The 72,089-nt window shown below is 43.8% G+C and overlaps 3 protein-coding genes across 6 annotated transcripts in view; all 3 read left to right on the plus strand.

Moving 5' to 3' along the window:
* Nucleotides 1-3,375: 3,375 nt before the first annotated feature.
* On the plus strand, nucleotides 3,376-56,289 carry LOC101167278 (zinc finger E-box-binding homeobox 2). 3 transcript variants are annotated; one of them, XM_078939050.1, is made up of 8 exons: nucleotides 3,376-3,667; nucleotides 32,689-32,916; nucleotides 33,961-34,155; nucleotides 35,604-35,818; nucleotides 41,784-41,892; nucleotides 43,562-45,453; nucleotides 48,186-48,366; nucleotides 53,502-56,289. In XM_078939050.1, exons 1-8 carry the CDS (start codon nucleotides 3,610-3,612, stop codon nucleotides 54,041-54,043), a joined length of 3,420 nt encoding a protein of 1,139 aa, XP_078795176.1. In that variant the 5' UTR covers nucleotides 3,376-3,609; the 3' UTR covers nucleotides 54,044-56,289. The 3 variants fall into 3 exon arrangements, with proteins under 3 accessions (XP_078795176.1, XP_078795178.1, XP_078795177.1); XM_078939052.1 differs by having other exon boundaries at nucleotides 48,186-48,288; XM_078939051.1 differs by having other exon boundaries at nucleotides 35,625-35,818.
* Nucleotides 56,290-58,944: 2,655 nt separating this feature from the next.
* On the plus strand, nucleotides 58,945-66,945 carry LOC144988582 (tRNA-queuosine alpha-mannosyltransferase-like). Its single transcript, XM_078939055.1, has 4 exons — nucleotides 58,945-59,105; nucleotides 62,516-62,706; nucleotides 65,349-65,516; nucleotides 66,055-66,945. Exons 1-4 carry the CDS (start codon nucleotides 59,091-59,093, stop codon nucleotides 66,131-66,133), a joined length of 453 nt encoding a protein of 150 aa, XP_078795181.1. The 5' UTR covers nucleotides 58,945-59,090; the 3' UTR covers nucleotides 66,134-66,945.
* A 326-nt stretch (nucleotides 66,946-67,271) lies between these two features.
* Nucleotides 67,272-72,089, plus strand: part of LOC101166539 (glycosyltransferase-like domain containing 1) — a 7,915-nt gene continuing 3,097 nt past the window's right edge. Inside the window, exons 1-6 of one of the 2 annotated variants that reach the window (XM_078939053.1) lie at nucleotides 67,272-67,433; nucleotides 67,972-68,145; nucleotides 68,612-68,707; nucleotides 69,497-69,607; nucleotides 71,229-71,338; nucleotides 72,001-72,089. The exon at nucleotides 72,001-72,089 is cut by the window's right edge and continues 56 nt beyond it. In XM_078939053.1, coding sequence (XP_078795179.1) covers nucleotides 68,012-68,145; nucleotides 68,612-68,707; nucleotides 69,497-69,607; nucleotides 71,229-71,338; nucleotides 72,001-72,089 — 540 coding nt within the window. In that variant the 5' untranslated portion in view covers nucleotides 67,272-67,433; nucleotides 67,972-68,011. The remainder of the gene's footprint in view (nucleotides 67,434-67,971; nucleotides 68,146-68,611; nucleotides 68,708-69,496; nucleotides 69,608-71,228; nucleotides 71,339-72,000) is intronic. The other variant, XM_078939054.1, reaches the window with a different exon arrangement.

Genomic DNA, 72,089 nt, shown 5'->3' on the forward strand with positions numbered 1-72,089 from the left:
GGGGCTCCAAGCCAGGGTCTTATTGTGTCGGTCCAAGCCTGGATAAATACAGAGTGCTGTCAGCAAGGACACTGACGTAAAATCTCTCTAAACCAAATTTGTGAATCAGACCTCTGATTTCCACACCAGGTTGGTGGAAGGCCAGGTTAACAACGACCCCCATGCTGGGACTACTGCTGGACTACTGATGGTCGAAGAAGGAGAGGAGGGAGGCGCATTTGTAGAAAGAGAGAGAAGAGGAAAGTCATGAGTGTTGGACTGAGAGTAGGGACTCTGAATGTTGGAACTATGACAGGAAAAGGTGAAGAGTTAGTTGACATGATGCAGAGGAGGAAGGTAGACATGCTGTGTGTCCAGGAGAGCAGGTGGAACGTTAGCAAGGCTAGCAGGGTTTGTGTTGTTCTATCAGAGTAGAGATGGGAGGAGACATGGAGGAGGAGTTACCTAACAGAAGGAGTTTGTGAGGCGTGTTGTGGAGGTAAAAGAGTGTCAGAGTGATGAGTCTGAAGATGGAAAGTGAAGGTGTGATGTTTAACGTTGTTAGTGGGTTTGCCCCACAGGTAGGATGTGAGCTGGAGGAGACATTCTGGTTGGACGTTGATGAAGTGATGATGAACATCTCTGAAAGTCAGAGAGTCGTCATTTTAATGCACATGATGGTGCAGAAAACAGAGGTGATGAGTGTCATGTCTCGTCATGCTTATCTTTTGTCCTGAGTTGTGCACTTTAGGTCAATGTCTGTCACCTGTTTTGTCTCCTGTTGCACTTCCTGTTTTATTTTGAAACACTACCTCTCCCCTGGTTTCAGGCCTTGTTACTTCCTGCCCTTGTCTGTTCCCTACAGGTGTGACTGTTTAATCTTCCCTGATTGTTTCCACCTGTGTTTCCCTTCCTCATGTCTTAAATAGTGGGAAGTCTTTGTCCTGTGCCATAGCCATAGCAATCAGATTAAAGCTCTTAAACGCTGCAGCTGAGTCCAGCCTGAGTTCTGTCCTGACAACGAGGAGGTGATGGGCAGGTTTGGTATCCAGGAGAGGAATGTAGAAGGACAGATGGTGGTTGGTTGAGCAAAAAAGACGGAAATGGCTCTGTGCAATGCTTTCATTGAGAAGAGGCAGGGATGTGTTTAAATATATGGGAGTCTGGTTCACCAGTGAGCGTCAGATTGACAGGCTGAGTGGAGCAGCGCTCGCCATTATGTGGTCGCTGTACCACTCCGTCATGGTAAAGAAGGAGCTGAGCCATATAATTCAACTCATTTAATTTTTTTGCGGACCTTAATTTCAAGATACTTTTTCTAAGTGGACCTCTCTAAAATGTAGTTAAAGACTACTTTAGAGCAGGGGGGTCACACTCATTTTCACTGGGGGCCACATCAGCATAGTGTCTGTCCTCAAAGGGCCAGATATAACTTATACATGTAACTAAATGTAATGAAAAATAGATTTAACTACTCCTTAATGTTAAATAACTCGTTGTTTATTTATTATAACTTTAATGCACACTAAACCGGACATTAAGTCGCTCATACTATGGTCACTTACTAAAACAAAATTATTCAACCAGATTTAGAGAAATAACATTGAAAAAGGTTGTAACTATTGTAAATGCTGAACAGAGTGAAATGTAAAAATTTAGGTTTTGAAAATTTTTAATAGAAAGAGTGTGACAGAAAAACAATCTAAAAGCTAATTTTTCACTTTTTGTCCACAGTAATTTGTACTGAAAACTGTCTTTACTGGCTAACTACAGGCAAACATACATGCTAATATTAAGTATCGTCTCACCGGCCTTGACTTGAATATGAACTGAAGGACCGTCCCATTCCTGACCCATAGAGTTCAATAGGATGTGGCTCCACCTTTTACAGCTTTTACAGCTTCAACTCTTCTGAAAGGCTGTCCTCAAGGTTGAGGAGTGTTTTTTGAAAGTTTGGACCATTCTTCCTAAAGGTCATTGGTGAGGTCACACATTGATGTTGGTGGAGAAGGCCTGGATCTCTGTCTCTGCTCTAATTCATCCCAAAGCTGTTCTATGGCGTTCAGGTCAGGGCGTTTCTTTTTGACTAAAACATTCCCCGGAATAAGAAGTTCTGCCCCGTAGGCTATCAACAGGCAAACATGTACGCAGTGCTATTTTGGGACCAGCTCTGCCATTGATCTGATATCATAACGCAGTTATAATTACATCCTGGCTGTGTCCAGCTGCAGAATTTGAGTTTATAGGTAAGAGGAACCAAACAGAGTTGGGAAAAATGATCGTCAGCAATGATATTTGGTCTGACTTCCAAATCCTGGAGCAATACTGAAATCACCAGAGGAAGGCAGACATGCAGAATGGATGGGGCTTTAATGACTGGAGATCCCTCCAAGCATCCTGATCCAGTTCTGAAATGACTCCATGAATTAAGACCGAACAGCCAGGTGACATCCTTCTGCAGCAGCACACTGGGAATGAGTCTTGATGGTTCCCATGATGAGACAAACCATTCTTCTTTTTCTTTGGGCTGATTCTACCAAAGACAATCATCCGTTCTGATTGACATCCTTTGTTTTTATGTGGGATGGTCTTCCTGACATGAACTTCTGCATTTATCCAGACTTTGGACACGAAGCGCCAGACGGTTCTACAAGGAACAAGCAGGACGGGAGTCTGTTTGTGGAACCAGCAGACTTTTAGGAAGGACTCTCTCACTGTCTGGAGCTCTTGGATTCTCTGATCTCAGACATGAACAGATAATCACGAGGCCAAAATGATCAGGTGAATAACAAATACAACAACTGCGTGTGTGCTGCCGTCTGCACGCGCGTGCGCGCGGTAAGGAGCACCACATTCATCCTAGCGGCGCGTGCTGCTGTAAGATAGATATCCATGTTCCAAAACAGAGGAGCCGGTGGTAAGAACGTCATTCTCATTCAGATGCAACCTGCCGGCCCAGTTCAGACCTACACCCGTCCCGGACCGAAGCTGCCATGCGCTGTTCCGCTGTGACCCCCCCCCCCACTGTTTCTCTGTCCCGCCGAAGCCCCGCCTCTCCAATTACCTGGTCTACCTGGGAGGACAGGTGCGCTGAGAGGTGTCCATTTGCGCCTCCAGGTGTGCAGATGTGAATGTTTGTTCCCGCTTCACACGCAGACGGCGGCGCGCGCTGCGCACAAAGAACCCTGACATGACTGCGCAGCTGCAGACATCGATGCTCCATTCTCAAAAGTTCACATCAACCATGACGCGCGGCTGATGATGACCCATTTACGTGTCAACAATTAGCACGTTTCAGTGTGCGTGCGCGTGGATTGGAGTGGAGGCGGTTGTGTGTGTGCGTGCGCGCGTGTGTGTGTATCGGGGGGAGGGGGGGTTGTCTCCTCCTCCTCTGTCAGAACATCCTCGCGCATCACATGAGATCAAGCGGCCGGGGAGCGGCGCCGCGCGCCTTCACGTCCAAACCGAAGTGGTGAGGAACTCCAGAAAGTGCGGAGGGTGGCTCTGTCTGCGCGTGAGAGTCCCGGAGGAGCGCGCTCTTCTGGATCTGGGATTTACGCAAGTTTCTCCAGGAGCCCGAACCTAGGAGCCAATGAGGTCTGGGTGGACTTCCTAACGAATCAGGAGATCATGGAAGATGGCCCCCGGTGTAAAAGACGCAAACAAGCAAACCCCCGCAAGAAAAACGGTAAGAGACTAGAGCGTGTCAGGGTCCCAACAACTCCAACAAACTCCCGCCGCGCACCCCAAAGTTGCTACACCAAACTCCTGGTTGTGAGGCTGTGGCGGAATGGAGAGGGGGGGGGGGGGGGTCCGAGGGCATGCGGGTCTGCGGTCTGTCACAGAGCAGAGGCGGACCCCCGCGCAGTGGGTCCGCGAAGGCGCAGAGGGGGTGCGCGTCCTGCTGTTGGTTGGTGCTGCGCGGGGTTCAGGGAAGGCAGGATGGAAGGGTCTCTGGAGCCCACGGGCCTCCTGCCCGCGCGCTCCAAAGGCGCATTCCCGCGTTTAAAAGGCAGCATCAGAATAAAACGGAGTTCCAGCTTCACCTCTGTGGTTCATAACGGCTCACATGTGCGCTTTTTGGTCCATCTGGGTCTGAAGAATCACGAAAAGATGAGAAAATTCCAGAAAACCTTCATGTTGGTAAATTCAGAAATCAGCAGCATTTTTAATAAAGAGACAGGAAATCTTTTTTATGGTCTAAAATACATATTAAAGTGTTTTATTAAAATAGGTTGACTTACAAGTCTACTAAATGTGATTATAAAGTAAATCGTGAAGACTTGAAAGTTCTTCTTAATCATAAAATCATTTTAGAAAGTCGTGATTTCTTCATGGTTTCAGTCATGAATCTATTTAAAGCTCAGATTCCCATTGAGTTCACTGACAGATTCTCTGTGGACGTTTTCCTCTGGGTTAGGGTTGGCAGAACCAGAAGGGACAGGATGGGATTCTGGATCCGGGATTGGAATCCAATCAGGAGAATGTCTGATCAATCAATGCATCAGTTAAACAATCCATCATGGTACTACAGCCAACTCCTAACCTAAAAATAAAGACCAATTCCTTTATTATCAGTGCAAATACAACAAATTAGTAAAACTAAGATTACAAGAAGTGCCCTTTAAATGTCACTTAAAAAAACAATACTTTTTAATGTTATATTGCTTATATCATGCTATTCTTAAGCCTTTTATCGTAAGCAATATCCATGTTTATGGTAATATATTACCTTTGGCACACTAAAGAATGATTTTGTTGAATTATCAGATATTTTCTACCCAGAAACTCGAACTCTGAGGCTCCGCCTTTCGCTCCTTGTGGGTGTCGCCCATTTCATGACGTCATCCTAGAGTCCAGGCTTCACATCCAAACTTTTACAAAGATGGATGTGCAGATATGACTCCGCTCAGCATCTGGCGTGACTCATGTGGTGCATCTCCGTGACCTGGAGTCGATCCGGCTGTGGAACGGTGGTCCGCTCCTCTCCACGACTGGGTGAAGATGCTGCGTGTTGGCAGGAACGGGGACAAGCTACACGCCGATCCAGAGGTCAAAACGCTTCTAATGTTTTAGTGACTGGCTCCAGGTCGGTCACACGCAGCGCTTGGCCGTCCTGCGTGTCGGTCGAGCCATGTACTTAGCGGCGAGTTTAATGATTGTCTGTCGCCGCCTTTTTTTGATGGCCTGTGACCTTCCTTTGTGATTGACCGGTCCATTGGGATCAACATACTGTGCCCCCCTGTCCCAATGTAGCCTGACTTGCAGTGTTACACGGTTGGAGGTTTCCATGAAACCAATAAATAAAATAAAACGTCCAAATCCTCATCCATCACTTTCTTAGATTCAGACCTATACCCTGATCTTAAGTAGGCAACAACACAACTGATCTGATGTCTGAATAAGGCCAACTGGTCCTTATAAGGTCACCGATGAAGCAGAAAATAGTCTCTTTAGGGACACAAACACATCCAGAGCATAGAAACTCCTCTGGTGAGGGAAAAACAGAAGCTGCAAACGTTTTCACCATCAGACCCTGGAAACGTCCAGCCTGCAGCATCCCTGATGCAAAGAGATGGGGGAGGAGGGGAAAAGGTGCTGCAGAGTTAGGAAGGAACACAGGCAGGAAGAAGACAGTGGAGGTGGGGGCAGAAACCTTTTCAATGTCCACCTTCTTAGCTCAACTCTGAACGCTTGTTTCACATCAATCAATCACCGATTTTCACCGATTTTCACTTTGCAGCTTTGAGTCTGTTGTTCTGAATGCTCCTTGGTCGTCTGACGGCTTCGTGTTGCTGCTCAGCTGCAAGTTAGAATTTGAAATGCATTATGGGTAATGAATTCCTGATTTTACTTTTAAGAAAAGCTGAAGTCCACCCCCCCCCCCCTCACCCCCCACCCACAACAGGATTTAGGCAGATTCACTCTGGAAGGATAGAATGGAGATGTGCAGACGCAGAATGCTGCACACAACAGGAAGCCCCTACACACACACACACACCCCAACGTGCACACTAACAAAACACACACACACACCAACATGCACACTAACAAAACACACACACACACCAACATGCACACTAACAAAACACACACACACACCAACATGCACACTAACAAAACACACACACACACCAACATGCACACTAACAAAACACACACACACACCAACATGCACACTAACAAAACACACACACACACCAACATGCACACTAACAAAACACACACACACACCAACATGCACACTAACAAAACACACACACACACCAACATGCACACTAACAAAACACACACACACACCAACGTGCTCATTAACAAAATATACACACACACACCAACATGCACACTAACAAAGCACACACCCCAACGTGCACACTAACAAAATACACAAACACACACCAACGTGCACACTAAAAAAATACACAAACACACACCAACGTGCACACTAAAAAAATACACACACACACACCAACATGCACACTAACAAAACACACACACACACCAACATGCACACTAACAAAATACACACATACACACACCAACGTGCACACTAACAAAACACACACACACACACCAACGTGCACACTAACAAAACACACACACACACCAACGTGCACACTAACAAAATACACTCACATACACACCAACGTGCACACAAACAAAACACACACATACACACCAACGTGCACACAAACAAAACACACACACACACACCAACGTGCACACTAACAAAACACACACACACACACCAACGTGCACACTAACAAAATACACTCACATACACACCAACGTGCACACAAACAAAACACACACACACCAACGTGCACACTAACAGAACACACACACACCAAAGTGCTCACTAACAAAATACACACACACACACACCAACGTGCACACTAACAAAATACACTCACATACACACCAACGTGCACACAAACAAAACACACACACACCAACGTGCACACTAACAAAACACACACACACACACCAACGTGCACACTAACAAAATACACTCTCACACACACCAACGTGCACACTAACAAAATACACACTCACACACAGCAACGTGCACACTAACAAAACACACACACACACACACCAACGTGCACACTAACAAAACACACACACACACACCAACGTGCACACTAACAAAATACACTCACATACACACCAACGTGCACACAAACAAAACACACACACACCAACGTGCACACTAACAGAACACACACACACCAAAGTGCTCACTAACAAAATACACACACACACACACCAACGTGCACACTAACAAAATACACTCACATACACACCAACGTGCACACAAACAAAACACACACACACCAACGTGCACACTAACAGAACACACACACACCAAAGTGCTCACTAACAAAATACACACACACACACACCAACGTGCACACTAAAGGCCTGTTCACACCGGGACGAATTTCGCCGGCGATTTTCGCCGACGTTTAACGCCTCGTGACCAAACAAAGGGCACCAATGTGAGTGTGCACACAGACGCGAAAAAACGCCACGCGTCAAAGCATCAAAAAAAAAAACCGCCTCGGGTTCGTTTTTTTGGTTTGACGCGCCGCGTCGAAATCTATACGACCAATGAGAACGGCGCTTTTGCACACGTGTCTGGAGCTTCTGAAGTTACAGTAAAACACAACTTGGGGGCGCTCAAACACAAAACTGCCTTGCTGAGCACACATACCAGCGAAGAAGATAGACGCCAAGTAGCGTCTACACTGCCGCGAAGAAATAATGACGGACATTCTAAAATATCCCTGAACCAAGCAGCAGTTGGAGCTACTGATGCTTGAAATATTCATGTTTTCTTTGTTTGATTCTGACAAGTGCGTAAATACTTGCTCTCTTTTTCTGAGTGAAAAACGACTTTAAGAAGCGTAAAGTTGCGCAGCGCCACCTTGTGTACAGGAGTATTTCTGTTTACATTAAGCGCCATCTAATGTCAGGGAATGAAATTGCATGTTCGCTCGGCTCATCGTCAGCGAAAATCGCCTGGGTGTGAACACAAAAGACGTGGCGAAAAACGCTGGCGAATATTCGTCCCGGTGTGTACGGGCCTTAACAAAACATGCACACACACACCAACGTGCACACTAACAAAATACACACACACACACACCAACGTGCACACTAACAAAACACACACACACACACCAACGTGCACACTAACAAAACACACACACACACACCAACGTGCACACTAACAGAACACACACACACCAAAGTGCTCACTAACAAAATACACACACACACACACCAACGTGCACACTAACAAAATACACTCACATACACACCAACGTGCACACAAACAAAACACACACACACCAACGTGCACACTAACAAAACACACACACACACACCAACGTGCACACTAACAAAATACACTCTCACACACACCAACGTGCACACTAACAAAATACACACTCACACACACCAACGTGCACACTAACAAAACACACACACACACACACCAACGTGCACACTAACAAAACACACACACACACACCAACGTGCACACTAACAAAATACACTCACATACACACCAACGTGCACACAAACAAAACACACACACACCAACGTGCACACTAACAGAACACACACACACCAAAGTGCTCACTAACAAAATACACACACACACACACCAACGTGCACACTAACAAAATACACTCACATACACACCAACGTGCACACAAACAAAACACACACACACCAACGTGCACACTAACAGAACACACACACACCAAAGTGCTCACTAACAAAATACACACACACACACACCAACGTGCACACTAAAGGCCTGTTCACACCGGGACGAATTTCGCCGGCGATTTTCGCCGACGTTTAACGCCTCGTGACCAAACAAAGGGCACCAATGTGAGTGTGCACACAGACGCGAAAAAACGCCACGCGTCAAAGCATCAAAAAAAAAAACCGCCTCGGGTTCGTTTTTTTGGTTTGACGCGCCGCGTCGAAATCTATACGACCAATGAGAACGGCGCTTTTGCACACGTGTCTGGAGCTTCTGAAGTTACAGTAAAACACAACTTGGGGGCGCTCAAACACAAAACTGCCTTGCTGAGCACACATACCAGCGAAGAAGATAGACGCCAAGTAGCGTCTACACTGCCGCGAAGAAATAATGACGGACATTCTAAAATATCCCTGAACCAAGCAGCAGTTGGAGCTACTGATGCTTGAAATATTCATGTTTTCTTTGTTTGATTCTGACAAGTGCGTAAATACTTGCTCTCTTTTTCTGAGTGAAAAACGACTTTAAGAAGCGTAAAGTTGCGCAGCGCCACCTTGTGTACAGGAGTATTTCTGTTTACATTAAGCGCCATCTAATGTCAGGGAATGAAATTGCATGTTCGCTCGGCTCATCGTCAGCGAAAATCGCCTGGGTGTGAACACAAAAGACGTGGCGAAAAACGCTGGCGAATATTCGTCCCGGTGTGTACGGGCCTTAACAAAACATGCACACACACACCAACGTGCACACTAACAAAATACACACACACACACACCAACGTGCACACTAACAAAACACACACACACACACCAACGTGCACACTAACAAAACACACACACACACACCAACGTGCACACTAACAAAACACACACACACACACCAACGTGCACACTAACAAAATACACTCACATACACACCAACGTGCACACAAACAAAACACACACACCACAAAACACACACACACCAATGTGCACACTAACAGAACACACACACACCAACGTGCACACTAACAAAGCACACACACCAACGTGCACACTAACAAAATACACACACCAACGTGCACACTAACAAAACACACACACACACAACCCAACGTGCACACTAACAAAATACAAACACACACCAACGTGCACACTAACAAAATACACTCTCACACACACACACCCCAACTTGCACACTAACAAAATACACACACACACACCAACGTGCACACTAACAAAATACACACACACACACACCAACGTGCACACTATCAAAACACACACACACACACACCCCAACGTGCACACTAACAAAATACACACACACACCAACGTGCACACTAACAAAATACACTCTCACACACACACACACACCAACGTGCACACTAACAAAATACACACACACACCCCAACGTGCACCCTTACAAAATACACACACACACACCAACGTGCACACTAACAAAACACATTCTCACACACCAACGTGCACACTAACAAAACACACACACACACACCAACGTGCACACTAACAAAACACACTCTCACACACCAACGTGCACACTAACAAAACACACACACACACACCAACATGCACACTAACAAAACACACTTACACACACACACAGCCAGCACACACAAAACAAATGTGTGCCCTCCCAACACAAACATGCAAACAGTGTCTTTGCAGGGCAAAGTTAACCCCCAACACGTTTGTGTTTCTTTTTTGTGTTATTGACAAAACTGGTACCCAGAGAGCCGTGGCATGAAGACAGAGCAGCAGCTCATTTCCTGGATTCTGACACTCGTTTACATTTTGTTTTTTTGGATCACAAACTGGGCTTTAGGGATGCCACCTGTCTTTTGTCAATGTGTTTTTCTGTTGTTACATTTTTAGCTTGTTTTCTTTTGTAAATGTCAGTTTGTTTAATATTTTATTCACCAAACATGTTTTCGTGACAAAAATCTTACATTACGTTTGTGCTGTAATTTCCGGCCTATGAGTCACACATGAGGATAAGTTTCAGGAGCCAAAAACTGTATAATAACACAGCCAGCAAGGCAGTGGGCCAGTGTGCGTGGTGGCCGTGTCCGTGTGTGTCCACGTTAGCTTAAGTGGGCCCTCAGCGGTCGAGCTCGCTACGCTAGCCCGCTGTCCACCGGGCCACCATGGAAACTGTGGATTAAACCATTCGGGGCCCACATTTTCTGCCCACTTTTAAACTACATGGGGCCCACTTGGCCTGGCTTGGGAAAGAAAAGAAAACATATAAAAGTCACTCTGCAGTATAAGTCGCGCTTTTGGGAGAAAAAGTGCGACGCTTCTGAACAACTGTGCCAAGCTCACCGTAATGCTTCTGTCATCAAATTTGGGTCCGCTGTCTCTTTTTCGATGAGTGTCAAATCGATCCTCAATGTTTGTCAAAAACAACGTGTTCATGAGCTTGATGTGTGTGGGAGGAGCTTCCATCCAGTTTTTAGCCTCATCACTACATGGAAGCATTGACTGTATGTCAATGGAAGACAGGTTAGTTTACTTTGAAGAGTTCAGCAAAAACACCGCTAATCAAGTCTTCCTGTCTGGGTTCATAAAATCATTCGGGGGTTTTTTTGTGTGCAGAAGATGTGTCTGAATGGCGTCCGCCTTCAGCGGCATTTCTGTCTCTGGAACCAGGTGTGATGACTTGCTGTCCCACATTAGTCAGAGGAGGAAAACATTAAAACACGAACAGAAATGTCTCTTTGCAAATAAGAAAACTATCGTAAAGTTTGGGAGGAGAATGATCAGATTCCATTTTTATTTTCTTCAGCTACGTTGCCGCCACTAGCGGGTGATACGCTCAGCTACAGCGCCCTCTAATGGTTGTTAGAGGCAAATAAACAAATATATGACCCTATTTATGTTTGAAAAACATCACAAATAAGTCACTCTGGAGTATAAGACACACCCCTGGCCAATCTATGAAAAAACCATGACTTATACTCTGGAGAATATGGTAATTATAATGAATCCACGCTTGTGCTCATGCACAGACATACAGGCACGTGGACACAGATACACACTCAGTAAAACCAAAAAAATACAACAAAGAATTTTAAAATTTCAGTTCAGGAGTTCAGGTAAAAACTATCCACTCGTGTTTCAACCTCCACCAAATCCTGGTGGAGGTTGAAACGCATTGAGGAGCAGGAGGTATTACACCATTATTACACCATTATTACACCATTATTACACCATTCATACACTTTAATTCATACGCTTTAATAGAATTTACATTCAAATGGACGTGAATTATACGTTCATTCATCTTCTAACCCGTTTTGTCCCTTTCGGGGTCACGGGGCTGCTGGAGCCTATCCCGGCCCCTCGTGGGTGAAGGTGGGGGACACCCTGGACGGGTCACCTAGGGACAATGCACACCTGCACACCTAGGTGTCCCTAGGTGTGCACACCTGCACACATAGGGACAATGTAGAGGAACCAATGAACCTATTGGGCAGGTTTTTGGACGGTGGGAGGAAGCTGGAGAAAACCCACGCATGTTCAGGGAGAACATGCTAACTTCTCACAGAAAGGCCCCCCATTGGTGTTCTGGTTCTGGTTCAAGTCCCCCAGTTGGGACTGGAACCAGGGGCCTTCTTGCTGTGAGGCAAGAGCGCTAACCACTGCACCAACGTGCAGCCAACCAGTCATTCAGACTGGCTGTGAACTGCCCGTTTGAAACCCCGCCCACCCAGGGCGGCTATGAATAACGCCGCACTCACAGAGAGGTCAGAAGGTCGTTCACAGCTGTGAATTGGCGTTTGTCCTGCAGGGTGAGGGTTCCATGAGACTCCTCATGGACGTTTGGCTGTGGAGGATTTTCTGAGGACATTCAGTCAGGCCTGTTCGGATCCGTAGCTGTAAAGTTACAAGATGAGCAGGAGGACAGTGTATCGCTCCATCTGAGCTCTGCTCTGCCTTAAAGAACAGCAGAAAGCTGCTGCCGGGCCGGGGGCGGGGGCGGCCCCCAGGCCTTCATGTTGTGTGTTTGTGTGTGAGGTCAGGCCAAAGCTCAGCGTCTCTAGCTGTGATGGTTTTTTCAGACACACCTGTCGTTCCTGTTCCAATATTCCAGGTTGTTATGAGCGGGGCTCAGAATAATCCCGGTGTTTAGTCTGCTCTTCTCTGTACTGCTGCCCCCCCCCCCCTCACCAGAGTGCTTTGTTTGATTGGCCAAGCTCCTACAGCAAGGTCACGCATGGAACAATTGATTATGGCTGTAATAAGGCAGCATGACATTTGTGGATCCAGAGTGAACACACCTTCCCGTGACCCAGCAGCACTTCTGTGGGATCACCAGATCCCGCTGGGTTCAGAGGGATTATCCCGGGTCGGTCTGCTCTGATGGGTTTGCAGCAGCTTCGTTTTCACTGCTAACAGGAAAGAATTTGGCTCAAACTTTAAACCTGCGGTTCATCATAAACATTGAGGTGAATTCCCTGATTTTAAAATCAAAAATCCTGTATGATCCTTTAAAACCAGTGAAGACATTTAAAATCCATTTTTAAAGAAAAAGAGGAAACAAAAATGTATTTGGAAAATATTTATGAGAAAAAGTGTTGATAGGTCAGAAAAGTGACAGACGTTTCCAGGCCTCCATCCCAGTAATGAGAGGATCGGAATACTGACCCACCCTGCCCACAGTCATGTTGGTGTGTGGAGGGGGGGTGCTTATGGTCGCCATAGGGAGGACCCCCTGATGATCAGGAATGCCAGGACCCTCTGCTGGGGGGCAGGTGTCTTTGTGAAAATGTCAGAGCTAACAGAGCCTCTGAGCCAATAGGCTGGCAGAGAACATGACTCCCTGTTCCTCCCTAACCCTCCACCCTCACCCCACGCTCACCCCACCCACGCCCTCCTACTCACCCCCCCCCCACTCTCACCCCACCCTCACGCCACCTTCACCCCACCCTGACACTCACCCCCACCCTCAACCTTACATTCACCAGAATGCCGTTCTCCCATCTGCATTCTAGCTGAGCCCCCCCCCCCCCCCCCCCCCCCCCCCCCACACACACACAGACAAAAACACCCACACATAGACAGAACACACTGAAACAGACGTTACAAATAAATGCAGTAATTTCTGAGTGAACAGTTTGTGTTTCACCCTAAAATTCTGTGAGTCAACCTCTGAGCAGAAGATTGCAGGTCCGATTCCCGCCTATGTGTTGAAGTGTCCTTGGGAAAGACACTGAACCTCACCGATTGGCAGCGACCATGACTGTAAAGCGCTATAGAAGTATCTGACATTTACCATAGATATTTACTGAGGATGCAGGTTCAATGAAACTAAGTTGCTAATTTGTGAAAGTTATTTTTTATCAGTGAAAACATTTTAAAGACAATATTGTAGTTTATTTTTACCAAAATGTGGTTAATCCTGAAATCAGGGTTCGATTTCCAGGGGGCACAATGAGCTTTATTCACTGTTCTTGGACAAGACCCTCACTCTACTGTCTAATTATGTAGCCACAAGGCCCCCCCCCCCCCCCCCCCGTCCCCCCTTATTCTCCTGAAAAAAAGAGGATTATCAGATCCAGAATGTTTGTTCTGACCAATGGAATGAAGTAGTAACAGCTGTTTATTTCTCTAAAGAGGTCATTGGGACTTTGGCTTCTTGGAGCCAGCAGGGACTTCCTGTTTGGAACAGCAAGGGGGGGAGTAACCCAGTCCAGTTCTCATATACAGTCAATGATTACTTAAAGGGCCCATACCATAACATTTCTAGTAAACAATATCTATGTATATGATAAATATACCTTTAGCACCAGAAAGAACACTTGTTTTAACCTCAGCAGATGTAGGCTGCATATTGCGCAGATAAAAGAAAAGCCTTTTTGCCGAACAGCGCCAGCTCCACAGAGAAAGTGGGCGTGTCTGTTAGCCTGGGGGCGGTGCTGGCATGGCAGACTCTTCCCGGAAGGGGCAGTTCCTCACTGGTCTATGTCAGCTCATAAGGCCCCGCTCGTTTTCCTGGTTTGGGAGGGGCTGGTGCTCAGAGCGCAGGCTTGTAGAGGAATATTTAGAGATGTGAATGGATCAAAACACTGTGATCAATGAAACCCTTCAAAAGCTCAAAAAATTCATTTTTGCGTGACCCTTAAGTCGTGTAGCTGTAATAATTTCACTGCATGGAGCCATAAAAACAGCAATAGATATACCCACCGGGCACTTTATTAGGTCCACTTTGCTAGAACCGGGTTGGACCCTGGATCTTTCAGAACCGCCTTAATCCTTGGTGGCAACAGTTCAACAAGGTTCTGGAAACATTCCTCAGACTTTGGTCTATGTTGACATGACAGCATCAGTTGCTGCAGATTTGTCTGCTGAACATCCATGATGCTGGTCTCCCGTTCCACCACATCCCAAAGGTTCTCTACTGGGTTCCGGTGACTGTGGAGAACGTTTGAGTCCAGAGAACTCATGGTCATGTTTCTAGAAACCAGTCTGAGATGATTCCAGCTTGAGACATGGCCCTGAATGGCTCTAACTTTGCTTGTAATGAGTTTTCACTAATCAGTCCTTGAAAATCTTTTCTGAAATTCAACTGCGCAAAAAATGTTGGAGACCAGAATCTGCATCTGTGACAGGAAACCCGAACATTACTGGAACGAAGAAAACATAACAAAACCTCAACATTCTAGTGCAGTTCAGTCCAAATCATTGCAAAAGGGTCTTAGCTGTATTGGAATAATAGTCTAAGGAATTACTGGAGGGAATCCCTGGATTAAGGATGCTAAAGGTGACAGTGGTGAGACTCATTCTAAATGGAAGTCTAGGAAGTAACCTCTGCATAAGAATGAACTCCTGCCATGATTTGTGATAATGCACTCTGTGCCACTTGCATTGGTGTTCTAGGATTCCCACTGGGGCCAGAACTTTCCACATTGTTTTTTTCCCTAAAGATTTTAAACTTTTATTTCCAGAAGACCTAACTTTGTAGCCCCTTACAGCACAATGGGTTTAGGTTTCTCTTGGAAGAGTTTGTAGGTGGAAGGAGGGAGCAACCGGTGGAGACTGTTCCTAAAGGGAAGCCCAGCCTCAACAAGCCCCTTCGGCAGGACGTATGCATTCATGGATCCTCCAACAGGACTATCCCGCTCTGTAATCGATTCCTTTGCAGTGAAGAGAGGAGTCTGAGCTTTAGAAAGGAGAGTCTGGTGAAGAGCCAAAGTGTCTCTTTTCTCTCAGGAGGGTAGAGGATCTTTTGGAGCGCAGTGAGGAAGGCTTGTTGGTGTGTTAGTCCTGTTTCTGTCCTGCTGGTTTATTGTTTAGCGTCAGTTGGCTGTGTGTTGTGGTCAGGTTTGGGTTTGTGGAAGGGGTCGATGTGACTCGCAAGTGAACATCTGCCTTTGTTCACACATGGGTGGAGCGGTGTGGATGTGGCAGAGAACCGGGAGGAAGCAGGTCAATCAATTCTTCACTGGGTTTAACTCCCAGATCTTGTCTGATGGGAATCAAACATGTGGGTTGAAGCCATCTTCATGTGCTGAATGCATATCTATTGTACAGCTGTACATGCTGCCTGCATGAGTCACGTGCCTGTGATCCTGCAGCACCAAAACACTCATGAAGCACCTTCAGATCACATCTTTTAGGTATAAACTGCCGTGTCGTCCTGACAGACCAGGAGCTGTGGAGTTTTGTTATTCATGTCAAAGTACCAGTTCACAATTATACACCTTTGCATGTCTGCCAGTCATGTTTTTTAACATTCTTCTGATGATGGAGGACATATGTAAAGAAAATTCATCTCAAATAGCATTTCTGAGTATTTCTTCATTGAAGTTATTCAGATTACGGAGCACCATTGAAAAAAGATGGTATTTGTGACGTCGAGGTGCTGCGTGAGCCTCAAGCTCCCTGCTGGTTGCTCTGCGCCAACGGTCCCGCCCACAAGTCAGAGGTGAATTTGGAATGAACTACTGCCGCTCTACAGAAACTATGTTCTAGAGAAAGCAACACTGTTTTTTTGATTTGGTCTAAAAGCAGCATGATTATATTTAAAGGGCCTATATCTGCTATTCGTAAGCCTTTCAGAGGAAACTGCAGCCATATATTTCATCATATATAACCTTTGTATATAACCATTTTTTAAATAAAATAGTTATTTTCTCAGCTCATTTTTCTACCTGGAAGTAAGACAACTCGATCACTGAGGCTCCGCCTTTCGCTCCTTGTGGTTGCCGCCCTTTTCTTGACATCATCATCATCCTAGTTTCCCATTGGTTTTTTTTGTTTTGTTTCTCCCACAAAACAAACAACATCCGAACTTTTGCAAAGATGGACGCTCATATTGCGGTTGTGAAAGGAAAGCGTCTAGCCGATCACCTATAAATATCTTGGGCTGTGGCTGGACAACAAGCTGGACTGGACGAGCAACACGGGGCAGCTGTACAAGAAGGCCCAGAGCAGGATGTACTTCTTGAGGAGGTTAAGATCCTTCAACATCTGCAAGAAGCTCCTGGGGATCTTCTACCAGTCTGTGGTCGCCAGCGCTCTAACGTACGCTGTGGTGTACTGGGGGGGGCACCTCAAAGACAGACTTCTCCAGGCTGGAGAAGCTGATCAGGCGGGCTGGCTCTGTGGTTGGCACAAGGCTGGACCCTCTGGCTACTGTGGCAGAGAGAAGGACACTCAAAAAACTAACGGGTATCCTGGACAATGCCAGCCACCCTCGTCACACGACCATCAGCAGCCAGAGAAGCACCTTCAGCAAGAGGCTGCTCCTCCCAAGGTGCAGGACTAATAGACTGAGGAACTCCTTTGTCCCCCGGGCCATCAAACTCTTTAACCACCACTCAGGAGGGGGGCAGAAGAGAAAGGGCCTGAATGACTTTTTGTTTTTTTACATTTTTGCAGAACTGTAAACTGTTTTTTCTGTTTTTACTTTTCTGATTACTGAACTGCTTTTTCCTACATGTATGTCTAATAGTCCTGTATGCGATGGAGATGTCAATTTCCATGCGGGAACCTCCCAAAGGGAGAAATAAAGTTGTCTATCCTATCCTATCCTAGCTCCACGGACAACGTGGGCGTGTCTCTTATCCTGGGGGCGGGGCTAGCAGCGCAGACTGTTGCCTCATGTTCATACGTGTGAACATGGTGACCCCATCGTTCTCGGGGCCCTGAAGGGGCCGGAGCTCAGAGCGCAGGGTTTTAGAGGAATATTCAGAGACAAAATGTGCACAAAGTAATATTTTCAGGATAACTTTGCAAATACGTTTAGTTTTACGTTGAACATGTCTGGTGTGAATACGATTTGTCTTTGTGTTAAATACGACTTTTCTTTGTCTTGAATACAACATTTCCGGTCAAAAATGAGTCACGGGGTCACAGGAAATACATCCAGTCCAGAAACAGATTGTTCACATTTGTTCATGTGTCTTGAAGTTTATTTATTATTAATCTAAAATGAATGGAACTTTTTAGAATGTTATTGATCCCATAACTGGTAAATGATCCTGTTATTATATCTCTGTTGAAAATGGAATTATCATCTCTTTTAGTGATGATCATGGACGTTTTAACAAAAGCGACGCCTGCTGCTCTTTTTCGTCTGGGTCTGGTCCATTGCTCATTCGATCAGCCGCTCTCACCTGGCATCAGAAAATGCAGCAGCACATCGCTGTTATACTCCCTATTTTTATTTGATTGAACAGAGCTATGGATGATTTCCCTAACGGGGGATCAATCATATTCTCAAAAAGTTTAATTCTGTTAATAGTTTAATGATTGAGGCTCAAAGCGCATCCTCCCTCAGTTGAATGGATGTTTCGGGAATCGATGCACACGCCTGTGACCCCGTGACGTTTTTTTGAGAGTTTGTTGTCTGGGGAAAATTTGCATTCAAAACACAGAAAAATCATATTGAAAACCGACACGAAAACTAACTTTTGTATTCATATTTTTTATTCTAAGTTGTACATAAAATGTTACATTGTGCACAAAGTTTTAATTTGTGCACAATTTTGTATTTATGAGTACGTTTCTTATTGACCTTATCTTACCTCATAGCTTTGGGGTTGTTTTTTGTAAGAAACGAACATTTTAATAAACTTAAAAGCTGATTTTGCATGATATAGGCCCTTAAGGTCATGAAAAGCCAGACCCACTTTTTCTTAAAAATAAAATCATGTGTATTTTACCGCAAACCAGTTGGACCACAGAATCTAATTCTGATATTTCTCTGTTCCACTGATGGGTTCTTACTGGAAACGGTTTGACAACAGATGATCAGAGTGGGATTTTGATGTGTGCTTTAGAAACACCAGTGCTAAAATCTCGTAGAATAAACTTGCTTTGTGGAATGAACTGAAGGCTCAGCAAAAAAAACTAAAGTGAAATTGAAACACTTGTTCTCGTTTCTGTGAAGTGTGATCTCTGCTTTAGCGGGTGTTTCTACTGACCGTGTCAACTTTTTTGTCTTGTTTTATTTGCGGTGATGTTTTACGCATTATACAATTTCCCGCCAGAACTCTGTTAGAAATGCTGCATAATGAACACACTGGAAAGATGTGCATGCTTTAACCCTTGTTCTATCTTAGATGACCCCCCCTTCCATTGAGGTGTTCTCCCTACCATGACAAAGGTGGATAAAGGTGGAAAGATTTATACAAGTAATCCATGGACACCAGTGAAGATCACAAATCATTGAAGAAAAAAGGTTCAGAGCACTGTCTAGTGGGTCTAGATGACCCCACTCCCAATGGTAAAGTGCCTAGGATAGAACAAGGGTTAACACTTCACTCCACCCGCCTCAAAAGGACACCTCAGCGTTCACTTCCAGTTGAAACACAGGAAGTGAGTTCCAAGTTTCCAAATGTCAAAATCAACTTTCCCCACTCTTTGAAAATAATAGATTTTTGCAAATTTACATTGACCTTTATTCCTTGCAACAATACCACAGCGAGTAATGATCAGCTGTTGGCATCCCAGAGCCCTTCACTGTTATTGTGCCCCATTGACCTGCAGTGCACCTCTGACCTCAACGCTAAGTTCAAAGAGGTGAAGGGAAAGAAGACAAGGCTGTGAAAGTTTGGAGAGAAGGACCTCCCAGCTTATCTGAGACCGATGGTCTTTTTGAAATAACATTGGTGTGAATTGTTCTTCTATATCTTGAACTTTCCACTGCTATCAACCCACATGTGATTCAGATGTTTAAGGAGAAGCGCTGCCCCATTTCTGGCAACACGTTGGCAAAAGCAGCCAAGTTCAGAATTGTTCATGATCTTTTTTAATGTTCCATTCATGATCAGGACACGTCATGTTCAGAGAACTACAACTGTTAGCAACATTCTTCCTGGCCTCCTGGGTAAATCTGTCACCTTAACCAGTTTGAGGAGTCCAGCTAAACGGCCCCCATTCTAGACGGTTAATGGGGGTCTTGATGGGGGCTGAATGCCACATGCAGCACAATCATTTGCAACTAAACTTAGAAGCAGAATGTAACAGAAAGGTACCTGCCCTCATTTTCATCAATTTGCTGCGATCCGTTTTGGCTGCTAACTATGGGTTAAATGGTAATCGATTCAAACGAGATCAGACAGTAACTACTATCAGATATTCATATTCATACATGCCACAGAAATTGTCAATGTAACCTAAATAGAGCTTCAGTGCAACCCTATCCAGGTCAGTCGAGATCAATCAATCAGCACAAAGGACAACATCCCCAGAACCATCAGGGTTTGAACCCCTGCTGGTACATCCATGAAGATAAATCCAGGGTTGGGGTCTGCCTGTAGCTGTTTGTTTGAACATGGGAGCTGCTCACCCCCTTTTTGTGCTCTAGTGCTGCATTCACACAAACTGGTGTCTGCCGCCTCTCTGTTGACGCACATCAAACTTACTGCTCGACGCCTTGACGCCCCGGCCGCGGAGCAACGGCCAACGTTTTCAGGACTTCATTCGTTGCCACGTCATGAACACATGAACGATGTTGAGCGAGTAACGAGAACGGATTTTTGTTTAAATTCAGGTGACGTGTAAACTGATCTGGAGGTTCTGTGGCTGTCATCCCACTACCTGCTGCAGAACCATGAGTCCAGAAACCCATCCTTCCTGCTGCAGAACCATGAGTCCAGAAACCCATCCTTCCTGCTGCAGAACCATGAGTCCAGAAACCCATCCTCCCTGCTGTAGAACCATGAGTCCAGAAACCCATCCTCCCTGCTGCAGAACCATGAGTCCAGAAACCCATCCTTCCTGCTGCAGAACCATGAGTCCAGAAACCCATCCTCCCTGCTGTAGAACCATGAGTCCAGAAACCCATCCTCCCTGCTGCAGAACCATGAGTCTAGAAACCCATCCTTCCTGCTGCAGAACCATGAGTCCAGAAACCCATCCTCCCTGCTGTAGAACCATGAGTCCAGAAACCCATCCTCCCTGCTGCAGAACCATGAGTCCAGAAACCCATCCTTCCTGCTGCAGAACCATGAGTCCAGAAACCCATCCTCCCTGCTGTAGAACCATGAGTCCAGAAACCCATCCTCCCTGCTGCAGAACCATGAGTCCAGAAACCCATCCTTCCTGCTGCAGAACCATGAGTCCAGAAACCCATCCTCCCTGCTGCAGAACCATGGGTCCAGAAACCCATCCTTCCTGCTGTAGAACCATGAGTCCAGAAACCCATCGTCCCTGCTGCAGAACCATGAGTCCAGAAACCCATCCTCCCTGCTGTAGAACCATGGGTCCAGAAACCCATCCTTCCTGCTGCAGAACCATGTGTCCAGAAACCCATCCTCCCTGCTGCAGAACCATGAGTCCAGAAACCCATCCTTCCTGCTGCAGAACCATGAGTCCAGAAACCCATCCTTCCTGCTGTAGAACCATGAGTCCAGAAACCCATCCTTCCTGCTGCAGAACCATGAGTCCAGAAACCCATCCTTCCTGCTGCAGAACCATGAGTCCAGAAACCCATCCTCCCTGCTGTAGAACCATGGGTCCAGAAACCCATCCTTCCTGCTGTAGAACCATGAGTCCAGAAACCCATCGTCCCTGCTGCAGAACCATGAGTCCAGAAACCCATCCTCCCTGCTGTAGAACCATGGGTCCAGAAACCCATCCTTCCTGCTGCAGAACCATGTGTCCAGAAACCCATCCTCCCTGCTGCAGAACCATGGGTCCAGAAACCCATCCTTCCTGCTGCAGAACCATGTGTCCAGAAACCCATCCTTCCTGCTGCAGAACCATGAGTCCAGAAACCCATCCTCCCTGCTGTAGAACCATGGGTCCAGAAACCCATCCTTCCTGCTGTAGAACCATGAGTCCAGAAACCCATCGTCCCTGCTGCAGAACCATGAGTCCAGAAACCCATCCTCCCTGCTGTAGAACCATGGGTCCAGAAACCCATCCTCCCTGCTGTAGAACCATGGGTCCAGAAACCCATCCTCCCTGCTGTAGAACCATGAGTCCAGAAACCCATCCTCCCTGCTGTAGAACCATGTGTCCAGAAACCCATCCTCCCTGCTGCAGAACCATGTGTCCAGAAACCCATCCTCCCTGCTGCAGAACCATGAGTCCAGAAACCCATCCTTCCTGCTGCAGAACCATGAGTCCAGAAACCCATCCTTCCTGCTGCAGAACCATGAGTCCAGAAACCCATCCTCCCTGCTGCAGAACCATGAGTCCAGAAACCCATCCTCCCTGCTGCAGAACCATGAGTCCAGAAACTCATCCTCCCTGCTGCAGAACCATGAGTCCAGAAACCCATCCTCCCTGCTGCAGAACCATGAGTCCAGAAACTCATCCTCCCTGCTGCAGAACCATGAGTCCAGAAACCCATCCTCCCTGCTGCAGAACCATGAGTCCAGAAACCCATCCTCCCTGCTGCAGAACCATGAGTCCAGAAACCCATCCTCCCTGCTGCAGAACCATCTGGACTGTTTTGTGTAATTGAGTATTTCAGTTTCCTCTCAGAAAGTACAAGACAAAGATGCAAAGTTGAATTATTTGTTTCATTTGAACCGATTCTGTGGATCACAGATATTCTTGTTCATAATAAATGCTTATAAGAAGATTGAGCTTAATGGTTCGTTCATTTCAATGGGTAATTACGTAAACAGCCAAAGGATGAGCCGTGGTGTTTTATTTTTCTTCTTTAGCTGTAGCCAGTAATTCTATTATCACAGATAGACAAGAGAATTAGCTTCAAATGCAAATGTTTTCTGCTAAAATACTTTCTGACGATGAATGTGATGTGTTGGCCTCACAGGAAACAGCACATCTGTCTGTCTTTGTTCAGCCTGCCAGACAAATGATGACTGGTACTGCTTATGGCAAACCCTGAGTGGAGAATGGTTTGTTCTCCTGACAGCCAGAACTGCAGCCCAACTTCAGTCCTTAAACTCTACATTTTGGGCAACATTTTCTGCAGCGTGGCTTTAATATGTAACCAAACTGCACCAGGAGTCGGATGTAGATGTGGTGCAGCCTCAGATTTAGTGTGAGCCCTGAAAGCTGAAATGAAGTAAATACAGCATGATATGGATCATTTCTCTTTGTCAAAAAGTCCCTTTAAATGAGCACTATGCACATTGTGTAGTTATGTCCCAAGCCCCTGTATAGCCATTTAATTGCACAACTAAGTGTCACTGTGCGATGACACAAGTTGTGTTTCATTAGTCTTCCTCGTCCCCCGCAGGTTTTCACACCGTTGCTGTCTGGTTTGACTGAGTCACTGTGAAGCCGCCTTTGATCGTTTGCTTACAGATACGTGCACTCGCTGGCACTAATTCATCTTCCTCTTCTTGTGCGTTTGTGGTGTAGCATGTCTGCCTGGTTTTGCAACAGCAGGTAAGATGCAGCACGGACCAAACCGTTGCCACCAGGTTCCTCTTTTGTTTGCTGACCCTGAGACTGACTTCTTTTAGCAGCAGTGTGCTGACACTTGCTAATGTGATGGTATCCACCTTCTCACCACACTTCCCTCTTTCTCTCCTCACATGCTGCACATCTGATGTGATCGTCTTCTGATCAAAAATGCAAGTGGGGGTCACGATGCCTCTGATGCTTTTGTCGGTGCTCAGAAGAGCCTTCATTTATCTTCTTCGGAAGCAACAACTTGTGTGAAGCTTTGGTCTTAGTCCCAACTGCCCTTACAGGTGGAGACGGGCTGTCTGCAGAGGAGAACCGGTCACACCTGTACGCGCCACACGGGTGGCCTGCAAGAAATACCAAAGTCGTAGAGAACCTGTAGAGAGAAAATGTCCATGCACATCGTTTCCTACATAAACGCTGCAGGCTACAGGTTATAGACGACCCTTACACAACATGTAAGGGTAAGTAAGGGGGAGGCAGGCGTGTCGTACGGATATTTCAGTTTTTCCACCAACCTCCAAATCCTGTGCACTGTGCAAGGGTCCCGTTAGTGCTGTTCATGTGACACGTGCGCGCTCCACGCTGCAGCCTGACTGTCCGAAATGAGGAAATTAGACAATCAGAGTGTAGTTTGTGTGAACATCCTACGGGCACTTAGGTATCCCGTGCACACCCCATGGGTGCAGCATCTGCACATGGTCAGTAAGGACCCGGTACTCGCACCTTACCAACGACTAGAGCAGGGGCGCCCAAATTCCAGGCCTCGAGGGCTGGCTTCCTGCTGGCTGTCCAGAAATCCTGCCTTACCTGCCGTTGATCACCTGATCAGGTGTGTTCAGCCAATGAGGAGCTTCAATGGCAGGCTGGTTGGAAAACATGTAGGACACCGGCCCTCCAGGCCTGGAATTGGACACCCGGCCTTAAGATTGTGCCCCTCCTGTCTACGACCCTTCACATGCTCGGACATCTCAAGAACCCACAGCACCTGTATGGGTCAACCCCCCATACCGGGGCATGCGAATAAGGCATAAACCCAACCTCCTTGACAGGTTGGCCTCTGGTCTAGGATTAAACCCCAAGGGGGGACATATCATGCCCCTCAGTGCCCATTTGTGATGCAGAGTGCCGTTGCAGAACGGGGGTGCTACTCTTGGGACAGAAAACAGATCACAGGAGGCAGATAGCCTGCTTCTGTTTGTCCATCCTGCTCTGTGCTGATGAAACATATCAGCGATTTGCTGAGGTCTTTTTTGGTGAAAAAGGATTTAGAAAAGCTACAGGTAAATGACAGTAGAGATATGACTGCCTTACTTTGAGATGAGAAAAGGATATCAGTTCTGAAGCTGGATTGGAGCGATCCATGTCTGTGTGCTGCAGTAAACTTGGTGTCTCTGATCACGTGTCACGGCCTGCACATGCAAGCACACGCACAAAAGTACCACAGGATTCCCATTTGCTGTTAAGAATAGGATTTTTGAAAACATTAAGATGTGGTTATATTCAGAGTGGAGATTTGTGGCTGAAACCATCTAAAACAGCTATATTTCAGTATGGCAGCATCGTCTGTCTCTGCAGCATGCCGGATCCTTCTGTCGGGCCTTTAGTAGAAGCTACGGTGCTCTGGTGTTGGAGTCCCAGTCCTCAACTCTGAGACTGGGTGCTTCAGAATCCAGACGACGTCGTTGCGTAACAAGCCGTCCGTCTCATGGAGCACAGAGATCATGAAAGCACTGATGAAGGGCTTCAGAATAAGAAGAAGCGGTTGTCTGATTCCGATCTTCTTTCGTCTGGAATATTTGCTCAATGAACAATTGGAAAGATTCTGCTCAGTTGTGAGAAAAACTAAAATCCTCACAGAACAGGCGTCAGCAGAAATCCCTTTAGCTGGAATTGTGGGATGTAATGCTGTTTTGTTTTTAAACTTATTGCTTCACTTTTAAAGTTTCAGCAACATTGAATGTAATTTTCAAATATGTGTCTTCCTTTTTGATCATTCCACAATAACTCATTCTTACTCTTTATTTTTTAAATACATTTTTAATGCTCAGTGGCATTCTGGTAGAGTGTTTGCCCTGAGATTGGAAGGTTGTGAGTTCAAATCTAGGGCAGTCATACCAAAGACTTCTGCCTCCCTGCTTGACACCCAGCATTAAGGGTTGGATTGGGGGGTTAAACCACCAAATGGTTCCCGAACGCGACTGTGTCTGCAGCTCACTGCTCCCCCAGGGGAGGGGTCAAATGCAGACACACCTAGGTGTGTGACAACTGACAGGACTTATCTGTAGAAGAAGAAAAGACGTGGCAATGTTTCATGAACTGCATAAACAGTTAAAAGTACACTGAAAGTTCAGCAGCAAGCAAAACCAGCAAAGAACAAACGTTTCTCTCATCTTTATCAGGACCTCCATTTCTAGGCTTTGTGCCAACAACAGGCTAGACGACACGACCTCCAAGAGTTTGTGTGAGTGACAGTGCTCGGTTTACAGTGAGGCCTTTGCTGGTCCCTTCTAGAGTTTACTGTCACAGTCAGACACAAGGTTACTATTTGTGAGCCATTAAAATGCTGATGCTGGACTTTTCCTCTGTTGGTTGCCAGATGCAGGTTGTGGTGGAAGGAGATCATGTGAGTCATTATTAAAGTAACTCCATCAGCACTTTCACTTCTGCAAACGGTTCCAGGAACAAATCAAAATATCTCTAAAGACCCGTCAGTGTGAAGTGAGGCAATACCTGACAGCTAGTGACCATTTGTCAAGAACAGCAGGTTGAAGACCAAAGACAGTCTGGTCGGCTTCAGCCTCAGACTGAACAGTCCTCAAGATGATCTCTGTGAGATGATGGTCTTCAAACTCAACACAGTGATGGTGACAGCACCTTTTTTAGTTTTTGCTTTATTTTTGTTCTTCTGCAAACCACTTTTGTACTGAGCTAAACTGTTGTACAACACTTTATACTATACCTCATTATTGGAATTACTTTATTTCGAAACAAAAACAAACAAAGAAATGTATATCCATAGATAGATATATTAGAATTATCAGTCAAAATCATGAGAGAAGTAAAAAAAAGGTAAAAAAATACACAGACAGACGGGATAGATAGATAGATAGATAGATAGATAGATAGATAGATAGATAGATAGATAGATAGATAGATAGATAGATAGATAGATAGATAGATAGATAGATAGATAGATAGATAGATAGATAGATAGATAGTCCTACCCATCCTTCTCATACGTACACTTATTAGGGAGATGGGGGAGGGGTCAGTCTGCATCTTGGGGGTGGAGCTACTTAGCAGTGGTTCCCTTCCCATGGTTTGAAACGGGCCCATCCGCTTTCGGTTTTAATTGCACCTTATACATGTAGGACCCTTGGTGTGTGTGTGGGGGGGGGGGGGGGGGGGGGGGTTGTTCATCACTGTGAGCAGGCAGGAAACACAAACACACACACATAAATTACAGAAATAATGACCTCTTATCTTCTATCCCCTACCCCATCCCTGGCGGGTGGTACCAGGCCCTCGGCGACGGCAGCCGTGTTTCCTGGGTGCTGGCTTCCTGGGCCCGGCAGCCCTCTCTCCATGTAGGGAGGGGGATCCTCGAGTTCTCTGTCAAGACCGGGACCCGGGGACCACATCACATCTGAGCCTGGGGGTGTCCGTGTCCCTGTGGTGGGGGTTCTGGTCCTTGCCCTTGAGTGCCAAAATTCCAACAGTGGGTGAGCCTGGTTAGCCCATAGTGTTGGACTGCCCCCCTCTGCCCCCGAGGGTGGGTGGCTCCTGCCTTGCTCTCTCCTGGACCTCCCACGTGGTGGGCAGGTTTCCTTTAAGGGGCCCTGGCTGGTGCCTGGAGTTGGGATTGGGGGAGGGCCCAGGACTCCTGGGTGGAGGTGGGCTGCTCATCTGGGGCTGGGGGGGCTCTTCGGCGGTGGGGCCCTGTGCTGGGGCTATTCTTTTGGCTGGGCTGGAGCTTGCCCTCTCTGTACTCCTGTGCCTCCCCGCTCTCTGGTGTTGGGGGCCCCTGTGGCGGTCTTACGGGACCCGGTCTGGGTGGCTGACGTGATTGCCCGGCAGGTGGATTTACTTGATCTGCCATACCGTGTGGGCATCGGGGGGTTCTGGCTGCCAATGCTGCTTCAACGGGGGTCTTGGTGTGGGGATGACTGAGCACGCTCCCTCTCTTTTTACATTTCATCATCCACCACAGTAGAACACACTCACCTGAGCACAGGTGTCAGCTCACCTTTGGACAAATAGTATGTTACAGAAGGAAATGCTTTGCATGTGTGTGTTTGTGTGCATATGTGTGTGTGAACTGTAGTTGTATTGTGTACATGTTGATATGTTAACTTGTGAAGTGTGTGTGTAGTTTTTAATACTTTGAGGACAAATTTGCAGAAAAAATATGAACACAACGTTTAGTTTTACGTTGAACATTTATTTATTTTTTTAACTTGTCCTGTCCAACAGCTGGGCAGACAGATGAGAGCTGAGGGCCTCTTGTGTTGGACATATTTTACTTTAACAAGAGGGGTTATTAATCTTCAGACAAACCAAAGGTATGCCTGAATAAACCCCTTTTGTAATTGAGGCCAAACTTTATTAATTTCAATCATGTTTGAAAATCTTTGGTGTTGGAACGGACGGAAAAGGAAAGAAGGGAAGAAGAGAGAGGGATGTTAGAGAGAGGGGGGTGATAGTGAGAGGGGGGGGGGGGTAAGACCATGAAGCAGCATAGAGCAGACAGGTTTCCTGGTTGTTTATCATTACGGTAAGGTTCAAATGTAGTAAAAAAAGGGCGGGGCCTGTCCACACACACACTGAAATGTTATCAACACACCATTTAGCTGCAAAAATGTCCACATGTCAACATGTACACAAAACAGATAGTGTTCACACGCATACTTATGCCTTAAAACCAACTAGTGTGAAATATTTCATTCATTCAATGATGCAAACTATTAGTGCAAAGGTGAGCTAACACCTGTGCTCAGGTGAGTGTTTATGTTCTTCTAAAATGGATGGTGGAATGTGAAAAGAAGGAGGAGGAGCGCCCAGCCACCCCCACACCCAGACCCCCGCCGCAGCAGCAGCGGCAACCGGAACCCCCCAACGCCACACAGCAGCAGGCAGGGGATAATCACCCCACGGGCGACCAAATCCGCCACCCAGGCCAGGACCAGCAGGGCCGGCGCGAAGCCCCCAGAGCCAGAGAGCAGGGAAGCACGGGGGAAAGAAAGCGGTGCCCCAGCCCAACCAGGAGAGCAGCCCCCCCGCCGCGCCGGAAGAGCCCAACGCAGGGCCCCACCCGAGAAGGGCACCCACAGCCCCAGACGAGCACCCCATCACCACCCAGGAGTTCCGGGCATCCCCCCACCCCAACCCCAGGTACGAGCCAGGACCCCCCAAGGGATACCCGCTCCGCACTCCAGGCACCCCACCAGGGAAGGGGTAGGGGACAGATGGTCCTAGGTCCCACCTTCCTTGCAAAATGTGTGTGTGTGCATGTGTGTTTGTGAGGGTGTGTGTGTGCACGTGTGTGTGTTTTATGTTGGAGTGTGTATTTTGAGGGGGGAGGGGTGTTTGTACTAAGGGCGGGTGCAGTTAAATTGGCAGGTAGGTCACTGAGGGGACATCTCCTGATTACTCACAGTGATGTCCCCTCACCCTCCCCACCAAGGGGCCTTAAATGTCTAAGGTGCGGTTAAAATTGGCAGGTAGGGTGCTAAGAGGACATCCGCTGCTTGCTGGCAGATGCGTTGAACATTTTTGGTGTGAATAGGATTTGTCTTTGTCTTAAATAGAACATTTTCTGTTAACAAATTATCAAAAATACATAAGAGGGTCACAGGCAAATATAGAGTCCAGAAACAGATTGTTCACATTTGTTCATGCGTCTAGAAGTTTATTTATTTATTAAATTAAAATAAAATAGGACTTTATAGAATGTCATTGATCCCATAACAGGGAAATTATCTTGTTATTATATCTGTTGAAAATGGAATCAAACAGATGATGACACAGCGATCTCCGGCTGCATTTTGTCGGTGGCGGCGGATCGTTTCAGACCCAGAAATGGTGGAAATAGTCCAGAAAGCCGTAGCAGACACGCCACTGCTCATTGGACGGAAAAAAAGGTGCATGTCTGTCAAGATCGGTTGATATTAAGAGGATAACCAAACAAAAACAGTGAAGCTAACTCTGAGTGAAAGTAGATTAACTGGCAGCCGACTGTTGCTGCTGTAGAAAATTACAATTAAATAAATACATAAACGTCAGTAGTATCAAAATACCCAACTTTCTTTCTTTTTCTGATTTTCTTTCTTTTTAACTACAGTCGGCCACCAGTTAGCCTACTTTAGCTCGGTGTTAGCTTTCTTTATTCTCTTATTCTCCGTCATTTTCTTAACCCATTATATCCCTTTTGGGGTCATGGTGCTGCTGGAATAAACTGGCCGCACAGCAGGGAAGCGGGGATCCGCTGTCACCCCGGTGATGCAACTTTGACAGTTTGCTAACAGGAGAAATTTTGTATTCAAGACAGGCACATCTTATTCAAAACAGGCATGTTAAATGTCAAACTGTGTATTTATATTTTTTACTTTAAGTTCTAAGTTTCAAAGCTCTTCTTATTCTGCTATTTATGGTCTAGAGCCAGATCACAAGACAGGAAAGGACTTGTTTGCGCCTCAGACGTCCGGCAAACACACAGACACATGCAGCCATCTGCCACCTCTTATCAAAAGGCAGCAGCCGTGTTTTCGTCTTACTTTGTCTAATCAGTCTGCACCATGTTTAGGTGAGGCTCAAACTGTCTCTTCTCTGATGATGGCTTTAGGTTAAGGTCTTGAGACTTCACTGTGCACCACCCAACACTTAGTAAAGCATTTGAAAAGAGACTGTAGGACAGATCACACTTGACAATGAGTGTACCGGTTCTATTCCTATCAAAAACTGGGTTGTTAAACAGTGGTTATTGAACTGTAGTAAGTTACGTCTTAAAGTTGATGCAACAGTACATTGATGGAAAAAATGGATTATCAATGTCTTTCTATTGGGGTTAGGGTTTGCACTGTGACATTTCAGTGTCCATAAAGGTTAAGACGGCTCATTTGACGTTCCTGCTAGGAAAACCCGGTTTTTACAGAACTTTAACTTGTGTTTAACTTAAAGAAAAGCTGAATCCGAATTCTACTCCTACCCCTACGGCTTATCCCTATCCCTCCAATTGTGGGGGCATTTGGAGGGTAGATTTATTCAGAATGGTTTTTTAAGGGCTAACCCGGCAGAGGTTGATCTGCGTTGCATTGTGCCGCAGATAAACACATTTTTTCACATGGGTGTCCTCTGATGCAGAGGTTTACATTCAAATGTAAGTAATGAATTTTTTTTAAGCTGTATTTTTTTTTTGCGCTAACGTAGCTGAAACTATCCACGACTAAATCGAGTAGAAGCAAAGTCTGACAATGTCTTTACAGACAGATCCACTGAGAACTGCCAAGACATTTTATCTACAACCAAATTAGAACAAATTTGGTGTTTTTCAATAATATTCTTCCCAATGTTCCTTTCCTGCTTAGGTTCCCATTGGGAATTGAAGATTGCTTTGTCCAGTTCATCCCACAGCAGCACGATGAGGTTCAAGTCAAAAGACTACGCTGCCCATTCCTTTTGTTGTTCAAGTTTACCGTCTTTTGGTTCTCTGGTAGTTCTGGCAGAGACTGGATTTATGTTTTGGGTCGTCATGTTGCTGGTAAAGCCCTGACCAGCAAGAAGGAAGGAACTGCATGCTGTTGCAGAAAAGTGTGGTAGCCATGTTTGTTCAGGAGTCTGTCCATGAACAAGTTATCAACCCTGAATCCAGCTAACCTGCCCCATATCACCTTCTTCATCTGGACACGGTCTGCAGTAGTCTGGCTTTTTCTGGTCTTCATGTTTCTCTTTGTCTTATTCTGCCATTTTAGCAAAGGACAAAGTCCAGACTAAGGCCGAATCCAAATTGCTTTCCTGCCCTTCTGGCTCTGCTATTCCAGCATGTTGTCATCTTTCAGCTTCTCCTCCAGCTTCCTTCTGTATGCCTCTTTGGCGTCCTTCATTCAGGCTGTGATGTGGACGAGAATCTGTGGCCAGACAGACAGCAGCGTGAGGACGATGGCCAGGATAGGGAGGGTGAGGACAGCGACCAGTGAAGAACTGTTGGTTATGAAACTGAAGCATTATTTACAGCACTGTAGGCTGCAGATCATTTTCATTGTTTTTTTGTTTGTGTTTAAATTATAAAGTATATTATGCTGTATACATTTTCTTTTTACTCCGATGTATGAAAGTTACTTTATGTGTGTGAATGATAATGGTTACAATTTCCTTGGCAGTATGAGTGCAACGTGTGCTGTTATACCTAAGAGGCTACTCTCACCCTAAAATCCTTTTTCTTTTTTCAGTTTTATACAAAATTGTATTCTGTTAACTATACAAAAACAGTAAAGTAACCATCGTCAATGAAGGACTGAGCTACGACTGAGAGGTGGACATGAGGGATAATTCAATGGTCCTCTGCTATAGTGACAAACATGTCATCATTCTGACTTGCAGTGCTTATACAATGCCAAAGGGATGAAGTATTTTGGGGGCACTGACTGTTTGAATGAGAAAGAAATGTAGTTTTGACACATGAGTGAATTGTGTTGGGAGAGATGTGAGCTTTTGCAGGTGAACCATGGTGTTGTGCTGAACCATCCACATTATTTTGACAAAAGCACCAAGAGTGTTGAGAACGTCCAGTCTGATCAAGAAATGAGCCAAAGCTATTGAGAAGGATCTTTGCCTTTTTGGTGGCACTGACTGTTTATATGGGAAAGGAATTTAATTTTGAAGCATGAATGAACAGTAAGACTGTTTTCCAAATGATATTAGAATTTTCAGAATGTAATTTCTGTTTCAAGAGATGAGCTAAACCAATGGAGAAAAACTGTAATGTATATCTCTCACTCACAGTCACACACAAAAATGTCACGACTGGCTATTGTGCCAGTTCAGCCCCTTTTAAATCCAGCTGTTTCTCCTGTATTTCTGTCTTTTAGTGCTTAGCTATGATCCTGTGGTGGAGACAAACTCTGGGTCAAACGAGGACAACTTAGCACCACTGAGTGATGACAGCAGCTTCTCAAGCAGGACAGCAGAGGGAGGAGGAGGAAGTGAGGATGAGGAGGCAGCTAGCCCAGGTGGTTTGCTGGCTCTGGATGTATCACCTAGAGAGGCCAATGGCCTGCTGTCTTACCAGGTCCAAAGTGAAGACAGCAGCCACCTCAGTGAGTATTCATACATTAAGTTTAGAGTTTTCTCTCCTGTTTTTCAGAATGTTATTTCACCCCATAAATAAGTAAGTATAACTTGGGATACATGAACAAATAGTAAAACAACTAAATAAATAATTTCCATTTCACTCAAATCCATAAAGGGATTAATTTCATTCGTTAAATACTTTAAGCTGCCATAAGATGGTTTTAGCACATTTAGGATAACCATTTATTGCAATTTTTGCCATCTTGAGCGATATGCGTATTCCACAGCTTGAAATTGCGATAACAATAAATTTGCGATTTATTGTACAGGCCTGCTTACGATTATAGATCAAAAATATTGTGACGTTTTTTAGAATAGAATAGAAATTTGCTTTTGGATGGTGGGTGGGACTGTTGGCGTGGAAGTTAGCCTAGCTAATTCCCCAGCATCCCTTTGTTCACACTCTCTACCGCTAGCGACAAGTGCCTCACAAGCTAAGTTAACATTAGCACAGCAGAAAAACAACAGCAGTAATATCAGAGGTATCCAGCCGCAGAGTCCAGCTCAACCGTGGAAATTAAAACAAACATAGATCTATTTGTCTGCAAGTGCAAACACAGATTTAGAATCGGAGCGGAGAAAGCGAGACTTCGGTCCGCCCATGGCAGTACCGGTGTCATACACATTAGGTTTTCATCTGCTCCTCATCCAATAAAGAAGTACTGAGAGATTAATTCTTAAATCCTTTATACATGTCCTCCATCATGAAAAAAGGTGACAAGAACATGTTAAAAACACCAAAAACACCAATTTCATTGGAGTGGGCCTGTAAACATGATTAAAAAGGAATATTAAATAGCATTGTAATTTTTTCTAAAATTGCTGTCAGATGCGTTCTATTTAAATATTTCTCTGTTCAGTTTTATGATCTTTTTGAAGCATGTAAGTGTATTTTACTTTACCTCCTTATCTTGAGCTGATTTTTCAGACAGACAGACAGACGCTGTGAAATACAAAACTGTGAGTGATCTCATAGTAACTTTCTTATCCTACTCTTGTCACGCACTCAGCAAAGCCGTTGGATCGAGGTTCCAAGCCCAATGATTACTTTCTGAAAGAGGAATTTGAAGACAGTGATGATGATTCAGCAGCCATTGTTGAGTACCTTCAGCGCAGTGACACCATCATTATTTACCCAGAAGCTCCAGAGGAGGCAAAAACACTGAGAACAGCGGAGGCAACAAGCCCAAAAGAGAACAAGCACGGTGAGCAGAAAAGAACAGAACGATGACAGAATAACACTGAAAAAACAGGATACAGACAGCAAAGCTTGAAAACAGCAACATGACAACTACAGGAATGCTTTAAAAAGAAAAGAAGACAGATTTTTATAGATATGAAGGTGCTTGTTTTTTTATTGGAAGGTTGTCGCTGAGAAAAGTGTATCCAGACAGCATAGGGCAGTGTTGTGAGGATGACTCAGATGGTGATGAAGAGAACAATTACTGTAATTACTATAAAAATATCTTTAAATATAAAGGAAAAGGAAGAGTAGTGGAAGCTAGACTGAGGTACATTTGTGAGCAGGAGGAGGGTTTCATGCAGAGAAAGAGAAGCACAGATGTTTGCTTTGAGGAGGTCAGGAGGAGGTCAGGAGGAGCTGCGTGGTGTCTGTGTAGATCCAGAGAGAGGAGCCGTGGTTTGGAGGAGGAAGTCTGGAGCAACAGAGAAGAATGTTGGAGATGTTCAGGACATGGATGAGAGCTGGAAGGCAGAGGTGAAGCAGAGGAGGTGGAGGTGGGACTGACCCAAGGATCAGCTTTGAGCTCCTTCATGTTTGCAGATGACACTGTGGTCTGTAGTGAGAGCAGGAAGCAGGTGGAGGAACATCTACAGAGGTGGAGGTTTGCTCTGGAAAGACAGACAGAGAATCCATGTGTAAATGAGAGGAGCTGAAGAGGACAGGTAGTTCCAGGGAGCAGAGGTGGAGAAGGTGGAGAACTTCTTAGGGTCAACAGAACAAGAGTGGAGGAAAGAGGTGGAGAGGTATGTTCATGCAGGTTGGAACGGATGGAGGAAGGTTCCAGATGGATGTGTCACCAAAGGAAAGATGTAGGAGTGTGAGGTGAGAGCAGCCATGCTGTTGGTTTAGAGACTGTGACGCAGAAACAGGAGGCAGAGCTGGAGGCAGCAGAGATGAAGATGTTGTGGTTCTCTTTGGGACCAGGATGGATCAGGAATGAGGACATCAGAGGAACAGATCAGGGTGGATGATTTGGAGATGGTCTGGACTTATTAAGAGGAGAAACAGTGATTATGTTGGTGAGAGGAAAGAGGTCTAGAGGAACCAAAGAGGAGGTTCATGGAGGTAGAGAAGGAGGACACGAGGGTGGTTAGTGTGTGAGGAGCGCGCAGAGAAGAAGATTACTCATTTTTAATGACTGAGCATCTCTAGCAACAAAGCTGAAAACGGGTATCAGTGTGTCACGAAAACACAACAGCAATGATGAACAATGAGGATACAACATAATGACAAACTGATCACCACAACTCATTTTGTACACATACTTGATGAGCTTTTTTTCCCTTTAATGTTTCATTAAATAAGTCTGTTAAACAGATTGATGGTAGATTAAGGATGACTTTAAAACAACAGAATGATTGGTTTACATGGTTTCAAGCATGCATTCCTAACCTTTAAACTCCTCCTTAGGCTCGCTCTCTGATCCCACAGATGACTTTGCTCAACTTCTCACATGTCCGTATTGTGAACGAGGCTACAAAAGACTGACATCTCTGAAGGAGCACATCATGAACCGGCATAAGAGGAACGACGAGAGCTTTGCTTGCCAGCTGTGCACGGGCACCTTTGACTCCAGCTCTCTGTTGGACCGTCATATGACAACACACAAGCTTGGAAGAGAAAAGGTCAGCTTCTCATTTTCCCATAGACCTGAAACTTCCGAGAGATGTTTGTACTTTAAACTTTTGTCGATGTGTTTCTGCACTTGCTCTGCCACTATTTACCATTTGGATGAATCTTTGCAACAGATCACTTCAGAGTAATTTGGTTTAATTTGCTCCAATAGGAAAATCATTTTGTCAAAATTTAGACCAAAAATGTCAACAAATGCCCTGAGATGACCTTTCAAACTGTTCAGTTGAGTCATGTCCATGTAATGTATGTCACAGCATATTTTCCTGAGAATTCCTGATGCTGTGAACCTAACCAAGGGGCCCCTGGCCTCGTTGCCTTTGGGGGAGGCCGTGGTGGGGCCATAGAGCGGTCAACTTCTGATCATAAGATCACAAGCTCGGTTCCTGCCTTGCCTGAAGCAACAAAAAAGGCACTTTTTGACACGTCAAAGTGTCACGGGCAAGACACTGAACCCCAGACTGATGGGCTGATGCCAGTGTTCGGCAGCGGAGCCACCGTCAGTGTGTGAATGTGTGTGTGGATGAATGGGACTGTAAGGCACTTTGGGCCTTCAAGGAAGATAGTAAAGCATTTTATAAGAATACGCCATTTACCATAATTTACACACGTAGTTCTGTTAGCCACTGCAGGGCAAAATCAGGGAAAAGTGTGGTGATCAATATGCAGGCAAACCTGCTGTGTTAGAGCGTTATTTCAAATTGTTTGGTGTTAAATTCCTTTTACAAACCGATAAATCTTATTAAGGTCAGTAACTAAACCCATTCAATTCACCAATTACACCATGAGCATAATGGGATTTGCTGTAATCTGCCAATAGCTTCAGATCTTGTTCTTCATCCTCTTATAAAAAACAACAGTGAAAAAGGTTATAAGGCAGCGCTATTTGAGCGGCACGGCGTGATTTGGGCAGCATGCCCAGAGTTCAAATATTTGAACTTTGGTGAGGTCACTGCGTCACATCCACCATTTAAGGACCCATCCATGCATCCATCCAAACATCCATCCATCCATCCAAACATTTGATTTTGATTTGAATTTGATTTGAAATGGTTTATTTCAAGCAATCAAATAGAAATAATACACAAAACAATATAATCATCAGTTATACATTCATACGGTAACTAATCAAACTTAGGATAATTAGACATATTAATAAATATTGCTTGAAAGGGAGTGGAAGGAAGCGAACTTATATAATCCCACCCCGTTATACTATAACCATTTTATTACATGATTTATCAATATCCGGTTCCTAGGTTTTATCAGACAGAATTAATAATCATAAGGTTTCAATAAAGCACATGCCAAAGATGAATTACTTAAGTACTACGTCAAAAATAACTATTTTAGAAATCAACATGGCAAATGCAGCATCTGAAATATATGCAAATTATATTAAAACATAATACTATATCAGTAAAATAGACACAACACTGTTTCAGGAATTTTCATAGCAAAAATTTCATCAAGTATCAAAAGTTAAAAACATGTGCAAAGTTATGCTACATTAGGAAAGATTTTTGAATCAATTTATCAATTTTAAGAGCTAGTGAAGTACTATCATCAAAAGTCAATCAATTTAACAATTTTCAAAGGTGATTAATCATTTGTTTTTACGGAGCCCGTGTCCTGACATTAAGATATAAAAATATATCTTGTTCCCACAGATTAATATCTTGTTCCCACAGGTTATTATGTCGTTCGCACGAAATACTATTCCGTTCCCACAAGATACTATTCCGTTCCCACAAGATACTATTCCGTTCCCACAAGATACTATTGCGTTCCCTCAAAATACTATTCCGTTCCCTCGAAATGATTAACTCGTGCGAACGCAATAATTATGTCGTTCGAACGCAATAATTAATCCGTTCGAACGCAATAATTATTCACGTCATAAGTCATTCACGCGGATATGCTCTCTGTACGCCGGCAAAACTAAGCCGCTTTCAGCGGTAACTTCCGTGTCTCTGTGACCCATATTCGTTCAAAAAAGGAACATGAAAAACAAAAATGATCACTTTATTACCGTCTCAATGAATATAAGAAAAATATCAATAGATTTATGATAACTAGGCTGCTTTGTCACACGATAGCTCCTGCTAGGCTACCACTAGCTCCGCCGCAGAGCTCTTTGATGTATGCCGGCATTTGGGCAACTGGCTGGTCTGTTGTCAGACAGCTGATATTGTAGTTTAGGGTCGAACAGGAATAATAATATTCAGGACTTGTCTTTTATTAACTTTAGCAGTCAGTCGCTTTACATTCGAAGGCTATAAGGATACATGCTAACTGACTAGCCGATCATATCCTGTTATTAATTTACGTCATAGATTTACAAATCTTTGATTTATTACTCCACGTTGTTTCAGACGACCGTGATCAAGCAATTCTCAAAGTCTTTCATGGTGTTCACGACCAGAACCTTGGACCGGTCCTCTGGACCGAGTTACTTGACGTAAATCCTGCAGCCTTTAACCCAAGTGTTCTCAATCTGCTTACGCTTCCTGAGAAGCCGTGCATGTTTTGAGATTTCAGCATTCCTTCTGGTCAGATGGTCGTTCAGATAAGCAGCCGAACCTTTCAGGTGTTTCCTTTGGTTCATCAAAGCTAGCTTGTGTTTGTGATTCACAAACCTGATGAGGATCGCTGGTTTATCCGTCTCCGTTCTCCTGGGGAGCAGGTGGCAGGTCTCGATGGTATTGAGATCCAGGGAAATCCCTTTAGATGTGAGAAATGAAAGTATTTGCTGTTCCAGCGACGCTGCACCGAACTCCGTATTAGAACTGCTAGCTACGCTAGCGCTAGCATTAGCAGTGCTAGCTCCTGCTGCATTCAGCTTCGCTCGAGGCTTGATTGGTACTCCAGTGAGAATGACATTATTCATCCTTACTTGCTGTTCCACATCGTCCAGTCTTTTCTCCAGAATCTCGACCCGGTTTTCTCGCTGCTCGTTTTGAGCCCGAAATCTTCGGAACTCTTCCATCATCTCCCAGAGCGGTTTTAGCTTAGCGAACACTTGATCCATAAAACTTTTCAGCGTTTCTTGAATAATGTCAAGAGACTTTTTGAGCTCTTCATATTCCTGGGGTTTCTTCGGGGGCATGGTCAGCTCTCTTTTTTGGAGAAAAATCATCTTTTTAAGTAATTTGAAGATAGATGTATTCGCAGAGAGGCACGCCACACGTCCTGCTGTGTAACCCGGAACCGGAAAATCCATCCATCCATCCATCCATCCATCCATCCATCCATCCATCCATCCATCCATCCATCCATACATCCATCCATCCATCCATCCAAACATCCAAACATCCAAACATCCATCCATCCATCCATCCATCCATCCATCCATCATAACATCCAAACATCCATCCATCCATCCATCCATCCATCCATCCATCCAAACATCCATCCATCCATCCATCCATCCATCCATCCATCCATCCAAACATCCAAACATCCATCCATCCATCCATCCATCCAAACATCCATCCATCCATCCATCCATCCATCCATCCATCCATCCATCCATCATAACATCCAAACATCCATCCATCCATCCATCCATCCATCCAAACATCCATCCATCCATCCATCCATCCATCCATCCATCCATCCATCCATCCATCCAAACATCCAAACATCCATCCATCCATCCATCCATCCAAACATCCAAACATCCATCCATCCATCCATCCATCCATCCATCCATCCATCCATCCAAACATCCAAACATCCATCCATCCATCCATCCATCCATCCATCCATCCAAACATCCATCCATCCATCCATCCATCCATCCATCCATCCAAACATCCATCCATCCATCCATCCATCCATCCAAACATCCATCCATCCATCCATCCAAACATCCAAACATCCATCCATCCATCCATCCAAACATCCATCCATCCAAGCATCCATCCATCCAAGCATCCATCCAAACATCCATCCATCCGTCCGTCCAAACATCCATCCATCCAAACATCCATACATCCAAACATTCATCCATCCATATATCCATCCATCCATCCATCCAAACATCCATCCATCCATATATCCATCCATCCATCCAAACATCCATCCATCCATATATCCATCCAAACATCCATCCATCCATCCATCCATCCATCCATCCATCCATCCATCCATCCATCCATCCATCCAAACATCCATACATCCAAACATCCATACATCCAAACATCCATCCATCCATATATCCATCCATCCATCCATCCATCCAAACATCCATCCATCCATATATCCATCCATCAATCCAAACATCCATCCATCCATATATCCATCCATCCATCCAAACATCCATCCATCCATCCATCCAAACATCCAAACATCCATCCATCCATCCATCCATCCATCCAAACATCCATCCATCCAAACATCCAAACATCCATCCATCCATCCATCCAAACATCCATCCATCCAAGCATCCATCCATCCAAACATCCATCCAAACATCCATCCATCCGTCCGTCCAAACATCCATCCATCCAAACATCCATACATCCAAACATTCATCCATCCATATATCCATCCATCCATCCATCCATATATCCATCCATCCATCCAAACATCCATCCATCCATATATCCATCCAAACATCCATCCATCCATCCATCCATCCATCCATCCATCCATCCAACCATCCATCCATCCATCCATCCATCCATCCATCCATCCATCCATCCATCCAAACATCCATCCAAACATCCATCCATCCATCCATCCATCCAAACATCCATCCATCCATATATCCATCCATCCATCATCCATCCATCCATCCAAACATCCATCCATCCAAACATCCATCCATCCATATATCCATCCAAACATCCATCCATCCATCCATCCATCCATCCAAACATCCATCCAAACATCCATCCATTTTCTTAACCTGCTGTATCCCTCTGGGTTTCCAGAGCCGTCCTGGCTAGTGTTGACGACGGTACACCGTGGACCGTCTGTCGCAGGGCCGATGGGGCTAGAGTTTGCTCTGGTCTCCTGAACTTTGTGATATTTTTCTTTTTTTCATCAAGGCAAAAATAAAAAGATCCTCTAACTTTTATCAACTTTCCCAGTCTCTGGTAAATGCGGGACAAACTCGGTCAGAGAGAGGCGGAAATCGCAGAAGCGTCCGTCTACTTCCGTCAGCAGCGGGAGAGTCTCTGATGATCTCATGAACCCAGACATAGAAACCTGAGCATTACTCAAGTTTTTGTAGAACTTTTCAAAATAAATAAACCTGATCTCTTAACATCGTCTGTATCTTCCATGTATGCTAAATTAGGTAAACACAGACACCAATCTATGTAGCGATCAGGCTAAAAACATTAGCTGGTAGCTTCTCCCACATACAGCAGGGGCGTTGAGCTATGAACATCTTTTTGGACAGGCGGCGAGCAGAGAATTTGCCATTCAGCTGACGCTAATTTGACGCGAAATGCATTTGGTGTGAACGCAGCTTTATGGTCTGAAAACTGGCTGATTTGGATCCAGTCTCACCTCAATTCGGGCAGAGTCGCTCCAAGTTAACATCCAGTTTGATCTGCACAAGTTCAAGAACAGAAACCACTGTGATTAGTTGGGCAGGGGAAGGCTGCAGTCAAACATCTTTCAGAATGTTGTAGTTTGATTTGTTATACATGCAGTCCTTCAACTGTTTGTCAATGAGTTAAACAAAGTTTAGAATTACTTGACAGGCTAAAGTCTCATTCACCCATGCACACACACATTAATGGTGGTTGGGCTGCCATGCTATGGCATTAGCAGCGTAGGGGTTCAGTGCCTTGCCCAAGGGTATTTCAACAAATGGGCAGGCAGAGCGGAAATCAAACCTGTGCCCTTTCCATCTTCCATGTCACATCTGCATCATTGGCTTTCTGCCTTGTCTGCACCACTGCTGGCCCCTCCTCTTTAAATCTGTTTGTTTCTTCACAGCCACCCCCCCTCAGTGAAGAAGCTGAAAACCGCAAGTTTAAATGCAGCGAGTGTGGAAAAGCTTTCAAGTACAAGCACCACCTGAAGGAGCATCTTCGCATTCACAGCGGTCAGTGGTGGAGTGTGCGACCGCTGTCTTCACAGGGATGACTTTTCCTGCCAGTACTTCTATGAGCATGTTTCCATCACCTCATCCTGCTGAAATCAGACTTCCTACACTGGCAAACACTTTAGAGATCCACTGATGTTTTTTTGTCATGACTATCTTTATATAGGTGTCAGGTGATCGGCTGCTCCTGGAAAAGCTGAAGTCAAAGCCTAAGCTCAGACGGACAGAACATTTGCTGTTGCTGCACCCAACCTTTGGAATAGTTATGCACATTCACAAGCGCCGTCCCTGACCATTTCTAAAAACATCTTTAAAGTCTGAACATGATTTTTTTTGCATCAGGGCCGTCCTTTGTCACTGTTAAGTCAATGTAAAAACACAATCAGAGGATCGTGGGGGGACATGCTGCAGATTTGTCTGCTGCACATCCATAATGCTGGTCTCCCGTTCCACCACATCCCAAAGCTTCTCTATTGGATTCTGGTGACTGTGGAGGCCGTTTGAGTCCAGAGAACTCATCGTCATGTTCTAGAAACCAGTCTGAGATGATTCCAGCTTGATGACAGTGGAACCTTAAGGCCTGTTCACACCGGAACGAATTTCGCGCGCGATATTCGCCGACGTTTAACGCCTCGTGACTAAACAAAGGGCACCAATGTGAGTGTGCACACCGCCGCGAAAAAACGCCACGCGTCAAAGCATCAAAAAAAAAACGCCTCGGGTTCGTTTTTTTGGTTTGACGCGCCACGTCGAAAACTATACGACCAATGAGAACGGCGCTATTGCATACGTGTCTGGAGCTTCTGAAGTTACAGTAAAACACAACTTGAGGGCGCTCAAACACGAAACTGCCTTTCTGAGCGCACATACCAGCGAAGAAAATAGACGCCAAGTAGCGTCTACACTGCCATGAAGAAATAATGACGGACATTCTAAAATATCCCCGAACCAAGCACCAGTTGGAGCAACTGGTGCTTGAAATATTCATGTTTTCTTTTTCTTATTCTGACTAGCGCGTAAATACTTGCTCTCTTCTTCTGAGTGAAAAGCGACTTTAAGAAGCGTAAAGTTGTGCAGCGCCGCCTTGTGTACAGGAGTATTTCTGTTTACATTAAGCGCCATCTAATGTCAGGAAATGAAATTGCATGTTCGCTCGGCTCATCGTCAGCGAAAATCGCCTGGGTGTGAACACAAAAAACGTGTTGAAAAACGCTGGCGAATAACGCCTGGCGAATATTCGTCCCGGTGTGTACGGGCCTTTATCCTGCTGGAAGTAGCATCAGAAGATGGTCCACTGTGGTCAGAAAGGGATGGACACGGTCAGCAACAATACTCAGGAAGGCTGTAGTGTTGGAACCATGCTCAACTGGTACTAAGGGGACCAAAGTGTGCCAATAACCTTTCTTTCCCATTCTAATGCTCGGTGTGAACTGCAACAGATCCTCTTGACCATGTCTGCAGGCCTGAATGCATAGAGTTGCTGCTATGTGATTGGCTGATTAGAAATTTGTATTCATGAGCAGGTGGACAGGTGTGCCTATAAAGGGGCCAGTGAGTGTATAATATAGTAAAAATTGACCTTCTGACTGTAAAAAGCAAAATGTTGACTACAGAAGAAAAAAAACTGTGTTTTAGTACAAAGTTAATTTTTTTTCTTTATATATTTCAGGTGAAAAGCCATATGAATGCTCAAACTGTAAGAAGCGCTTCTCTCACTCTGGATCTTACAGTTCCCATATCAGCAGCAAAAAATGCATTGGCCTGCTAACTCTCAATGGACAAGTACATAATGGAAATTTTAGCAAATCCTGTTCCTTCCCAAGGTCAAGAACTTTGTCTCCTGAAAGTCCAACAATTCCTCGTCTACACCCCAAACTGGAAAATGGCCAACCCCTCTTTTCCCAAATTCAACAAGGTCAACCTCATGTCAGAGGTGAACCAAATTATTTAAGTGATTATCATCTGTTAATGGCATCACAACATGTTTTTGAGGGTACAAGGGTATACCTAAATGGTCATGGCTTAAGCTCTCTGGGGATCCACAGTTCTCCTCAGAGCTCTCTTTCACATTTGGGAAGCATGGAGGTAGACCTACCTCTCCTGAGCTACACGGGCCCCCCCGTGAGCAGCCTAAGTGAGGTTCAGAAACTTCTTCATATTATGGACAACAATGGATGCCGGCAGAACCCAGAGAAGATGTCCCAGATGAAGGCATATATGAAAGAGCTGGAGGCACAGATCCAAGCCCAGGCTGGCTTTCCGGCAGTGACTCACAGTAGCCCCACCAGAAGCATCACTGACTACACTCTGAAGAAGGTCAGAGAGGCCAAGAGTCTGATCAACAAAGAAAAGAAACAAGTGCGCGACAAGAAGGAGAAATCAAATCACTCAGGTTTTCTTTGCAGCGAAGAAAAGTCACTTGATGAACAGACGCTGTTCCTCCCATTCTGCTGCCAGTTCTGCAAACAGACATTCCCTGGTCCCATTGCACTCCATCAACATGAGCGATATTTGTGCAAAATGAATGAAGAAATCAGAGGAGTCCTGGAACCAGCAGAGAACTTGCTGTCTGGCCGCCAAAGGACTCTAGTCGATGAACTGTCCCTTAGCAATGGGGCGACCAGCCCCACTCACCTTTTAAAGGACCACTTTTCAGTGCTTAATGCTTGTTTTGCTGTGAATACAGAGCCTAGTATTGAGGAAGTGGGGAAACTGTCACATGCTGTTGCTGGTCCTCAAGAGTTTGTCAAGGAGTGGTTTGCCAATTATGAGAGTCAAAACCACCAAATGGGAAGTGTAAGAAAAAAGTCACTTCTTCCTAATCATAGTGCTCATGATCATCACTTAGGCCATTCTCCAAAATCACTTCTCACTGTAGATATGCACTGTGGGTTAACCAATGGCAACAGCTCCCAGAAACCTGAAAAAACTAACCACTTTGGTGCTTCTAGGCAACCAGCAGGGGTGATGCCACATGAGCTCCCAGACATCTTAAAGGACAACACCTTATCTCCCCTCAACTTATCCAACTTTCCATCCCACTCCACTTTCTCCAAAAACTCACAGATTAGGTCGAACACTCCAAGCAGCCTCATCTCTGAGGAGACTCTTTGGGACATACCACTGGATCTGTCGTTGCCCAGAAATGTGAAACAGAAACTTGTTTCTGTGGCAGAAAAACAAGTAAGACCTAAAGGTTTGATGCCCGAATGTAACGTGAAGTTAGCAGAAAAAGAGCAGGCTTGTGTACCTTCAGATCTCATCAGCGTAAAGACGGAGGTATTGGACTCTGACATCAAAGGGAATTTTGGTCACCAACCGGAGAACAGTGCCAGCCCTCTCTTTGGAATTGATCCCTTCTACGGTGGCTCCGCATATACTCCCCTGTCACCTCATGGAGCATTTACGCCACCTACCTTTAGGTCTTCCACGCAGTCCACAAATGTGGGCCTTAGGGGCTTCTCAGGCCTCAATCCCATGAGTCTGCTGCCTCACATGGCCTACACCTACACTGCTGGTACCACATTTGCTGAAATGCAACAACAGAAGTACCAGCATAAAGTAAGTTTACCAGTGAAACCAGATCTCCTTGTAAATGTTGCCTTCTTATGCTAGCTCCTAAAGGTTGATTTCACGCTCGTTTGCTTACAGATGATGTTTCCTTCTAGGACAACTTAGTTAGATTTTAAACAACTGTCAGATTAAAACATAAAACTTAAAAAACATCTAAAGCATGTCCTAAGTGTAGGGATGAATGCAGCATGGACAGGCAGTGCCCTTTGGATGAACATCTACATGTGAAAGCTAAAGTAACAAACCTGAAGCAACTATTTATCTCTTTTTGTTTTTTTAACCCTTCTTCAACCTCTTTACCCCTTTTTCCTTTCTTGTACCCCTTGCCCCCCCATGTCCTACTGTCCCATTCTGTCTTCTGTCTTCCATCCAGAACAAAACGAAATTCACAAATATAATATGAATAAAGCTTAGCCTCAAATGTGAAAGGGATTTATACAAATATACATCTTGTGTGTCAGAAGATCCATAAACCCCTCTTGTAACAGTAAAATCTGTCCAACACAGGAGCCTTCAGTTCTGATCTGCTTTCTCAGCTGTTGGACAGGACAAGTTAGAAAAAACAGCAAATAGAAGAAGTTTAAAATGAATAAATAAAACATCTAAGGCAGGTCATTTTCAATATAACTGTAAATGGCGTATATCCATAGAGTGCTTTCCTACCTTCTTAGAAGGCCCAAAGTGCTTTACATTCATCTGTTCACACACTGCCACGCCGCTGAACACTGGCGTCAACCTTTAACCACCGGGAGCAACGTGGGGTTCAGGGCCTAAGGGACTTTTGACACATGGACGGGCAGGACGGGAACTGAACCTGTGATGTTCTGATCAGAGGTCAACTGCTCTCTGCACCATGGCCACCTCCATAATGACATAACGCTGTGACAGAAATGTGGTTTGATGAGATCACCTTCTGGTCTTTAATAGTGGAATAAGTTTACAGCAGGAATCCAAACCAGGTAAATCGGCTGTGATAGTTTGCCAACCAAACACAACTTTTGACATTTCATAAGAGAAGTGGGCCTAAGTTTCTTTTACAGTCCGGTTTCATTGTACTTAAGGAGTAGTTTCTGTGGTAAATTCAAGGTAAATACCATGAAACATACAATGAGTGCAGACCTAAAGGTCAAGGTACTTTATTTGTACTTACCTTGTTCTTACATATGTACATATTATAAATACCCAGTATGAACCACATATGTATGAAACAAATAGTACCACATAAATACACAGTAAGTACCATGTAAGTACAGAGTAGACACAACAAAGCACCATGTAAGTACCCAGTAAGTCCCATAAAAAGTACCATGTAAACACACTGTAAGTACCCAGTAAATTCCATATAAAATACCATGTAAATAACCTGAAAGTACCCAGCAGTTACAAAAAAGTACCATGTAAATACCACTTAAGTACACTGTAAGTACTGTACTGTAAAAGAAAGCGTTACCCTGGAATTTTGTAAAATGTATTCATTCTTAAGGTTTGTGAAGAAAATACTCAAACTTTTTAAGTTTCCTATAAAATGTTTTTTTCTCTCTGCCCTCTTTTCAATTAATTTTAGCTTAAAATTTAAGAGACAGTTCAAAGCTGACATTATATGAAGACCCTGCTCAAAATGCCAGAAACAGCAAACCATGCTTTAGTAATTATGACTGTTATAATTCACTTCTATTCAAACCTTCCAGGTTGGTATAATCCAGTTTAGTCTATTCCAGTAAGACCAAACTGACCTAGCAGATTTTAATTAAATGCTCAAACAGATTACATTGGAAGGTTTTTAGTGTTATTCCCTAATAGTGACTGTGGAAAGGAAAACCTGCTATATATAAAAGGGTGGGAAGAAACCTCCAGTACAACCACTCATTCTAGAGAACCTTGTAGGTGATTGAAGTGATGAAAAAAAAGGAGAAAAAAAAGACTGATAGCAGAACAAAAAACTGACACCATCTGAAAATCACTGACACGTCAGCTAAATGACAACACTTTAGTAAGTCTACCAGTGGAGAGCAGGAAGAGGTCAAATGCAAAACGCTGACACACCTGTCAATAGACAGGAAAGATACAATTTGGTGACAGAATACAACCATGAGAAAAAGAAAGGGAGAAAACAGAGAAAGGTAGAAAATATTCAGTGAATCTGAGATTGAAAGAGACCAATGCAACGCTAAGCAGGAAATGGACAAAGGAAGTAAAGGGTGTGTACATTTTTTAAATTCCAGTCATAAACTTGACAATAATGTGAGTGTGTATATATTGGTCACTTTATTAAATATCACAGATTATGTTTTGAAAAACAAGGTTTACCAAGGTCAAATACTGAAGTTTTATTGATATATTGAGTATTTCACTCTGTTTTCTGTGTTTATGCATCTGTGAGAAACAGAATCAGAGAGGCGATTTTCAGGATGTTGCACATGTTGATTTTTCCAATTTCTGCTGGTAGAGCTCAGCCGTTCTGGTGGCTGAACATTGCTTAGCCTTGTTTAAGTTTAAGCCTTGTTACTTGCACACACACTCCTACACTTTATCCTTCATCTACACACCCCATATGTCTTTCTTTTTTCTGTTTTCCCTAATGAACTTACTTCCCCAGTTTGGGCCTTTAAGCCCTGTCCAGACTTGGGATCAAATTGGAGTTGGGGGTGGGGGGCACGAGTTGTCCAGAGCATAAGGTTAGCAAATGAGGGATTATCACTGAAGGCCTGTCTCTGTCTCAGGGGGAGCTGCTGGACAAAACGGCAGACTATCTGTCAGGCCTGGATAACCTGACAGACAGCAACTCAATGCTTTCCAGGAAGAAGATTAAGAAGACTGAAAGTGGTATGTACGCGTGTGACTTGTGCGACAAAACATTCCAGAAGACCAGTTCCCTCCTAAGACACAAATATGAGCACACAGGTATATATAACACTTGGACACTTCTTCTTAACCTGCCCTTGATGGTTTTGTGCCCCCTCTTTTCACAGTCTCTGGGTTTCTCAATCATCTTCCCTTTTTTTTGTGTGTTTGCCTTTTTGACTCGGTGCTCTGCAGACTGTGCCTATAACATGTTCCTTTCTTTTCAGCGTTCCAACAGGGTTTCTGTTGGTTATTTGTGTTAGAGGCTTAGGAGAAAATACTGATGAAACGCTCAATATCCTAACTGAAACCATTTTTGGGTAATCATTTAGTACGAAAATTGTCTATGAGCTTTCATTCAGACAGTAGCGTTAGCACTAATTGTCCCGTTGGACATTCCGTTAGCATCAAGCTAGCAGATTCTGGCTCTACTGCTGTTATGCATTTTGACACCGAGAAAGGAAAGGCAAAAAGATCAATTTCTACTTTTATGGATCGATTATTGGTTTATTAAGCTGGAGAGATTCAAATTGATTAATCTAAATGACCCTAGTGGGGGGTCTTGCCCAAGGAACCACACTGGATGAATGAGGAATGTGGGCGTTGAACAAAAAACATTCGATGGCAGGGAAAACCAAAAATTACCTTTGCTTATTCTTCTAATAATAACATAGACATGTTTGTCACCTCCAGACGACCAAAACATAAAATGGTTGCTATGGAGATAAAACCAACAGAAACTATGCTGTACCGTTTATAACAGCATTTTTGGTTATCTAGCCTGTTTGGGTGAGAAAAAAACGGTTTCATTTTTCAAATACATATTTTCACCTGTTAGTTCATGCATTAATAAATATAACAATACTAACTAAATATTTAGTGAACAAGCAAAATATTTATTTCAAGTTAATTTGTTTTATAATTACATATTTATTTTACAGACTTAATGTTTAGTTTGTAAACTAAATATTTTTATTTTTTTAAATTAAACATTTAGTTTGCAAATTAAATATTTAGATCTGACCTAAATATTTATTTTCAAAACTGAACATTTAAGCTTCATAACTTAATATTTTTGTTTAAAAAAGGATTTAAGTCTAAAATAGAGACCAACATTTTTTCAGGAATGCCACGGGTCACGGGATTCCCGTGGGATGGGGGTTTTCTCTGCCATTATTCATGGGACCGGGGTGGGACGGGTTCTAATTCTTATAGGAGCAGGACGGGAGCGGGAGCCAGCCAACTGCCTTAGAGCCGGTAATGTGAACGACAAGAGCGGCTCCTTCCTGGGAGCTGTGTATTAACTTCAATTCGCTCTCTCTCATTTTTCTCCACAAGCCGCACTGGATTGTTCAATGCACATGTGTTCGTGCTACAGTGCCAATGGCTTGCGCTGAGCGCCGGGCATGAGGGAGTATGAGGGAAAGAGGGCCAGGTGCAACAACAGGAAAAATAAGCTAAATAATAACAAATAATAAATCTAGAAGCATTTGACTGATATTGTCGATAATAAAGAGGAAAAGTCTTCAGGAAAATAATTCAACATAGAATGACCTCCACAAAAACCTCTTCAGGTACCCGAGGAAATCTTCTTCAAAACATGGCAGATGATTGAAGAAACCTTTACTGTGAATAAAAAGTCTTTTTGTGGCTTTTGTACATTTTCATTTGTATTTTCTAGGATGTGGTTGCAGTGTTTTGGGTTGTATTGCTTCAAATTTGTTAAGAAAAGTGTATTTAGGTAGAAGTAGAATTGGACCGCGCACCAGGCGGTCTGCACAGCGCTGCGTCTGCATGGGTCATCTCAAACACACTTATTGCTGCTGTTCTCTTTTTGTTCAGTCAGAGACAGTCAGAAACTTTTCTGTCTCGTCTCCTAAAAACTCTTCCGTTCCTCCACAGGTATGGTTGCAGGACCAACCATCTTTCCACTCTTCCTCCTCTTTAGCATCTTCCTCACTTCATCCTTACTGATCTTTGCTGTTTTCTGCTCCACAGCAGCCTCCTCTTCTCTGTGTTCTCTAACATGCTCCTCATTCATCAGACCTTCAAGGTTCTCCTTCCATCTTCCCGTCACACTTGTAGAACAAAGAAGGTGGAGGTTCCATAAGACAATCAAGACATATGAGGACTATTATGACAGGTTGGACAGAAAGGAGGGAGAGGTAGATGTGTACAGGTAAGACAGAAGCAGCAGGTTAGGATGAGGAAGGACATAGATGTGTTGATTGGCTCTTTAAGGGAGGAGTATAAACAGACTTCTGTTCAGAAACTCAGTGTTTCATCTGGAATGAAGAAGTTCAGGAGTTTGTTCAGAGGAAACGGTTATGCAAGAAAAAGTAGAACTCTGAGAGGACAGAAGACAGGAGAACAGGGAGATGTAGCACCTGGTGGAGGTGTTAAGGGTCAAACAAAGGGCAGATGAGGACTTGTATGACAGGTTGTACACATGCTTACCAGCCACGACTGTGCAGCTGCTGAACTCTTTCAGATTACAATGTCTGCACTAGACGTCGTCAACCTTAACAGTGCAGGTGGTCAGTTGGATGAAACACTTTGAGGATCTCCTTAAACTCGCTGCTACAGAAACAGAGGATGGGGACCCAGGAGTGGGCCGGTCCAACACACTGATGTTACCAAGCTCCGGTGGGTGGATGAGGTTGGCCCTGAGTGTCTTGATGTTGTGGTGCTTTCTTGAGGAACCTTGTATGGCTTTCTGGGACAGGATAGTTGTCCCCCTTTTCAAGAAGGAGGACTAGATAGTATGCTCCAAACCCGAAGTATCACACTCCACAGCCTCCCTGGTAAAATGTACTTCAGGATACTGGAGAAGAGAAGTTGACCGATAGTTGAACCTCTGATTGAGGAGGCGCAGTGCCATATCTGTACAGGTCGTGGAACAGCAGATCAGCTCTACACCTTACAGAGGGCCTAAGGTTCATTGCAATTGGCCTATTAATTTTACATGTGCTTTATGGACTTGGAGAAAGTGTCTGAACCTCAGCCTCACTCTGTTTTGTAATGAAGTACATCAGAATATGGAATATGGGTTTCAGGGCCCTGACAAGTGTCATCTAGCCTTTCTATGAACAGAACTGGAATTTGACTTTTGTTGTTGACAGTAACTTGAACTTGTTTTCAGTGCATGTTGGACTTTGGTAAGGATATCCTTTGTCACAGGCTCTATTTATAATTTTGATGGACAGAATATCTAGGCCCCTAGGGGCCAGATGGAATGTGGTGGTTAGAGAATCACAGGATTTGACTTCTGCTTTTGTATAAATGGTGTTGTTCTGTTGGCCTCATCAAACCAGGACCTTCAGAGTGCGCTGGGCCGGTTTGCAGGAGAGGATGAAGGGGTTCGAACGAGAGTCGGCATCTCCAAGTCTTCTTTATGAGTGAGGGGAAATGGAGTATGAGACTGACAGGCAAATCAGAGTCACTGTGTGGATTTGTTGTAGTGAAGAAGGAGTGTGTTCCTAGCCTCCCTTGAGATCATGAGATCTTGGCCTTGACCCAAAGGATAATGTCTTTGATCCTCCTCAGGGTCTCTCAACAACCAGAGAAAGTGGGAAGGGCTTCCTTTTATAGCCTCTTCTTCATCAGTGGTCCTCACCTTTTTCTTCTGTAACCATCTACTGCTTTAACCCTCTTGGTCTATCCAGAAAATTGATGGTGAACAATTACTTTTATTGATTTTAGCATGCTAAAGTATTGATTTCTATCATACTTTATCTAATCCTCTTCAGCATGACCTTACCTCCCATAACCAGTTACAAAGATAAATCCATTGGTGTTTGTTTAAGCATTGCACTGGTCCTCATGTTACTCTGCACCCTACACAAACCAAGCAGCTTCCAAAGCTTGAAATCTTTGTGTGGCTATGGACTTTGAACCGACTAAAACTGCTTAAAACACTCTGCATTAATTGGTCTCTTCTCCAGTTATATTCTGTCTGAACAAATGTCAGCTTGATTCCAATAAAACAGTTTTAGTTGGAAATTTATAGAACGTCAACAAACACATTTCATACTTTTTTTTTTTAAACACAACACGAGGTCCAGACAAATAAACACAGCTTTGATGCTGTGACATTTATTTGGGGTTATTTTATTTTGAAAGGAACTGGATTGTGTTGTAAAAGATGTCATGTTATATATAGGGGAAAAAATCAAACTTAATGTTAGAATTCTTGTAAATATTTCCAAGCTACAGTTTATACATGAATGGATTGACCACCACGGAAACACATTAAATGTCTTTTACTAAACAGGGGAAGTTGGACTGTGAGACTCTCACTGGGTTTTGGTTAGAAATTAACCCAAATGGCTCTTTTTAGATAGCAACAGAAACAGGGTGCAACAGACTGGTAAGGCAAGTTTATTTGTATAGCACAATTCGTACACAAAGTAATTCAAGGTGCTTCAGTGACTGGTGACTTGTCCGGGGGGTAACTCACCTTTGCCCAACAATAGCTGGTTTTTAGCCAGCAACCCTGTGAACCCCAAAGGAATTCAGTGGGTTCTTAAGATGAATGGATGGATGTAAAATTGCAGTATGTATTTTTTAAACTAGTGAACATTTAAAAAAAGGTTCTCTAATGGACGTCTAAAAATATCCCAAGATCATATGTGTAGATTTATAGGAGACTTCTATATGCAGATATCTTTTAGAACTCTATTGGTAGACCTGTAATAGAACAAAACAGAGTTGTGTGAGATGCCCAGTAGACTTCTACAACATATGTATATTAGTTATCTGATAGACAACATGTGTCAGTTGGGAAGAAACTATCCAAATAGCTTGTTTATAACGTTCATGGCATGATGGGACTGCAATGACGATGAGCTGTGGGAAAGTCGTCTGCTGGAGTTTTAACGGCGACGTGCAACAGACGTTTATGAATAGATGTCTGTCTATCTGCCCAGTGGGTCAATGCAAGGCTTCTTTTCTCTGCTCTAGAGTCCACTGGAATGACATCAGTTGTGTAAACGGTGGAAAAGTGACAGTAGTTGAAAGAATTATTCTTATTTAATTATTAAGAGTGATGAAGGGGGGAAATGGGTCTGATGTTGGGGCCAGCTGCCCTCCTTGCCTTGTTTATGTGAAAATATTTTTTGCAGTCGAGAGATTCACATTGACTTGATGTCAGGGTCTGTTCTAATGGTGGCTTCCTGTCTGTTGTGTGTCTGCAGGGAAACGTCCACACCAGTGTCAGACGTGCAAGAAGGCCTTCAAACACAAACACCATCTGATCGAGCACTCACGCCTGCACTCCGGGGAAAAACCCTACCAGTGCGATAAGTGTGGCAAGCGTTTTTCACACTCAGGCTCGTACTCACAACACATGAACCACCGCTACTCCTACTGCAAGAGGGAGGCCGATGAACGAGAAGCGGCCGAGAGGGAGGCACAAGAACAAGGAGTTAGTGGTTTGCTGAATGGAGGTCTAGAGCCCTCTGAAAGGATGATGGGGACAACCTACTTGCAGAAGCTGGAGCCTCTTGGATCCTTACAGCCTAATGACCAGGAGGAGCCCTGCAACAATGTGATTCTAAGAGACGGCAGGGAGACCGGAGCAGGACAGGATGAGAAAGAAGTGGACAGCAGAAAGTTGATGGAACTGACAGACAGACAGGCAGCAAGTTTTATGAAAAAGGAGGAAGAGGAGGAACAAAGCCTGATAGACATGACAACCGATGAGGAGGCTGATCAACGAGACATCACAGAGAAGTAGAGGGGACTGATGCAAAAGTCCATCTGTAGGAGAGCAATGGCGGTATTCAGACAGGAACTGAGTGACCTCAAACCTTCAAACTTCCATGAACCTATTGTTCCACCTCAAAATTCCCTTGTAGGATTGCAGTGAAAAGGCCTTTGTAGGCTCCTACGATGCTTTGGCCTGCTGTAGGGCTGGATTTGATCTGAAAAACAAAGAGGTCGTGTTTTGATGGTATCTGACAGTCTCACACTGATGTCATTCTGCATCGATAAGTCTTGATCTTAATCTGTACTTTGGATTTGTCAGGCAGTCTAAAAATATTACAAGTATTGTTGATGTTTAGTTTTTCAGCAACACATGACAGTATTTTTACTGTCTTCTGATGGTTACTGGATTTTGTTTGTTTTGTGCTCCTGTAAAAAATTTTAACTTTTTAACATAACCCTCATTCAAATCAGTTTGATTACTTACTATTGTTTATTTTGACTGTTGAAAATTGGGTATTTCTGCTAGCTTGTGCTCATGGCAGAAAAATAGGTTGGAATGACTATGAGAGTTAAAGCTGGAGTATGGACAGCTGGGGTTTCACGCTGATGAAGAAATGGTTGATGACTAAACCCTGCTAAAAGCTCAGGGTAGAAGTGGTTACCACTGAGGTCACTAGGAAGCATTTATCCATGTTCTATATTCACGTGTTCCTAGAGCCTAACCCGGCTACTGTAAGGCAAGGGCAGGCCTCACCCTGGGCAGTTCTCCAGTCATCACAGGACCACACAGAGATAAATACAGAACCACACACAACCACACTCACACCAGAAAGCCGGAGAAAACCCACCCATGCATGAATAGAAGCCGCCATCTCCACACAGAAAGGATCCTGCTGGGATTTGAACCAGAACCTTGTTGCTATAAGGCAGAGGTGCTAACCACTACACCACAATGGAACCCCTTAAAAATTTTGCGTGTAATTGTGAAAAACGATCATGTTGCAATAAGCATCTAAACAGCTTAGCGTTTTTCCACAGCTGATGTCGGATGCAGGCTGTTGGCCGGACCTCCTGCATCAGTGGATGTCAGTGGTCATTAGTCCTTTTTTGAGTTAATTTATTAGAAAAACAAATGCATTACACTTCAAATTCATGCTTGAAAGAATTCAATACGTCATAAGCGATTCCGAAGGACGATCTCCACCATCAGAGTACCAATCTAGGCAGAATTATTTTAAAATCCATAGAAAAGGAAAAAAATATAGAAAAATATACGTAGATCTGATCACTAATATAATGAATGCAATTTTAAAAACTGTGACAATTTATAGGATTGAAATCATGGCCCATTATGTTTTCTTGTCCTTAAACTTTAGTTCAAGACTCCACTTAAGGAAATTGCACTGACCTCCTTTGATGACTGCAATAGAAACATGTATTTATAAAAAGCAGTAGGGCTGCAAACAGTATTGTTTTGTAATGTGTGTCTTCCATTAATGTGAAGTTTTCTATTAGTTCCATCTTTTAATTTTATTGGTTTACCAAACACTCCTTTTATATTAGAGAAAACTGAAGAGTGGGATTTAATGTAAGTTTTTAAAATGAGAAAAGTCTTGGAAAGGTGAATCCAAACAGAGGTTTTGTACTGACTCGTCTCTGTAAAAAGCCTTGGATGCAAACCGCTGTGCGTGTGCTTTTATGAGGTGCCGTTCCCCTACAGCGGCCCACTTGACCCCTGCTCAGCTTCAGATTTTCTGGAGTATTACGTCCTTATTCAGCAGCATTTGTGTAAATAGAAGAGAAAGATTTTAGTTTGCAAACATTCGTTTGTGCACTTTCTTTGTTTTAGGATCATATTTTTGGTGATATTTTTGTTTGATTTTCCAAAACTAATGCAACTTTATCTTAGTTCTGAGTTTGCCCTTTGTAAATTATGACTGGTTTTGTATTTGATGATATTTATTCCATGCTGTACAGAGGTCCAGTTCCTTACAAACAGGCAGAACTTCATTTATTTTCTTGTAGACTATTGAAACAAAAATATGAATGGAGAAGATTAATGGTGTGAAGTAGATCTCTTGTCTTTTGTCTATTTACAGAAGAATCCAATTCTATGAAGTTTTTTACGGCTCATTATGACAGCACTGTATTTTTAGAACAAACGTGATGGTAGGGAGTAAAAAGATGATGGGGAAAAAAATCCTGAAATACGTAAAGTATAATAATTATTTGTTTTCATGGTCAAATACATTGGCCAAATAAATTGTCAACAAAGCTGTTTTTTTTTCTCTGAACTGTGTCGTGGTGAATTTTGTCAGTTAGACAGTGAAGATTAATTCTTTACACTTTACTATCAGATTGTCAGTTTTTTTTTTGTCCCAACACGAATGAGTATAATCCTGTTAAAGTACTTCTTCTACAGGCTGGGAATAATGGATCATCCTGAAAGATTGTGTATTTTAAATAATCAGTTCTATTTTACACTTTATTGCAAGTCAGACACATCTTTGATGATGTTTTTTGTGTTCATGTCAGCACTGTTACACTGACTTGAGAAACTGAGTGAGCGACCGACCCCTCCCCCTTGGCGGTCCAAACAGGAAGTACCCGCGTGCTCCAAGAAGCCAAAATCCCACAGACTTCCAAAGAGAAATAAACATCTGTTATTCAGTCATTCGATTGGTCAGAATAACTATTTTTGCTCTGATATCTTTTCTTAACATGTTTTTTGTTAATCCTCATTTTTTAATCATGTCTTTATTCAAGTGACCAATCACATGCCTCAATAAAAGTGGGTGGTCTCACATCGTTCGAAAGGATTGATTGACAGATTCTCCAGAGCCCACTTTCAGTAGAAAGTGTGTTGGCCTTCAACAAGTTCACTGCTGATTGGTGAGAGGGGTTGCCATAGAAACGTTAACTCAGACTGACGACGACTAACCACTGCTAACAGATTTCTTATGCCTCCAACATGGCGACTGAATTGACTTCATTTGATTGGAGCCAGAAGTAAACCATTTTCAGCCGATGGCGTCACACTCACTCAGTCCAGTTGTCTGGAACCGTCAGTGGTAACACCCTTACCACAAAAGCCCCACTGGGATTGATGGGTTTGAATCCAACAACATCACAGCTATGATCCAGTCATCTCAGTGTTTTTACTTCCACATCTGCGATGCTCTTCTGTGTGGAGTCCCTTTGACCTCCAGCGTATTTTGGGCCTTAGAGAATGTCTAGAGGGAATACCTTAAACGTGAAAGAAATGGAAAAACGGATAGTTTAAAAGCTACGTTCTCACCGCACTCTGCAACTCGCGCTCCAACGACCAATTTCAATGAAAACTCTGTGCAAATGTAGGGCTGCACGCTGGCGCAGTGGTTAGCCCTCTTGCCCTTGCCTCACAGCAAGAAGGCCCCTGGTTCAAGTCCCGGCTGGGGGACCTGGAACACAACATCAATGGGGGACGTTTCTGTTTGGAGTTTGCATGTTCTCCCCGTGTATGCGTGGGTTCTCTCCGGGATCTCCAGCTAACTCCCACCGTCCAAAAACATCCTTCATAGGTTAATTGGCAACTCTAAATTGTCCATAGGTGTGAGTGTGAGAGTGCATGGATGTGTGATTGTGGACATTCTACCCTGCGACAGACTGGCGACCTGCCCAGGGTGTCCCCCTGCCTTCGCCCATAGTGGCCGGGATAGGTCCCGTGAACCTGAAAGGGAAAAAATGGAATAGAAATGAATGAAAAACTCTGTGCAAACATGTATATTTGTGTTGAAAACATAAAGAAGGAAAACCAGGTTGAACTTTGACTAATTAGGGACTCTGATTTAGTGATGAATAAAAGACCTTCCCTTAATGAAGTGCCAACCGTTTGAAAATTGATCATGGAGGAGAAGTTTTTTTTCCCGAACTTGTCGTGTCCAGCAGCTGAGCAAACAGATCACAGTTGAAGGCCTCTTGTGTTGGACAGATTTTACTGTTGTGAGGTACAGGTAATAAAGGCGGGCCATAGGAAAGGGAGAATGAATAAAGAAGTAAGAAGAGGTAGAAACAGCAAATTGCTGAGGGTTTTTTATTATTACTGTCAGGTGTAGATGTTAGTCCAAAGGACGGGCCTGTTCACACACACACTGAAATATGTAAGGTTAATGGCTGTCATGGTTGTCACGGTTACGTGGCAACGCGCCGCACTGACCTCCGACCTCGACTGCAGCGGCAAAGGAAAGCGATACTTATGCTGATGACCACGATGTGTTAAATAAAGCATCAGTTCAGAGAAACAGTTCACCTCTCACTGGTTGTTTTTTGTCCAGATGATGAAGATAAAGTTTGTTTAAAGAAGCCGGTGCAGTGATACAGAACATTTAAGATATGTGACCGGAACTACTTTTTTAGGTGTGCGTTATCACTTTTTTATGCACACCCAGCAGCCAATCAGAATGGAGTATTCACCCAGACTGTGGTATAATACAAACATAACTGCTGGCTGAGGGAAGGGTATCATTAAGACTTTACCGATACTACTCCTCTTATCCATACTGCCTATTGATCCTTTATTGTTATCTGTAATTTTCTCTATGGAAAAAAGGGGGAAGGCAAATAGCAAACTATGTACATGAAAACATTTTATTTTAGAACAACTTAAAACACAGTATATTATTTTAATGTCCTTTCACAACACTAAAATAAAAATTTCGATAAATACTAATGTGTCTTTGTTATAATTACATACACTTTAAGGTAAAAACTTAAATAAACAGTGCAATTAAGACCTTAACTGCAAAATATTATATCAAATAGCCTCCTCACTTAAATAAACATTACAGTGGGAAGAGAATGTTTTATTCTAATTAAAATTTCACTTGGAAAGTGATAAAGAACTATTTTAAATATACAATAAACCCAAATCAACGTTTGACTTCAGGCCTGAATGTAGTTAGGTTGTGTTGCTCATGCCTCCCAGGCGCGCACAGCCAAGACTCCCACGACGACGTTATGCAAAGTTTGCATCTGACGTTCAATTGATGTGATGACGTCGTGACCAAACGTGCTGTGAGTGACGTAGAGGGGCGGGCATGCAGGAGCAGGAGGTGAGTGTCTGTGGCCACAGCTTTAGTTGTCGCTCATTCTGCTGCTGGTTGTGAATAGAGAAACGACCAGACGTTTCTGTCGTTTTGAACACCGCACAAGATGAGTGCAGTATGCTAGCAGCTGTTAGCATGTAGCTTCCGGAGGTGCATGTCGCGCGCGTGGGATGTTTGCAGAGCTAACAGAGTTAGCCACAGAGATGAATGCAGTATGCTAGCAGCTGTTAGCATGTAGCTTCCGGAGGAGCCTGTCACGCGCGTGGGATGTTCACAGAGCGGTAACTTCTATGCAGTATACAATGAATGCACACTACATGCACAATATTAAATGGGGGGGGGGGGGGGGGGTTACATAAATGTCTGCAAAGATTCACACTCAGGTTTCAATGGTTTTGTTGGTGAAATATTGATTTTATATGAACATCTTTAAGGGTTTTTTAATTCATGAACATTTATGTATGTAGAATTTCCCTAGAAGAATTAATAAATTAATTATAAAAAAATACGTGATTCTGAAACATAAAAAGTGACGCATTTTCCCATTTCAGAGAGAGAAATCTTTAAATGCATGAATGATGATCAATCTACTGAACTCCATTCAAAATGTGTCTGTGTGGACGAACGGTACCAAAGAGGGATGTTACAGTTTCTGAATGATTTCCACAGAAACTACAAATACATAAATATAAATACATTTGGTTGGAAGGGACTAGATGCTGCTTTAAATATGGAGGAAAATTAAGAATCCATTAAAATGAACAGTAAATAATAATACCAAATATCTGACTGATGGTGAAAACCAACCCAACTGTTGGTACGTTGTACAGTGATGTGTCTTTTAGGGGCAGCGGAGAATAAAGAGACAGACTGTTGTAAATAACATCTAAAGAATGGAAGTAGGCTGAGGTAGTATTAAAGTAAAAAAGGTCTAAATAGTCTAGAATAGGAAGCAACAATTGAGAAATTCTTTTTCTGACAAGGAAATTAAAGCAATTAATTGATATAGTGTTTTAAAACTAGTTTATTTTATCTGTAATAGATTGTATATGACTTTTAAAAAATAAACCAATTTCTAGCCAAAAACCAAGATGTTTGCATGTCTCAGTTTTCTCAAGTGGAGAGGAATCTAAAAAAAAATACAAATTTAGTTTTTTTCTGTCAGCATTCATGTTTTTTTTTCTGGAATAGCATAGAGTAATATTTTGTTTTATTTAAAATAAACTTATTGGATGAACTCCACTTTTGTACTGAATTGAAATCTTGCTGTAACGTTATGCTGAAATATAAATACTTGGCTTTGAACAGTATACAATACGGTGTATTCTACATGCAGATGAATATTACATTTGCAGGTCATTAATAAATATAGAAAATAACAAGGGCCCAAGAGAAGAACCCTGTGGGATTCCTTTATTTATGCCAACAAAGTTTGACTCTCTGCCTCTATATGACACACATTGCTGACACTGATGCAAGAACAAGTTGGATGGATGGAATAGAAAGGCCCATGTCTAAAAGCAGGGAATGGTCTATAAAATCAAATGCCTTTGTAAGGTCGAGGAAAGTGGGACCAGTGCAGGAGTTGTCAAAAACTTCAGATTGATATTGTGATAGTAGATTGACAGTAGTGAGAAGGATAGATAGTTGATTATTAATAATATTTTCAAAGACTTTAACAACGTTATTGATGATTGAGACAGGCCTGTGGTTATTCCCTGTTTGGGAATCGCCTTCCTTTTGTAATGGAATAACCTTAGCACTTTTCCAAGCAAAAGGCACTTTGCAGGTGAAAAAGGACAAATGAAAGAGCTCAGCTAATGGACATGACAAGCACAAGATGAGAATATAATACATTTAATAGAAATCTTTTGTAGATGATGGATTGACTCTGTTCAAAGGCTGCTTCTGTTATTCCAGTTCTCTGTCTGTAGGTTTCTTCCAACATCCATTAAAAATATACCAATTCAGTTCAGTTTTATTTTTATGGCCCAATATTTACAACTATAGTCATCCAAACACCTGGAACCTTAAGATTTTGATCATGTTTTCTGTTGGGTGTTTTCCATTTTCTAACTGCTGTTGAAGCTGGACTGCTAAGTTTTAAAAAAAATCTTTGTGGTTTATTTTTATTAATAAATGAGTGAAAAGCAAGTAAATATGTTTTATCCTGTTGCCAACAGCTGTTGTTGCCTCTGCTGGGGTCTTGAATTGGCCTTCAAGAGTAAAGAAACAGTGAAGTAGAAGTTCCCATGTAGACCTGGAATTGAAATGAGTTGATATTTTCTCATTTAAGAGGCCAAAAGGTCTGACAGTTGAGCTTAATCAGCCCTCGCCTTCCCGCACATTTCACATTATTGGAACACAATCAGGAAACAGATTGGACATTTTTTAGCACAAAGGGTGACATTGCGCTTGCATTTTCAATCAAGATTTTTATCTCTGACACATTTATTTTCAGGCGCCTGGCCGGTATCTGTCTTGCAGCAACAGAAAGTCTCATTTGCTTCTCCAGATATGAGGAGTGGCAGAGAGCTGCAGGGTGCAGATATTGTCTGGTTGAGTTGTCTTTGAGTCCGTCCGCCTGCATCTACACTAGCTCCTATTGTGGGCAGCGAAATAGAGGAAGAAATAACAGTTCCTGGGATGGAATTTGGGGAAAGAAGTAGGAGCTTGAGCTCATAAGCCAGCCACCTCCTGACGGACTGGGAAGACAGAACTAATGTCATGGCGTCATTTTTGGAAAAATTGTATGGTTACCATTGTCTGTTTCTGCTATCATTTGTTCAGTAAGAGTAGTGGACTTTATTATTCAACCCAGACAGAAAGCTGAGTCGGTTCTGTCTTGTCTGAAGCCTCACAGAGAAGTTTTTTTTTTTTACTTCATGAAATATCTGTTATGTACTCCTATAACCACACTGCAACTGTGACTGTTGTGTGTGAACTTTGACTGGGATGCAGAATTCCACTCAGTCCTATGCACTCATCGGTCACTTTGTTACATACACCTGCTCATTAATGCACATTTCCAATCAGCCAATCACGACAGCAACTCAATGCATGTAGACATGATCCAGACCATCTGCTGCAGTTCAAACTGGCATCAGAACAGAGAAGAACGGTGACTGAACTGACTTTGAACATGATTATTGGTGCCAGACGGGCTGGTCTGAGGACTTCAGGAATTTTCTTACTTTTACTTATTTAAAAAAATGAAAATAAACACAAGACTTAGAGATAGACAGATAAACCAAAACAATGGGTTTGAGAAGTGGAAAGTGGACTTTACATGATATAGGCCCTTAAATTGCCTCCACATTTCTTTGTGGTTTTCATGTCACGTGTTTATTCATCTACTCACCTCTGACTCCATGGTTTTGGGACTCATGCTCAGTGACAGTTCTTCCCTCTTTCAGATCTCTATTGGCTCTGGCATTCTTTTGGTGGAGCCATTTTATGGTGGATCTCACAAACAGCTCGTTGATCTACTGGAGAAAAACTTTGTTGACTGCTCAGTCTTCACCCTTCCTGCCAAGAAATGGCATTGGAGAGCAAGAACCGCTGCACTGTATTTCAGTCAGGCCATTCCCTGCTGCACTTCTTACAGGTGAGCTTCACATTCAGTGGGGGAAAAAGTATTTAGTCAGCCACCAATTGTGCAAGTTCTCCCACTTAAAAAGATGACAGAGGCCTGTCATTTACATCATAGGTAAACCTCCACTATGAGACACAAAATGAGAACAAAAATCCAGAAAATCACATTGTCTAATTTTTTTAAAAAGAATCTTTGTGTAAATTATGGTGGAAAATAAGTATTTGTTCATTTACAAACAAGCGGGATTTCTGTCTCACAGACCTGTAACTTCTTCTGTAGAGGATCCTCTGTCCTCCACTGGTTACCTTTATTAATGACTCCTGTTTGAACTGGTTATCTATAGAAAGACTCCTGTCCACATCCTCACACAGTCACACTCCAAACTCCACTATGGAGACCAAAGAGCTGTCTAAGGACACCAGAAACCAGATTGTTGACCTGCACCAGACTGGAAGACTGAATTTGCAACAGGTGAGCATCTTGGAGTGAAGAAATCACCTGTAGGGGCAATTATTAGGAAATGGAAGACAAGACCACTAAGAATCTCCCTCCATCTGGGGCTCCCCCCAAGATCTCACCCCGTGGGGTCAGAATGATCACAAGAACAGTGAGCAAAGATCCCAGAATCCCACGGGGGACCTAGTGAATGACCTGCAGAGAGCTGGGACCAAAGTAACAAAGGCTACCATCAGTAACACACGACACCACCAGGGACTCAAACCCTGCAGGGCCAGACGTGTCCCCCTGCTAAAGCCAGTCCATGTGCAGAACCGTCTACAGTCTGCTAGAGAACATTTGGAGGATCCAGAAGAGGATTGGGAGAATGTCCTATGGTCAGATGAAACCACAATAGAACTTTTTGGTAAGAACTCCACTGTTTGGAGGAGAAAGAATGCTGAGCTGCATCCAAAGAACACCAGACCTACTGTAAAGCATGGGGGTGGAAGCATCATGCTTTGGGCTGTTTTTCAGCAAAGGGACCAGGACGACTGATCCGTGTAAAGGAAAGAATGAATGGGGCCGTGTATGGTCAGATTTGGAGTGACTTCCATCAGCATTAAAGATGAAACAGCTGGGTCTTTCAGCATGACAACCATCCCAAACACACGTTGCCCGGGTAACAAAGGAGTGGCTTCATAAGAAGCATTTCAAGGTCCTGGAGTGGCCTAGCCAGTCTCCAGATCTCAACCCCGTAGAAAATCTCTGGAGGGAGTAGAAGGTCTGTGTTGCCCAGCAACAGCCCAAAAACTCCATGCGGAGGAGATCTGCATGGAGGAATGGACCAAAACATCACTGCTCTAGAGGAGATCAGCATGGAGGAATGGACCAAAACATCTTTGATCTAGAGGAGATCTACATGGAGGAATGGACCAAAACATCACTGCTCTAGAGGAGATCTGCATGGAGGAATGGGCCAAAACATCTTTGATCTAGAGGAGATCTGCATGGAGGAATGGACCAAAACATCACTGCTCTAGAGGAGATCTGCATGGAGGAATGGGCCAAAACATCTTTGATCTAGAGGAGATCTGCATGGAGGAATGGACCAAAACATCACTGCTCTAGAGGAGATCTGTAAGGAGGAATGGACCAAAACATCACTGCTCTACATGAGATCTACATGGAGGAATGGGCCAAAACATCACTGCTCTAGAGGAGATCTGCATGGAGGAATGGACCAAAACATCACTGCTGTAGAGGAGATCTGCATGGAGGAATGGGCCAAAACATCTTTGATCTAGAGGAGATCTGCATGGAGGAATGGACCAAAACATCACTGCTCTAGAGGAGATCTGCAAGGAGGAATGGACCAAAACATCACTGCTCTACATGAGATCTACATGGAGGAATGGGCCAAAACATCACTGCTCTAGAGGAGATCTGCAAGGAGGAATGGACCAAAACATCACTGCTTTAGAGGAGATCTACATGGAGGAATGGGCCAAAACATCACTGCTGTAGAGGAGATCTGCAAGGAGGAATGGACCAAAACATCACTGCTCTACATGAGATCTACATGGAGGAATGGGCCAAAACATCACTGCTCTATATGAGATCTACATGGAGGAATGGGCCTAAACATCACTGCTCTAGAGGAGATCTGCATGGAGGAATGGACCAAAACATCAATGCTCTAGAGGAGATCTGCATGGAGGAATGGACCAAAACATCAATGCTCTAGAGGAGATCTACATGGAGGAATGGGCCAAAATACCAGCAACAGTTTGTGAAAACCTTGTGAAGACTTACAGACAACGTTTGGCTGCTGTCATTACAGACAGAGGGTATATAATGAAATATTGAGTTGAACTTTTCTTTTTTATCAAAAACGTATTCTCCACCATGATTTACAAATAAAGTCTTTAAAAATCAGACATTGTGATTTTCTGAATTATTTCTTCTCATTTTGTGTCTCATAGTTGAGGTTTACCTATCATCATTTTAAGTGGGAGAACTTGCACAGTGGGTGGCTGACTGAATACTTTTTTCCCCTCCGTCCATGACAGAAAACACAGATATTCCTGTATATTTTTTTGAGAAGGACAGTGTACAGCTACAGAGTTAATATTGGTTAAAACAGGTCATCGTTTATCATTGAATGTCGGGTTTTCAAACTGTCTGGGAATTTAAAGATATCTTGTTTGTCTGTGCAGAGTCCTGTTTTGCAGTTCCGTTCTAAACCTATGTGAGCTTGTAGCTCTCAGGCCAGATCTGGCTCGCTTGAAGAAGGTGCTGTACTTCCACGAGAACCAGCTGGCATATCCGGTCCGCAAAGACCAGGACAGGGATTTTCAATATGGATACAACCAAGTGCTGTCATGGTAAACCCCTATTTTTATTGCTGTCAGCCATGTGGGTCATGGCAGATCTGAGAGCAGCTACGCTGTCTGTAAAAGATCCATGAGGGAGTTCCTGCTGAGCTCTGCCTCACAGTGCAGATGAGCAGCAGTTAACACATCTGCAGCCCATAAATGGATTGTTTATTTAAAAAGATGTAATGCTTGAATTAGCAACCATGATCCGTTTGGCCCCTACTTATTGTGTCATTCTCACCGGTGTCTGAAATGTAAGGAGGCCAGATTATGTCTTGAACCAGATCAACTTTGCATGAGGTCATTGCTTTAGAAATAAAGTTAAATGAAAGACCAGAGCATCTTGTTTGTGCAAGTTTTTTGCCCTTGAGGATTTCTATGAGTGGAACGAAAGTAAAATAACGAGTTCTGAATTACTTTTTGAAGTACACACTGAGAACTTTCATTCCAAATGTAGTAACACCTGATCTAAGTTATCATGAGTGAAGACCCCACAGTCACACTTGTAAACCCCTCCTCTAAATGTTGGTGGGTCGGTGTTTTTTAGCTTGGTGTCAGACGTGGTGGTGTTCAACTCGCACTTCAACATGGAATCCTTCCTCTCCGCCAAAACATCACTGCTCTAGAGGAGATCTACATTGAGGGATGGACCAAAACATCACTGCTCTATATGAGATCTGCATGGAGGAATGGACCAAAACATCACTGCTCTATATGAGATCTGCATGGAGGAATGGACCAAAACATCACTGCTCTATATGAGATCTACATGGAGGAATGGGCCAAAACATCACTGCTCTAGAGGAGATCTGCAAGGAGGAATGGACCAAAACATCACTGCTCTACATGAGATCTACATGGAGGAATGGGCCAAAACATCACTGCTATAGAGGAGATCTACATGGAGGAATGGACCAAAACATCACTGCTCTAGAGGAGATCTGCAAGGAGGAATGGACCAAAACATCACTGCTCTACATGAGATCTACATGGAGGAATGGGCCAAAACATCACTGCTCTAGAGGAGATCTGCAAGGAGGAATGGACCAAAACATCACTGCTCTACATGAGATCTACATGGAGGAATGGGCCAAAACATCACTGCTCTAGAGGAGATCTGCAAGGAGGAATGGACCAAAACATCACTGCTCTACATGAGATCTACATGGAGGAATGGGCCAAAACATCTTTGATCTAGAGGAGATCTACATGGAGGAATGGGCCTAAACATCACTGCTCTAGAGGAGATCTGCATGGAGGAATGGACCAAAACATCAATGCTCTAGAGGAGATCTACATGGAGGAATGGGCCAAAATACCAGCAACAGTTTGTGAAAACCTTGTGAAGACTTACAGACAACGTTTGGCTGCTGTCATTACAGACAGAGGGTATATAATGAAATATTGAGTTGAACTTTTCTTTTTTATCAAAAACGTATTCTCCACCATGATTTACAAATAAAGTCTTTAAAAATCAGACATTGTGATTTTCTGAATTATTTCTTCTCATTTTGTGTCTCATAGTTGAGGTTTACCTATCATCATTTTAAGTGGGAGAACTTGCACAGTGGGTGGCTGACTGAATACTTTTTTCCCCTCCGTCCATGACAGAAAACACAGATATTCCTGTATATTTTTTTGAGAAGGACAGTGTACAGCTACAGAGTTAATATTGGTTAAAACAGGTCATCGTTTATCATTGAATGTCGGGTTTTCAAACTGTCTGGGAATTTAAAGATATCTTGTTTGTCTGTGCAGAGTCCTGTTTTGCAGTTCCGTTCTAAACCTATGTGAGCTTGTAGCTCTCAGGCCAGATCTGGCTCGCTTGAAGAAGGTGCTGTACTTCCACGAGAACCAGCTGGCATATCCGGTCCGCAAAGACCAGGACAGGGATTTTCAATATGGATACAACCAAGTGCTGTCATGGTAAACCCCTATTTTTATTGCTGTCAGCCATGTGGGTCATGGCAGATCTGAGAGCAGCTACGCTGTCTGTAAAAGATCCATGAGGGAGTTCCTGCTGAGCTCTGCCTCACAGTGCAGATGAGCAGCAGTTAACACATCTGCAGCCCATAAATGGATTGTTTATTTAAAAAAATGTAATGCTTGAATTAGCAACCATGATCCGTTTGGCCCCTACTTATTGTGTCATTCTCACCGGTGTCTGAAATGTAAGGAGGCCAGATTATGTCTTGAACCAGATCAACTTTGCATGAGGTCATTGCTTTAGAAATAAAGTTAAATGAAAGACCAGAGCATCTTGTTTGTGCAAGTTTTTTGCCCTCGAGGATTTCTATGAGTGGAACGAAAGTAAAATAACGAGTTCTGAATTACTTTTTGAAGTACACACTGAGAACTTTCATTCCAAATGTAGTAACACCTGATCTAAGTTATCATGAGTGAAGACCCCACAGTCACACTTGTAAACCCCTCCTCTAAATGTTGGTGGGTCGGTGTTTTTTAGCTTGGTGTCAGACGTGGTGGTGTTCAACTCGCACTTCAACATGGAATCCTTCCTGTCCGCCATCCCGAGTCACATGAAGAAGATCCCGGACCACAGACCCAAAAACCTGGATGAGTTGATCCGGCCCAAGTGTGTGGTCCTGAGCTACCCAGTTCAGTTCCCCGATGTCACCAGGTCAGTCAGATGATGATTTTAGGGTGACTGGACACCAGGGGTGCGCTCAAAGTGAGTCAGAGTTCAGTTACCCGATAATCTGGGGTCACATTTTCAGTCTGCATACACCCAAGCAGACACTATTGTCTGAATTCTGAAGAAGCCAAGGTTATTTCCTGAACCGGTTTAATTAGCAAGAGTCATTACTGTAAAAATAAAATGAAGTGAAACACGAGGAGGATCCTGTTTGTGCAAGAAGTAGTGAATTGATTTTTAAAATAGTTTATGACTAAAGTAATTTAATTACATTTTCATCCATTAACTAATGTAAAGTAATCATTCTTTCAAAGTAATTAACTCAACACCTCCACCACTACGGGAAGATGGGGGTTTTTGGACATTGTTGCTTCATGTGTCTAGGAGGGACGGCGGTGGAGTTTATCAGAAGTATTTCCTCGTACTTTCCTCATTGACGCTGTTTTACCAGATTACTGCCTCAACACAAGCTGCTGAAGCCACGGCCTGTGGTGACGTGTCCCTCAGACCACAGCTCATGCCGGGACGAGGACCGTCTGATGCAGAGGTGAGCAGTTGAGTCATTTAACCTGCAAAGGCCATCGGTGGGGGGGCTTAAGACATTAAAACCACTGTTTATCCCGTTGCCCCATCATAGAGTAAAAAACACTAGATGTAATCTTAGAAAATGTCTCCTGTCCATCTTCCAGTTGGTAAAACGATGAAGCTCCAAAGCTTCAAACACAATTCCATTTTTATCAGTGACATCTAAAAACCACTATGTTCTAGAGCAGTGGTGCTCAGACTGTTGTATCTGCTCCTGACTCATGATTTGAATAAAGAAATACTCAGAACTGCAATTTGAATCCTAATTTTCTTTTTTGTGTCATCTATACATAATGAGAAAAATGCTACCAGAACATGTTAAAACCCCCGAAAATGTAACTGGAGTGGCTCTTTAATGGGACCCCCTGTAGCTGATCAGAACTGAAGATTCACTATGACCATGGTATACACAGAAAATCATTTCTAGGTTATAACGGACACAGTATAATTCTGAGCGAGTATTGTAAGGTTTAGGATTACTTTAGAACAAAACACATCATCAAGGATCAGGCTAGAGCAAATGGTTTTTAGTGGAAGCATCACTACTAATCAAGCAACGGTGAAAAAGACAAAGGACTAGACTCAGTAATGGCCGTGCGTTAAACTGCTTCCTCCCATCATGCTCTTTCAGAATCTCAACTACTTTCTCCTGCTGTCTGCAATTCCTAGAGAACCTACAAAACTAGCTTTCCTTGGAGCATTTTGAGTTTGAAAGCGGATGAGCTAACTACCTGGATGCTTTGGTCCTCAGCAGGTGTGAAGAGGACCCACCTCAGTCCTCCTGTGCGGTCCAGCAGCCTGCATGTGGAGAGCCCTTGAGCGACCAGGAGAAGCCTTTGCACATTGTGTGGCCTCACCGGTGGTAAGTTGAGGAGGATGGGACTTATCCAGGGCTCTAGGGCGGCTGGATGTTTCAATGGTAGACCTGAATAAAAACCCGGGGACCCCGCCCTTCTGAGAAAAGGAAAAGACAAAGAAACATGAGTTTTATTTCTGTTTGTGTGCAGGTGGAACAGAATGATGGTTGCTGTTTATCAGAATGAACACCTGAGCCATTCAGTTTGGGTCCATGCGCCGGCTGATGGTTGGATGAAACAGCTAGCATAGATGCATAGATGCTAGCATAGATGCTGGTGTGGCCCAGAACATCTGTTCACAGCTCTGTGGGTGAAGATTCTGGATGGGGGTCTGCAGTCTCTGGTCCACCTGTGGCTGAGGGTCCTTTGGGATTTGTGGTGCAGTTGTGCGGGAGTTGTGTCACCTTGTTTTGTATCAGTAACAAAGCAGCGTGCGGTAATCTGCTGTGGACAGACACACAGATGGATTATGGCCGTGATTCTGCTGCCTGAATGAGGATTTCCACAGAGCTGTCTATTAATCTCTGATTGAAGCTGTGCCTCATCAGGTTTTGGCTTTAATCTGCGAGTGACCTGGATCTTCAGATTACAGATGTCATATTGCTACCAAGGGAGGGGGGGACAGCTGTTCCAGGTGAAGAAGCTGCTACAGGGGTGGGGTGGGGGGTCAAATCTGTGAGGCAGATTAATGTTGATCAGGATCAGCTTTTACCTCAGAGGATTGACGTACAGCTGGAGCAGAAAACAAACAAGGAGTTTTAATCGCTGCTCATGTTCTCTAAGCTGCCAGAGTCCGTCTTCCTCCCCAGGAGACACCGTGTGAGCAGGTCACTGACCCGGACATGACAGACCTCATTATTGCATTTTGTCTTTGCTCATTTATGTAAATAATGTGTTGCTCGTCATTCAGGAGAGACGCTTGTTTGTAGGCGTCAGGATGAAAAAATGTACAACATGTAGCGTCTCTGCCTCCTGGACTGATCTACGCTAACGCTAACGCTGCACATCTCTGCTGTTGAAGGACTGCTAGTCTTCATTAGAGGGGGCCACCGATCACAGATGTTCTAAACATCAGGAGGGTTTCAAGAAAGGGTGTCAGTCCAAGTGATTAAAAAAGAAATTAGGGCTTTGAAAATCATTGAACAAAAGTACATCTCCACAGTTCAGACTTCTAGTTCTTAGGCCGTGTCCGAATTCCCGCCCGAATCCCTAACTACTAAAAAACGATCTAGTGCGGCTCTATGTAATGCCCTGGACTTTAAAAGCAATTCGGACACCAACGGCGGCTGTGACGTCATCGATTTTTTGAAGTTAATATCTCATCGATATGTCCACTGACGTACTGTCTTCTTAAGAGGAAAATGTTGATGGTTTGTTAAAAAAATACATGTTTTTTGGCTAAAACTGTTCCAATGCAATGCATTGTGGTCTGATCTAGTGAGCACCGATGCACACTGGTTCTTCACAGAGACTTCTGGGAAATTTCCAGGACACTGGATGGGGCGTGGTAGATTCAAATGGTGAACACTCATTATATTGAGTAGGAACAACCTAAAGGAGGTTCCATGGCTGAGTCAGACCTGTCTTCCGGTGTCTCACTAAAGGTGTCTTTGTGTTTGTGTGAAGGGAGCATGACAAAAACCCCGAGCTGTTCTTCAACACGCTGCTCAAGTTAAAGGAGCAGGAACTCCCCTTTCAGGTGTCTGTGCTGGGAGAGACCTTCACGGATGTGCCAGGTACACGCATGTAAAGGCACACGCTAACACACACTCTGCGTTTGAATCGTCTGTAACAAGGAAAGTCTTCTGAAGTTCTTCAACATTGAATATTGAATGTTTGTTTCAGGGGACTGCAGGATGTCGGAGAATCTCTTTAATCTAAAAAAAGAAAAACAAAATGTGCAAAAAAAAAAGTAAAATTATTGAAGCAAACAGATTTTATGACGTTTATGCTTTCAGTTTTTTCTCCTTCTATACTCTCTCTCTCTCTCTCTCTCTCTCATCACCTAATCCTTCACACACTCACCAGGTTCACCTTAACAAGGTTCTGGAAACATTCCTCAGACTTTGGTCTATGTTGACATGACAGCATCAGTTGCTGCAGATTTGTCTGCTGAACATCCATGATGCTGGTCTCCCGTTCCACCACATCCCAAAGGTTCTCTATTGGGTTCTGGTGACTGTGGAGGCCGTTTGAGTCCAGAGAACTCATGGTCATGTTCTAGAAACCAGTCTGAGATGATTCCAGCTTGATGACATGGAGCCTTATCCTGCTGGAAGTGGCATCAGAAGATGGTCCACTGTGAGGAATCTAGATGACTCCTCCCACGTGCATCGTGGCTGCTGTCCAAAAATATCAACATGTTGGTAAAGTTCACTTTCCTTCTTGTTCCTTTCAGATGTTTTCTCCTCATCTAGACGTTTGCTGGACTCTCAGGTTCTGAATTGGGGCTTTCTGTCCAGTAAGGACGACTATCTGCGTGTCCTG

The sequence above is a fragment of the Oryzias latipes genome, chromosome 21 (genome assembly GCF_053564925.1).
Source record: "Oryzias latipes strain Hd-rR chromosome 21, Olatipes_Hd-rR_3.1".
Taxonomy (NCBI): Eukaryota; Metazoa; Chordata; class Actinopteri; order Beloniformes; family Adrianichthyidae; genus Oryzias; species Oryzias latipes.

Bases quoted from the DNA above. Each gene is read 5' to 3' on its own strand.
- LOC101167278 (XM_078939050.1), top strand. From the start codon at position 3,610: ATGGAAGATGGCCCCCGGTGTAAAAGACGCAAACAAGCAAACCCCCGC. The intron at 45,454-48,185 runs GTAAGTTTACCA...TCTCTGTCTCAG, and splicing joins AACAGAAGTACCAGCATAAA to GGGGAGCTGCTGGACAAAAC. The intron at 48,367-53,501 runs GTATATATAACA...GTGTGTCTGCAG, and splicing joins ACACAAATATGAGCACACAG to GGAAACGTCCACACCAGTGT.
- LOC144988582 (XM_078939055.1), top strand. The intron at 62,707-65,348 runs GTGAGCTTCACA...TTGTCTGTGCAG, and splicing joins CCCTGCTGCACTTCTTACAG to AGTCCTGTTTTGCAGTTCCG. The intron at 65,517-66,054 runs GTAAACCCCTAT...GGTGTTTTTTAG, and splicing joins TACAACCAAGTGCTGTCATG to CTTGGTGTCAGACGTGGTGG.